The 72089-nt window shown below is 43.1% G+C and overlaps 1 protein-coding gene across 1 annotated transcript; it reads left to right on the plus strand.

Annotated features, from left to right (window-relative positions):
* The first annotated feature begins 27811 nt into the window (after positions 1-27811).
* Positions 27812-57478, plus strand: LOC147462965 (uncharacterized). Its single transcript, XM_086486487.1, has 4 exons — positions 27812-28958; positions 55789-56070; positions 56424-56581; positions 56683-57478. The coding sequence occupies exons 1-4, from the start codon at positions 27888-27890 to the stop codon at positions 57017-57019; spliced, it is 1848 nt and encodes a 615-aa protein (XP_086342613.1). The 5' UTR covers positions 27812-27887; the 3' UTR covers positions 57020-57478.
* Positions 57479-72089: the final 14611 nt, after the last annotated feature.

The raw sequence follows: 72089 nt of genomic DNA on the forward strand, positions 1-72089 counted from the left end.
GCAATGCGCACAGCTTCTCTGCTTAAAGATCTCCCCCCTCAGTAGCATTTTCATTTTCTTAAATGAGAGGCATCATTCACTTTCAGTGCAAGGCCAATGTTGGTTGCACCGTTCATCTGTGGATTCCTTTGTTTGGACAGTGCTACACCATGCCATGATTCCAATAGTTTCCTGGTTCTTTAAGCTTGGCCATTGATTCCTATCATTTGGCATCTTCTTGTGTGGACTTTACTATGCCATTGGATTACTTGGAGTATCACAAATTTCTATTCAATACCCTCTTCCTTACTCCACCCAACTGCTACACCATCGTGTTTTCCTTTCAATTAAATCCCCTCATTATGATACTGATTTTGTTTTCCTTGTAGTTGAAGCCCCTCATTATTGATTGCAGATGTCTTTGCTTCCTTGATGACCTCCTAGGTTCGAGTATAGAATTTGGTCACTTCTTTGCATCTTGGCATCAGCTTCATCTACAGTTCACAACGAGATGTTGATTTTTCATCAATTGGAGAAGTTGCATGATTCTAGCTTTACGGTTTGGAAGATGAAGATCATGGTTATTCTTATGGAAACCAAATTGTGAGATTGGCTTATGGACAACAACAATGTCGATTGTCGTCCTATTTTGGCTTCCTCGATTAGTATCCTACTTCCTTAGCTGGATTATTCTTTATTGGACCTAATACTTCATCATCGGCCGTTACCCAAGCCATACTTGATACTTGGAATGATATCGATTGTAGGGTGTTTTCGTAGCTTTGCATCAAGTATGCAGATTCTACAATCTCACTTCTTGCATCATTCAATTGGCACATAAGTTCTGGGATTACCTTTGCAACCTCTATTAGGTAGTTACGCCTTTTCAAATCCTTGCTCTTGAGAAGACTCTCCTCAACCTACACTACCCATAGTTCCCTTCTCCCTAGGCTCTTATTTCTCATATGCAACAACTTCAAGATGAGATTTCTTGTTGTGGTAAGGAGATCACTTTGGCGGATATGGCTACTTGTCTAAGGTCTTTTGGTTGATCTTTCCTCACCACACAACGTTTGGCCAAGTTCATTGTTTTATCATCAAGAAATTGGAGAAACCTATAAAAGCGTGGGAAATTGATCAAAATTTGGGATTTTCTAAGTCTTAGTGATCCAAATTAAAAAAAGGTTGGTAATCGACCTCTACAAGGTATAGGCAACTAGCTGACTAAGTTTCATGCCAAAATGCTATCAAACACGGATCGCGATCCATGTACCTTTCAATCATTTGGGGCTGAGATTTGATCAATGGGTAGTTGATACCATTTGAAACAACTTTCCAAAAAGACACGATAGCAAAAATTGTAAAAAGATAATCAAACAATCAGAAGCTAGCCAAAAATTGCAAGACAGACACAAAATTTTGCTTTTGATTGACAAAAAGGTGTTCAAATCCAAAAAAGGTTTGGGTGTACACTAGCGACACCACAAGTAACGAGCATGCCCAATTTGGGGTCCATATCTCATGGAACATGGACCCACGATCCATGTACCTTTTCTGATTTTGCATTGCTTCTCAAAGAAAGGGTGGTAACAACAATGCAGCCACTTCTTATGGTTCTGCTGCGAGTGGCAAAACTTCTGTTCCTAATGCTTTTGCTGGTAGCAATTCGTCTGGAAATTCTAGTGATAAGGAAAAAAAGAAAATGCATTGCCATTATAGTAAAGCTAATGATCACTTGATCAAGTCGTGTCCTAAGTTGAAGGCCAAAGAGGCAGACGAAAGAGGGTGGTTCCACTGCAAATGTTGGTTCCACTACAAATGTAGCCATTGTTGAGTCTTCTGTGAAAGGAGACTGTGTTGCTGATGTTGATGCAGAATGGGCTTTTAGCACAGAGTGCACTTGCAATCCTGTTGTCCATGTTGCATGCTTATCAGTTGCTGCAGATTCACATGTGTGGTATTTTGATAGTGGTGCTACAAAGCACATTACCTCACATCGTGAATCGTTCACCTCTCTCAAGTCTGTCCCTCATGGGAATTCAGTCACTTGTGCCAACAATGCCTCTTATCCGGTTCAGGGCGTTGGAAAGATTGTGCTTACTGCTGCAAATGGCAGTTCCTTCACACTTGTTGATGCACTTTATGTACCTGGGATCAAGAAGAATCTCTTGTTTGTATCCACACTTGCTAGACTTGGACTTGTAGTCAAATTTGTGGATGATAGATATACAGTTCATGATCTCAGTTTTGGTGATGAAATTGTTGCATCTGGCCTTTTGTGTTGTGGGCTGTATAAGCTCACTTTGTATGACAAGTGTGAACAAAATTTTGCAAATGCTGTTGTAGATTCAAGGGCTATTTCAGATGCAAAACTTTGGCATGCACGTTTTGGTCATCTGAATTTTGCCAGTTTGCTGCATTTGCAGAAATCTGATATGGTTGCTTCTTTGCCGCCTCTTGAAGCACCTGTCAAACATGTTTGTGAAGGTTGTATTTTGGGTAACATGCAGCGTGCTAAGTTTCCAAAGGATGGTTCAGTTCGGGCCACATGCAGGTTGCAGCTTGTGCATAGTGATGTTTGTGGTCCCATGCAAACTCCGTCCTTGGGCAATTACCTTTATTGGTGACTTTCATTGATGATTACTCTAGGATTGCATGGGTATTTCCGCTTAAAGCAAAGTCCAAAGTTTTTATGTGCTTCAAACAATTTTTGGCTATGGCTGAAAATGTCTTGAAATGTACTATGGGCACCCTCCGTTCCGATCGAGGGGGGGAGTATATCTCTCATGAATTCAATGCATTTCTGGCTAGTCATGGGATAAAACACCAATGTACAATGCCTTATACACCTCAACAAAATGGTGTTGCTGAGAGGAAAAACAGGTCACTTACGAAAATGGCACGATGTATGGTCAAAAGTCAAGCTTTGTCGCATTCTTTTGGCTTGAGGCCATCATGTGTGCCACTTATTTACTAAACAGGTGTCCTACGAAAGCTTTGCAGTCTATTCCTCCATATGAAGCATGGCATGATAGAGAGCCTTGTATTGAGCACATTCGTGTTTTTGGCTGTTTGGCATATGCTTTGGTGCCACAAACACAGCGTAGAAAATTGGATGATAAGGCTATCAAATGTATTTTTGTTGGTTATAATGTTGAAAGCAAAGGTTACAAGTTGTATCATCCGCAAACAAAATGTATTCTGGTTTCACGGGATGTAGTGTTTGTGGAAGATTCTGTTCAGCCCTTGCTGTCATGTACTAGAGACAGTAATGTAAGCTCACAGGACATTTATGACACTTTGTTGCCTCTTTTCAGTGGTGGAAATACGAACGTAAGTTCCAATGAGGCAAATGTACAGCCTATGGGGGTTTCTGAAATGTTACAGATCAGCCTATTACTGATGCAGATCTACATGATGTACTTGATGAGGAAAGGGCTGAAAATGAGCAGGCTAGAGGTATGCCAAAATGGCTGGTGCACACTTTGCATGACAATAAATTGGATGCACCTTTGTCTAGTCGTACTCGTTCAGGCTCTCTCCATGCATCTTATGCATCAGATTGTTATGCTTTGGCTGTGTCTAGCTCACATGATGTTGAGGAGCCTTTGTCTTTTGATGAAGCATAGAATTTAGAAAATTTGATGGCTGCCATGCAATCAGAATATGATGCACTTATAGAAAATGTCACATGGAATTTATGTGATTTGCCTCCTGGCAAAAAGGCCATTGGTACGAAGTGTGTTTACAAGTTGAAACGCAAGCCGGATGGTGAGATCGATCGCCATAAGGCTTGACTTGTTGCAAAGAGTTATGCACAACAAAAAGGCATAGATTATGAAGAGACTTTTTCTCCCACTTGTGGTATGACTACTGTGCATTTTCTATGTGCATTGGCAGCTCATTTTGGTTGGGATGTACATCAATCAGACATTGTTACTGCTTTCTTGAATGGTGACATATTTGAGGAAGTTTATGTAACGTAGCCTCGCGGTTTTTTCATAAAAGGACAAGAGGAAAAAGTGTGCAGATGCAAGAAGGCTTTGTATGGGTTGAAGCAATCTCCTTGTGCTTGGTATGAGAAAGTGGACACTCATTTGGTCAAACGAGGCTTTCGTAACATTCCAACAGAAAGCACATTGCATGTAAAGCGTGAGGGTGATGTACTTCTCATTGTGGTTCTTTATGTCAATGATTTGCTGATCACTAGATTAAATGAGAGACATATTGCTAAATTTAAGGCTGATTTGAATGCTACTTTCAAGATGAAAGATTTGGAGCTGTTGCATCATTACTTGGGTATACAGTTTAAGCAATGTGATGGTGGTATTGCCTTGTGTCAGAAAAGTTACATAGAGACATTGCTATGTAAGTTTGGACTTGAGGATTGCAAACATGATGCCACTCCCATGGAAACAGGTTTGAAGTTGAGTCTACATGATGTTGGCGATCCTACTGATGTCACTCTTTACCAAACTGCTGTTGGCTGCCTCGTTTATGTATGCAACACAAGGCCGGATATTCAGTTTGCAGTCTCACAGGTCAGCAGATTTATGCATAGCCCAGGGTCTAAGCATTGGCAAGCTGTCAAGAGGATTTTCTGCTACCTTAGTGGCACTTTACATCTTGGCTTGATTTATCCCAAGGGGGGATCATTGCCGCCAGACTTACATGCTTTTTCGGACTCAGATTGGGCTGGTTGTTTTGACACGCGAGTGTCCACAAGTGGTTTTTGTTTCATGCTTGGCAGTTCACATATATCATGGTTGAGCAAGAAGCAACCTACTGTGGCCACTTCGAGTTGTGAGGCTAAGTACAGGGTAGTCTTCACAGCCATAAGGCCGAGATGCCTTATGGCTGATTTGGGTGTTGGACTGGACACTGCCAACACTATCTACACTGACAATCAGAGCGCATTGGCAGTTGCGAGGAACTTAATTTTTCATGCTCGCACAAAGCACATTGAGGTGCATTACCACTATGTCAAGAAGAGGCTCTCTGCAGGAGAGATCAGCTTGGCTTATGTGCCAACACAGGACAACCTTGCAGATCTTTTCACAAAGGCATTATCTCATGAGAAGCTTGAAGCTTTCCGCAAAGGTTTGGGCTTACTCCCCTTTGTGGACTGATCATGTCCTCAGGGCATAGCACTTCCCTTTACTCATGTGCCAGCTCTCGTTCACCGCATCACTCCAGGGGGGATTTGTTACCATATACATGTGGTAGTGATGTGTGTGAACACACTAGGACCGCCGGGGCATTTTTTCCCTCTTTAGGAGGTTTTTCCCCCGAGCATTGTATATACACCCATTACTCTAGGGCTATCTACCTTTCCAGTGCACACTAAGTAACACGCTCTCTATCGTGTGCCTTTAGCTTCCTTCGTCTTCTCCAAGCTGTGTACGTTTCTCTCTGCAAACCTAATTCCAACATGCTTGATGACTGAGATGCTTGTCATGCTTGAGATGCTAGGGTTGTACTTGAGGTAGGAACCTGGCCCAAACTTGAGGGGCTTAAGGGCCAAGCTTGTGGTGGGAACCGGGTCCAAATTGAGTGGCTTGAGGTGTGCAAAAGTAAACACTAATCCCTACAAGAAGGGGACGAGCCCTACAAGAGGGGGGATGAGAGAGAACGCACACACACACTCACACAAGGCATGCTTGGTACAAAGAAAGCAAAAGGGACACTTGTGCTAAGGCTACCCTTGTTACTTGATTTACCTCCTACTTGTGATTGGCTAGGCTTGGAGGGGTCCAATGAGCTTCAAGCATGAGCTACAAGGGGGGGTCGACCAAGGAAGCTAGGGGCATGCTTGGGGGGTATACCCCCCCCCCCCCCCCCCCCCCACACACACACACACACACACACATTGTGTGAAGTGCAAAGTGTAAGAGCTCCCTCTCCTTCTAAGCAAGTAGAGAGGTTGAGAGCTTACACCAACACTCTTGGCTATGGAATGCAAATCCAACCAAGAGCCATGCTTCAATGCTTAAGCTTGCCATCTTCTCCATCTTCATTACTATGCTATTATGTATGCTAGCAAGAAGAGTGATGATAAGTGAGGAACTAATTCTTTCTCCTATGAAATGTTTCTTCTTCCTCTTCCCTACCCTCATTCCCTGCTAGCTCTCTCCACCTTCAAAGGTGTTTGAGGTCTTGGGACTGAGGCCTGGGATAGTTAATGCTTTCCTCAAAGTTTATATTATGCTCGTGATGCATGAAGCTTTCCATCTTCATTGCATCACCTAGGTCACAAGGAACACAAAGATTGTATTGTAACAAGTCTCTCTTGATGGGAGAAATCATAATACAAATGCCTATTGGAGGGGGGACCCGCTCCACTAAATCCGGTCCTCAACTATTTTCATGTTCTCTATCTCTCTCTTGCAAAAGTATTGTTCATGCCAAGTTAACTAAATGCTATGTTTATGTTGCTACCATCAATTATGTTCACCTGCTATGCTCACAAAGTAATTCCAAAAAAGTACTCTCTCTAATTTCCGCTACTCTCAAGTTAATAGGCCAATTCCATTACAACCTTTCCCACTCTATTATCTCACCCCATACTCGCCCTCCTCCCATAACGTCACCCTCTACCTGTCCTCTTACAACGTCACCCTCTAATCGTCCTCCTACAATGTTTACAGGTTTGTCATAGCCATGAATCTTGTTATTCTTGTTTTGGAGTTTTCTGTTTTTCTTGTTTTTGGATTAGAGAGAGGTGAATTTTACCGTAATTACAGATTCAAAAATCTGAACGTAATTAGAAAGAGGTGAATTTGAACGTAATTACCTTTGATTGTACTTGAATCAGGATTCCGAATGGACAAGCTCAAACAAGGAAGCTTGATGAAGCGAGGGGAGACTAAGAGAGTCACCTTGACACGAGAAGTTAGGGGCAAATTTGTGCGCAAACGGAGAGAGATTTGTGCACCAATGTGTGGACACACAAGTGCAAGGTGAAGAAAGGACAAGGGGCACTGGGAGAGGGATGACAGTAACAACGGTGCAATCGTAGATCTGTGTGTCAGAGGCGGTGACAACGATTGCATGTAGATCTATGCAAAGGGACACTCACATCACGATTGCAAATCTATGTGAAGAAAACAATGGTGTTTCGAGGACAACACCGACAGCAATAGAGGTGGCTCTCTGTGTGTGTAGGAAGGGAGAGAGGAAAATGGACCTCTCTGCAGATAGGTCTATGAAAACGAGAGAGAGAGAGAGAGAGAGAGAGGGGGGGGGGGGGGGGGGGGGGAGATGAAGTTACTTTAGGATTAAAAATTGAAATTTTGAATTTAGAGGCTATTCATCTGCTTTGGCCACTATAGATTAAATTTCTAGATTTTTGGCGTTTTCTTACGATGGAAGGTAGCTCGTCGGCTTAGAATTTTTTAGAGCTTTTCGTTAAAAAAAGAGTATGGTTTTTCAAAATTATTGGTGCAAGATTTTGTTAGCATCCATATCTCAACACTATAAGTTGAACGTTACCCATGAAGTAAATTTGGACCCCATGACCAAAACTCGCATAATTTTTTAAAAAACGCTAAAAATAGCCAAATTTGAAAAATTTTGGTTCAAAAATCGTGCACTATTCTTTTTCTCAATGTCATTAAATATCGAATATCTAACCAACCCAAATGATCTTTTCATATTAAACTGATAATTTAATATGGGATAATAAACGGGAACAAGGGTTAGAATATAGACATGTGCTTACGGATCTATCTCAACACTAGGCCAATGGTAAAGGGGCCCAAATGAGAGATGGTCTGTCAAAGAGCAAGGTTAACTAATGAAGCTTAAAAGACCTTAAGGTTAGCTTCATTAAAGACCTCCAATGGTTAGTGTTAAAAGTCCTTTGACCTTAAGCAAACTAGGGCTGAGCTTGAGGTGGGATGATGCCCCCATGTTTGTTAATTATCTTGTCACTAGGTTGCAACAAGCTATGGGCAACCCCACTTTGCAAGCCGAAGTTACTCAACAACCTTGTGCTTATGGGATTTCCTTTCCTCTCCAAGAGGAGAGAGAGCTTACGAGGCCTCTTGAAGAGACCCCCAAAAGAAGACTCTCTCCTATACGAGAGGAGGAATCCAAAGATCAAGAAAACAATGAATCCCTAAATTCCTGCGAAGATGTGGATCCATGAAGAAGGAGGACGAAACGATCGCCAACTCCTCCCAACAGGAAACAGTAACCCGTAGTCCTTCTCCTCGTCACTCCAAAAGGGAAGAGAGGAAACTAAGGAAGAAAAGGGCAAGAAAGAGGTCACCCTCTTCTCCTTCTTCTTCACCTTCCTCCTCTGCCGATGAAAGCTATGGCTATTCTCCTAGAGAATATAAGAGGGGAAGACATCGCAAATCTTACCCTGCATAGTGAAGGTCACAAAAGCTCAAGAAGTTCAAAGAGGGAGGAAAGAGTATCTCTTTTCTCACCTATGATGGCACCTTTGGTGCTACTGACGACAAAGTATTGGACTTCATCCAAAAATTTGATGCGGCCTTTGGAGACGAGGGCTTCACAGAGTCCTCCAAGCTATGCCATGTAGCTATGCACTTCCAAAAATTGGCTCGTCAATGGTGGGCTAACCTTCGAGGCAATGGCGAAGCCCCAAAGACATGGAAAACTCTACGAGTTTCCATCATGAAGCAATTCCTTGCAAGTGATGCAAAGGACAAAGTGCTCACCGAATGGTGGAGTTTAAGGCTTCTCTCTCATGAGTCTATCCACAAATATGTGGACAAGTTTTGGGATTTACATCTCAAGGCCACTGTCTTTCAAAAGATAGACTTTGCTGATAAAAAACAACAATTCTGTGCGGGATTACCTGAAGAGATGGCTGAGAATGTCAACTCTCAACGGCCTGACTCTATTAGCGAAGTAATCCACCATACCATGGTTGCTTCACGCATCAATTTCCAACAAGGGGTTAGACGGAATGTCAAACCCATGGAAAATAAAGAAAAAGGTGATGCAAAGGGAAAAATTAATCTCCAAAATTTTTCCCACGGCCATTCCAACAACAACAACAACAATCAGTCCAAGGAGAAAGGAGTTTACAAAGGTAAAAATAAACTCTCTCCTGAAGAGCTTGAAACTTTTCACAAGGCTCACAAATGTTTTAAGTGTGGGGAGCAAGGACATGGCTATCGTTCTTGCCCCAAAAGAAATGCTCGCAATGAGACTCCTAGAGCTTCCACTATCGAAGATCCAAAAGAGGATACTCATTGCAAAGGATCACCTCTCTCCTATGCTTGGGAAAAGGTAAGGGAGCATGATGTTTTCATCTTGTTTGACCCTGGTTCTACTCTCAACTTCATATCAATGGCGTTGGCCACCAAGTTGGGTATTCAAGCTTTCGAGATGGGAGATGTTGTAACTACCGATGCCGCTTTCAAGGGACAGCAAGCCTCCATTACTCCCTTGATTGGGAAGTTCAGGCTTCATGTCCAAAGCTATGTCGACAAAGAAGACTTCTTCATCTCTCCTCTCCAACATGAGGATGCTATCCTAGGGATACCATGGTTCAACCGTATGGATGCCAACATGAAGTTCCCTGAAAGGAGAATCTACTTCACCTACAGGGGAAAGAATATGTATATAGATGCTAATGAGTCTAGTCGTACTATACCACTTGTAAATCCTCTCGCCCTTGATAAATCAATGAAAAGCTCAGTTTTTGCGTACATGATTTTTGTTAAAGAATCCCTAAAAAAAGGTCCTAATGTTTCATCAAAGATGAATGGTAGGAATCAAGAAGAGTTAGACTTGTCTAACTTTCTAAAAGGATTCCCAGATGTGCTCATTGATGATAATATCCCTATGGACTTACCTCCAAAACGAGGGGGTGATGACCATCGAATTGAGCTCCTATCAGGAAGCTCAACGCCTAACAAACCTCCCTATTGAGTTTCACAAACTCAACAAGAGGAGATCATGAGGCAAGTACAAGAATTGGTAGACAAAGGAATGGTGAGGCCTAGCTCCTCTCCCTTTTTCTCTCCAGTCCTTTTAGTGCAAAAGAAAGATGGTACATACCGCATGTGTGTGGACTATCGCTCATTAAACCATATCACTATCAAAAACCGATTTCCCATACCTCGGGTAGAAGATATGTTTGATAAGCTACAAGGCTCTACCTACTTTAGTAGGATTGACCCTGGCTACCATCAAATAAGGACAGTGAATGAAGATATCCTAAAGACCGCATTTCGTACAACGTTTGGCCTTTATGAATATCTAGTCATGCCTTTTTAACCCTACCGCAAATTCACTGGAGTGTTCTTTGATGATATCATCATCTACTCCAATTCCTTGGAGAAACACAAGCAACATCTCCAAGTGATTTTTCAAGCATTAAGGGAGAATAATCTTTTTCTCAATCAAAAGAAAAGCGAATTTTTCCTTCAAGAGATTCAATACTTAGGTCATATTATCTCTCGAGATGGTATCCGTATGGATCCATCAAAGTTGGAGGTAATAAAAGCATGGCCTAATCCAAGGAATCTACATGAGCTAAGAAGCTTTATTGGTATGTGTGGATACTATAGACGCTTCATAGCAAAATTCTCTCAAATAGCAAGATCATTACATGACTTAACAAAGAAAAACGTTAAGTATTCATGGACTGCTAAGGAGCAAAGTGCTTTTGACAAGCTCAAAGAGAAGCTTATCTCCCAACCAGTCCTTATGCTTCCGGATCTCTCAAAGCCATTTGAGGTCCAATATGATGCTTGTGGTGATTGCTTGGAGCAGTCTTGCTTCAAGAAGGGCATGCCATAGCATATGAGAGCCGAGGGCTCAACACGGATGAACGGGTCTTAGGCATTTATGAGAAAGAGATGTTAGCTATTCTACATGCCCTAGACACATGAAAGCACTATCTATTGGGGACTCCATTCATCTTACGAACAGACCATCAAAGTCTCAAGTACTTCATGACATAAACAAAGCTTTCCGACAAACACATGAGGTGGGAAAATTTTCTTTCACAATTTAATTTCCACATTGCTTGATTGCTAGTAAGCACAATCAAGTGGCTGATGCACTTTCACGACGACCAAAAGTTAATGTTGTGTCAATAGAAACTCACAATGATCTATCTTCTATGGTAGATGAGTATTCTACTAACCCTGACTTTAAAGACATAATGTCAGCCCTTGCTTTGGGGAAGAAAGAGGAACCATTTACCTTGCAGGATGGTTATCTTCTCCATGGCAATAGGCTATGTGTTACCCACTCCCTTCATGAGAAAGTCATGTATGAATCCCATGCTCCTCCCTATGCGGGGCATAGAGGCATTCAACCTACTCTTCGAGGAGTAGAGACGTACTTTTATTGGCCTGCCATGAAAGTGGACATACAAGAAAATGTGTAGTATGCCAAAAGACCAAGTATGATAGAGAGAAGCAACCTGGATTACTCCAGCCATTGCCAATTCCTAATTCACCATGGGAGAGTATATCCATGGATATTATCTTTGGATTACCAAAATCTATCCATGGGAATACGGGAATATGGACAATAGTCGACAGGTTTAGTAAGCAAGCACACTTTATCCTTGTCAAGAAGACTATTAAGGCACACCAAATGACAACTCTCTTCATATCACAGATTTTCAAACACCATGGATTGCCAACATCCATCGTGTCAGATAGAGATCCTAGAATGAACATTAATTTTTGGAAAGGTCTCTTCGAAAATCTAGGTACAAGATTGAATTTATGTTTGGCCTATCACCCACAAATTGATGTCCAAAGTGAGATAGCCAATCTTACGATTCTTCATCTACTAAAGACCTATGTTACAAAAGTAGATCAACGTTCAGAATGGGAAAAATACTTACCTCTTGTAAAGTATGCGTATAATAATACTATCCATACTTCTACGGGAAAGGCACCTTTTGAAATCATAGAGGGAAGACCTAAAAGTCCCTTGCTACTTAAAGTGCATGGGAAGATCTTCGCTGCCAATGAGTATAGCCATGACCTGCAAACATCTTTTCAAAAGATTAAGGAGGCTATGTACATCTCCCAACTAAGGCAAAAAGCTGTTGTGCTGACAAGCACAGAAGGGCCTTAACATTCAAAGAAAATGATTGGGTCTTACTTAAGTTTCTTGAGGCTCGATTGAAGCAAACGGCGAGCAAAAATCCTACGAGCCCTCAAAAGTATTATGCTAAACTAGCAAAAAGATACTATGGTCCTTTTCAAATTTTGAAGCCAATCAATGAGGTGGCTTATCAACTCAATCTACCTAACCATTGGCTCATACACAATGCTTTGCATGTGAGCCTATTCAAGCCCTACAAAGGAGAGCCTCCAAATGAACCAATTATTGAAGACCCTCCCGAAATTGAAGATCAAGAAGAGGTACTACAACCCAAATCTATCCTTCGGCATGAAGACAAGGTACTACCATATGGTAAGATTATCCGACGGTATCTTATTAAGTTCAAAAATTATCCTTTTGAAGATGCTAGATGGATGCAAGGAATCCAGCTTAAGGATAGTATGAACCTTGTCAATGCTTACAATGCTACATTAGAGTAACCAAATGTACATGTTTCTTTTAAATGATCAATGTTTTTGTCTTATAAGAATAATCTCTCTTTATTGTGCACAAATTTAAGTAGTATGCATACTAAAAATCATGTTTGGGATGACGACGTCTCTCAAACACCATGTAGAATTTGTCACTCTATTTGGGAGGATGAAATCGACTAAAGAGCATACATGCTTGCGGCAGCTATGTCTCCCAAGCACCAAATGGATTAGTCATCCATCTTGGAATGATGTCGTAGGGTAAAAAGGGATCCTCTACCCGCTAAGACAAATTGACTAATGATTATGACTTTATCTCTTTTACCTCATAGTCGAGGATGACTATGAGGTAAAAAGGGATCCTCTACCCGCTAAGACAAATTGACTAATGACTATGACTTTATCTCTTTTACCTCATAGTCAAGGACGACTATGATTTCAAGAGAGAGGTAATGTCATTAAATATCTATATCTAACCAACCCAAATTATTTTCTTATATTAAACTGATCATTTAATATGGGATAATAAACGAGAACAAGGATTAGAATATAGACATGTGCTTACGGATCTATCTCAACACGAGGCCAATGGTAAAGGGGCCCAAATGAGAGATGGTCTGTCAAAGAGCAAGGTTAACTAATGAAGCTTAAAAGACCTTAGGGTTAGCTTCATTAACGACCTCCAATGGTTAGTGTTAAAAGTTCTTTGACCTTAAGCAAACTAGGGCTGAGCTTGAGGTGGGAACCCGACCTAAACTTAAGCAAGCTAGGGTTGTGCTTGAGGTGGGAACGCGACCTATACTTAAGCAAGCTAGGGTTGTGCTTGAGGTGGGAACCCGAGCTAAATTTAAGCAAGCTAGGGTGCTTGAGGTGGGAACTCCACCTAAGGTGCTTGTCATGCTTGATGACTAAGGTACTTGAGGTACTTGTCACATTTAATGAGGAAGTTGCTTGAGAAGCTTCCTATGCATGGGGGATAAGATGCTTGAGTCAAAAAGAGAACCTACACACTTAATGAGGAAGTTGCTTGAGAAACTTCCTATGCCTAAAAATCTCAAAGTTAGGGGAATTCTAAAAGAACACATGGGACACATGTCAGACTCTCACTAAGCTTAACCACATGGTGTGCTTGAATGCTATTGGTTGGGCTAAAGAGGGATCCAATGAGCTTCTACTTCCAATGAGTAACTCGTCTACTGGGACACCAATAAAGAAATTCAATCTCTTCATGGATGCTACTCCAATATTCTCTCCCCCAACCCCCTAAAAAATTCCACGTCAGAACACCCCCCCCCCCCCCCCCCCCCGGCACCCTCTGCTTGCTCAGCTCTGACATTCTCCCTTGACGTGCTCCTCTGTACAGTCTGCCTTAGCGCCCTGCTTTTGCCTTGATCTCTCCTCTCCGCACATGCTTTTGTCTGGATGTCTATCCCCTCCTGCCTCTGTGCACCTGAGGCATAGAGAGAGAGAGAGAGTCCGCATAGACAGTCTGCAGCATTTGGTTGCAATCTGTGCGAAATCTCTCTGCACACGGGTTGTTTTTCTTTATGCACGACAAACCTCACAGACCCATGCTCCTCCTCTGCAAACTCATGGAAGTGCAAGTGAGCCAGCAAACCGACGCCGTGAAGGGTGGGGCCTTGCCTTGTGCAGACGAGAGAGAGAGAGAGAGAGAGAGAGAGAGAGAGAGAGAGAGAGAGAGAGAGAGAGAGAGAGAGAGAGAGAGAGAGGTCTACCGCTTTGCCAAGATAAGAGAGAGACGAGAGATCAAAAAGGGAAAGGGCGCCTCTATTTCCACGTGGCCTACCTCTTGTCTTCCCTTTTCCTCTCCTCTTAACCCTTGCATTCAACTGATACAGTCAATTTTTGATTTTCTACAATTGGATACCCCTACTTCCATCTAACAAATATCTAGATATTTTCAAGCTCTCTCTCTCTCTAAGGGGTAAGGAGGACACTTGTTAAAAGACTACCCATGTACTTGAGTGCATGCTGCATGTGATTGGCTAGGGGGAGAGGGGTCCAATGAGCTTGCAACATGCAGAAAGGTCACCACTCGCCCAAAGCAAGGAGGGGGCTTGCTAGGGGGATATACTCCACACACACACTCATTTGCAAGGCCATTCTCACTTGGTGAAAGTTGAGGAACACCACCTCCTTCTCCAAGCTTGTGAGAGTGTCAAAGCCTACACCAACACTCTTGGCTATGGAATGCAAATCCAACCAAGAGTCATGCTTCAATGCTTAAGCTTGCCATCTTCTCCATCTTCATTACTATGCTATTATGTATGCTAGCAAGAAGATTAATGATAAGTGCAGAACTATTTCTTTCTCTTATGGAATGTTTCTTCTTCCTCTTCCCTATCCTCATTCCCTGCTAGCTCTCTCCACCTTCGAAGGTGTTTGAGGCCTTGGGACTGAGGCTTGGGATAGTTAATTCTTTCTTCAAGTATATGTCATGCTTGTGATGCATGAAGCTTTCCATCTTCATTGCATCACCTAGGTTACAAGGAACACAAAGATTGTATTGTACCAAGTCTCTCTTGATGGGAGAAGCTATAATACAAATGCCTATTGGAGGGGGAGGGGGGACCGGCTCCATATGAATCCGGTCCTCAACTATTGTCATGTTCTCTAAACTCGAGGAATTCCAAACTCCGAGCGAACCACTCCGAGCTAACACAAAACCGAGCAATTTTTGGCAAAGCACCTTTAATATAACCACGTTGTATAATTGATGCAATTTAGGATTAAGTCAGAAAGCATCATCTCCATCATCTATTTCTATGCCTCCAACTTCATCTATGCATCTTCTCCATCATCTATTTTTATAGCATCCAAACTTCACGTGTGCTTCCAAAACGTCAATGGATGCAAAGATGTATGGTCTACAAGGGCCATAAAATGTTCTTTCAAAAAGAAAACTTGATCTCAAACATTCTACATTCCAATATCAGAGGACCAAGGATAGTGATAGGCCTACACTCCCTTGCCCAGATGTTTATCTTATACTCCCTTGCCCAGCGCCTAGAAGTCCTACGGTCTATTGCAAAAGCGGCAATGATGATGATGAGGCCACGTGAGTGGTAGCCTCCTTGACAGCGGCCTTAGCACCGATAGTGACCTTCATCTTGGCTAGGACGACAACACACTGGAGGAGAGGTATTAATGGCAGCAGGGATGAGATGAAGAGGGTGAGGGCCACTCACCAAATGCAAGCTTGTAGGTACTCACAAATGACATCCAGCCAGATCCAGTGATGCAATCACCAGTCCGACTCACCACGCTCCTACTTGTGCCATCTCACCATCTACTCGAGTTGCCCCTCCTCCGATGATCCCAATATTACATGGATAACTGCATGCCCAATTAATCTGTACACCATTGCATGCTTCCATGATGAAGGAGAGGAGTGTCTTTGAGGGCCACAACATCACCACATCATGCAAGCTTGTAGGCAGTTACAGATGACATCTGGCCAGAACAATGATGCGGTCACCACACCCTTATAGCTTGCGTCCACTCCACCGTCTCACCATCCACACCTGGCCGCCTCCCATTACACACATACTTGCATGCTCAAATCACTCCTTCTACAAGACTTTCCAGCTATCATTCTTATGAGCTTCCCCCTAATGGCACATCTACCATTCTTGTTCGCAAAGCCACCTTCCTCATTCACGAATTACTCCCATGCACCCCTTTCACAGCGCACGTCAATTGATCAGGCCCCCTACAAGCTCAAACTGTCCTCGAGTTGCATGTAATTCTCCTCTTTGCACCATCTAAACCTCCCTTATCCTCCAGCAAATGTCTGTAGTTCCCACTTCTTTATAATCTGGTGGCTCCTCAGGCTTCCCTTCACAATCTCCTCTTCAGTGCTACTTCCCTCATGTCGGTTGCCTTCCCCCATAGCTAGCTCTCAGTGCTCCAATCCTCAAATCTCTTCACATACCAGCGTGTCTTTGCTCTAGCTGGCTCATGATGCCAAAGCCTTATAGTTACAAGTTTTCATGCTTATGAGCTACCTCACCCTCACCTCTTGCTGTAGAATTTAGAGAGAGAGAGAGAGAGAGATCAGCCAGACATTGCTTCCGATGACATGGTTAATGCATTGCTTGCAATTAGTAGAGGCCAAAATGTTGAGGAGCACAAATAGCATGCATGGGCACAAAGCAGGGCTCCTATTTGTGTGTTGCGAGGTTGACGTGGCCTTCGTACACAAAGACGCGTTCGTAATATTTAAAATGACATTTTATTACATTCGTTTGTTGAATTTATATTGTGAATGTAATTTACAAAATAAACCTACCAGTATGTGCCCACGATTTTTGAAAAAGATAACCGTGGCGAATCTTGGCAAATGCGAGCAGAAAGAAAACCGGTTGGAGCTTAGAGTTCCCGACTGCAGTACATGCGGAGAGAGGAGAGAGAGAGAGAGAGAGAGAGAGAGAGAGAGAGAGAGAGAGAGAGAGAGAGAGAGAGAGAGAGAGAGAGAGAGAGAGAGAGAGAGCAGGGAGATGCGAGCGCTTTCGCTGGGGCGTAGAAGAGATAAAGAGTTTTTTTTAATTTTTCCAACCTGGAGGTCCCGACTGCAGTACTCGCGGAGAGAGAGAGAGAGAGAGAGAGAGAGAGAGAGAGAGAGAGAGAGAGAGAGAGAGAGAGAGAGAGAGAGAGAGAGAGAGAGAGAGAGAGAGAGAGAGAGAGCAGGAAGTGGGGCCGCTGCAGGGAGATGCGAGCACGTTTGCTGGGGCGCAAAAGAGATAAAGAGTTTTTTTTAAATGTGTGGGATGACGCTCACGTCGACGACGTCGGCTGGATGTAAAGCTTGCTACAAGAGCTACGGTTGAGGCGATCAATCATACGTTGTGAGCTCGAATTCCTCTCTCACCTTTTACAAGGGATGATAGAGATCCTAGCATTGAGATTTAAAGGAAGGTATCCTAGCATTGAGATTTAAAGGAAAGTATCGCAGGAGGTAATGAATATAATGTAAGATGAAACTACCTGTAGCCATCCACGCCGGCGTGGATGGCTACAGGCAGTTTCATTTTCTACAAAAGTAGGGAGTACCCAATGATGAAAAATTGAAAAATGAAGGAGAATCTGCATGCGGCATGCCTTTTGATAACTATCGAATACGCAAGGGCACAGCAAGGGCAAGGGCAGGGGGGGCGAGGTTGGGTGAGAGGAGGGCAGGGTAGGCGGGAGCAGGTTGGAGGCAAAGCGAGGTCAGCTCTGCAGAGGCGGGACAGAGGACAGAGCTAATCTTACAAAGAGCTGATCTCACTTTCATTGCTCAAGTGTTGTTGTTGACCTTGCTCTTTTACCTGCTACGAGCTCAAAGGCTTTGATCAACTGCTCACGGCTTCAATACCCCCCCACCACCTGCGGATTCTACTTCTACTAAGGATGAGCTTTGATTCCTTGTTAAGGTTGATTTGCAAGGCTCATTCGATTTCCCCCAATTCTCGATACAATTTCCATCCATGCCAAGCGGCTGGTGCAAGTGCAAAGGCAAAAAGGCAGAGACAGAGGCGGGGAGCAGAGCCGTGTAGAGGGGGTGCAGGGGCAGAGCCGGGGACAAACAACTGCGCGGCGATGTGCTGACTCCGCTGAGAGTTTTTTTTAAAAATAATCCTCAAAAATGGGGATCTGAAGATGATGCTATTCGACCTAAGGTGAGAGGTTGGCGGCGAAGTAGGTGAGAGGGAAGATTTTGAGACAGGTGGCGTATCCAAAAATCTTTCCTCTTTGTATTCGAAATTGCCGTTCTTGCCGGTTTGAGAGATCGTGGCATGGGTAGCGCCTCCTCAAGATTTTAAGCCACGAGCAAGAGCTCTCTCTCTCTCTCTCTCTCTCTCTCTCTCTCTCTCTCTCTCTCACACACACACACACACACACACACACACACACACACACACACACACACATAACTTGCCTGCGTCGACTTGTGGCCAAGGATGGAGAGCTCACGATGAGGCTATAGTGCCTTGGCAGGAGAGAAGACACAAGCAACTCTCTCTCTCTCTCTCTCTCTCTCTCTCTCTCTCTCTCTCTCTCTCTCTCTCTCTCTCTCTCTCTCTCTCTCTCATGCGCAAGCTGGGAGTGCGAACTCTCTGGGGAAGCTGAGCGCTTCCACTCTCTCTAGAACGCAGGGTAGGACTGCCGCTATTGCAACAGAGATTGACGGAGGGTAGCGAGTGGCGAAGGTCGAGGGTTTCAAAGTCGGAACGATGACATGCGGGCTCTCTCTCTCTCTCTCTCTCTCTCTCTCTCTCTCTCTCTCTCTCTCTCTCTCTAGAGGACACCTATAGTCTTGTTATGAGGATGCAAGAGGTGGCCGAAGGGAAGGCCGACGTGTGTTTTTTTTTGGTTGGGGGGGGGGGACCTAAGGAGGGGTAGCGGAATCAGGAAACTTTGAGGATTTTATTTAAGTATGTTAGGTCGATTATGAAAAGAGCCAAATTGAAGAGAATGTGGGAAGATACGTTTTGCCGTCCATGTGGCAGCACTGGAGGGAGGAAGAGGGGTCAACGGCCTGACGAGTCGGGGGGATCAGGCAGGGCGGCCAAAGTCTTTATCTTGAACATCTCTTTGGAGGCCGGGTGGCGCATGCGTATGCAGGTCTCTCTTCATTTTTAATGGAAACCGCCCAAAGATGGTCCGACACCTCTGCCTCTCTCTGTCTCTCTCTCGCAGCCTGTTTCAGAGTCAGTGGGGGCAACTCTCGCAGGCTTTTAACTCTTTCTCTATCTCTCTCACCCGCAGTGAGCCACTTACAGGAGCGCAGGCTGCTCTCTCTCTCTCTCTCTCTCTCTCTCTCTCTCTCTCTCTCTCTCTCTCTCTCTCTCTCTCTCTCTCTCTCTCTCTCTCTCTCTCTCTCTCTCTCTCTCTCTCTCTCTCTCTCTCTCTCTCTCTCTCTCTCTCTGTGGCGGGCTGCGCATGCTGGTTTCCTTGAGTTCAGCGAAGAGCCTGAGGGAGGGTAGCTATATTGTCTGCTGATTGTGCCAAGGGGGCGAGCTGGGTGTGCAAATGTGAGGAGGTGATGAGCGTCAGAGGTGCGATGGAGAGGTGAGCAAGTAGAGAGAACAACATGCTCGCAGGTATAGAGAGCAACTCAGCTCGGTGCTGCAGTCTCTCTTTGTCTCTCTCTGGAGAGAGTTGTTTTGTTGCTGTTGCGATGGCGATCTCTCACTCCATGCAGAGGGATGAACAACGAGCTGCTCGGTGTAGGCGAGAGGGGACATGTAGGTGGGGTACGCAGGGGGCAATGGTAGGGGGGTGTCTGGAGGGGGTGGTAATGGAGGGAATCTGTGAAAAGTGTTTTTAAATAAATTTGAGCGAGTATGTCAGTATAAGTATGTCTCCACGATTTGAAAAAAATCATAAATGATATTGAATCTCTGAAGATGCGAGCACTTTCCGAGGCCGTGTTGCGTCGGAGCAAGGGGTGTAGACAGGAGTAGACAAGTCAGTCGAGACGCGATGATCAGACATATGGGAGGCTACCAAGGCGGGGTAGCACAGAGGTGGACAGCGGCAAGAAGCTCAACGCAAAAGCCACCACATGGTTTTTTTGTAGATACAAGGCTGCATCAACTCGTTGGTACTTCCGGCTCCCCGGGTTCAAGTCCCAATGCTGTAGTGATCTTTTGTTCGAGTTGAAGGATTGATGAGAATCATCAAATGAAACGTAAAGGGATCTATAAAAGATTCTAGGTAATATAATAACGAGGCTACCAGTATAGAGTTATGAGATTCAAATGATGACAGATTTAAGGAATTTTTTAGTGCATGGCAACTTTTGTGTACTTAATCCCTTTGAGCACTTTCACATGCAACAAGAGTAACATTTTTGCTTACTTGATCAATCGCGAACAGTCTTAGTTGGCTTTTGTAAAGTGCCCTACAAAAATGCATAGAGAGAGGACAAAGTTTTGCAAACTCTATCCGCACTAATGGCTAAAGAAACAGCAATGGAGGAAATATTATTAATGCACACCAAAAATTATAAATTATACTAAATCTCATTGCCTTAGATGGCCCTCTTTGACCATAAAGAATTGCACATATATATCCATGCTACCTAGAATGGCTGCAAGTCCTCTGCACCCAGAAACCAAAGCTAGTGCTCACAATCTCCTTTCTTTGTCACCTTCCATTGCATGCACCCATTTGTGTCACCGCAGATAGCTACAAACAATACAAAGAGATGGATATATTATTAGTTTTAAATATACATGAGAGACTACACATTGTTGCTCCCCAATTTCAAGATACAGAAACGTAACATGATCTCCTTTCATTGTAAAAAACACACTAGAGAAGGGAAAGAAAATAATTGGAGAGAAAATTCAATCAACATCATGGATATAAAGCGTTTCAAGCCATGATCATTGTTTTTATGATTATCGTGCAAATATTCTATGATCTTCAAGGGGCATAAGAGAGGTGCGAGTCCAATCGAAGAGAGGAAGCAACTTCTCTAGATCAAGTATGACCAATTGATTCATTTATGTGACACCAAATACTTAGTTTGGCTCTGACTATACATGTTTTCTTTAGGGAGGCACAGGCCAACTCTCTCTCTCTCTCTCTCTCTCTCTCTCTCTCTCTCTCTCTCTCTCTCTCTCTCAGATTGTTCGCTCGGTTATTTCCTTGCTCGAAAATATTCGCTCGCCATATGGTAGGACTCTCTAAACTCTCTCTCTTGCAAAAGTATTGTTCATGCCAAGTTAATTAAGTACCATGTTTATGTTGCTACCATCAATTAAGTTCACCCGCTATGCTCACAAAATAATCTCACAAAAGTGCTTCATCTAATTTCCTAATTCTGCTACTCTCAAAGTTCATAGGCCATTTCCATTACACCCAATATCGATCAAGGGACTTAAAAACCCATTATAGCAAAGTTTAGAGCAACCCTAAAAAAGTTTTTTTTTTGAAAATTTTGAATTCTAACAATTTTGAATTTTTTTAAAAATGTTACTTTTTTTAAATCTAAGAATACATTTGCTCAACAATTGGGTTTTCATGTATATTTGAATATGTGGCATGGGAATATACTCAAACATGCAACATAGATGTATATTTATTTCAAGAAAATATGCATCTCTTCAAAAAAAAGAGGGGCATACATACACATACAATAATACTGGTGCACATCTATTCCTTAAAGGTGTGTACTCTTTAATTATGTCACTTGCGACACAGTCACACATGCATGTTCAAGCGTGCGACTGTTATGTACCCCCATAAGTGTGATGGGCTCTCACTTGCACCTTTTACACCTTTCTCAAAACATTTTGCGAATTTTACAAAAATAAATTATGATCCCAACGTAAATCACACGTACGACACAAACATACAATTATAGACAAAAACGTGCACATATTTGCGCATGCAACATGAACACATTGACCTAGGTTCATAGGGTCTCTCTTTGTGATGACTAACAAAGAGCATTTTAGTGTCCTTCTTGGCCCCCTATGGACCTTGGGTCATGATTATGTGATCCCCTTTGTTTCGCCTACATAGAACACCCTATGGACCTAAGTCCATAGGATGTATATATACTCATCATGAAATACCTACATATAGCACCTTATGGCCCTAAGGCCATAGGATGTATATATAGTCATCACAAAACACATACATATATCATCCTATGGCCCTAAGTCCATATGATGTATATATACTCATTGTGAAACACCTACATAACGTGCCCTATGGCCCTAATGCCATAGGATGTATACATGCTCATCACAAAACACTTACATATAGCATCCTACGGCCCTAAGTCCATAGGATATAGATACACTCATTGTGAAACACCTATATATAATGTTCTATGGCCCAAAGGCCATAGGATGTATATATACTCATCACAAAACACTTACATATAGCATCATATGGCCCTAAGTCCATAGGGTGTATATATACTCATCATGAGACACCTACCTACATATAGCATCCTATGGCCCTAAGGCCATAGAATGTACATATACTCATCATGAAACACCTACATATAGTACCCTATGACCCTAAGGACATAGAATGTGTATATACTCATCACAAAATACCTACATATAGTATCCTATGACCCTAAGTCCATAAGGTGTGTATACACTCATAATGAAACACCTACATATAATGCATGCGGCTCCAAAGCCATAGGATGCATATATACTCATTACAAAACACCCATATATAGAACTCTATGGTCCTAAGTCTATAGGTCTATATATACTCCTTATGAAACACCTACATATGGCATCCAATGGCCCTAAATCCATAGGATGTATATACACTCATCGTGAAACACCTACATATAGCACCCTATGGCCCTAAGTCCATAGGATGTATACAGACTCATCGCGAAACACCTACATATAACACCCCATGGCCCTAAGTCCATAGGATGTATAGATTCATCGTGAAACACCTACATATAGCACCCTAATTCCCTAAGGCCATAGGCCGTATATATGGTCATCACAAAATACTTACATATACTCATCGTGAGGTGACCTTGAGGAATCTATATGTACTCTTCATGAAACACCTACAAAAATCAACTTATGCCCTAAGGCCATAAGGTTTCCCTTTGTGATGCTTGTTTGCTTTTAAGGTTTTCTTTCATGCACCGACATAGAGCACCCTATGAACCTTAGGCCATAGGGTATCTTTTTTTCTCACCCTCTGGGATATCTAGGGCACTTCTCACACCTACATGTAGAACCCTTTGGCCCTAGGGCCATAGGATGCACATTTAATCTCCATGAATCATCTATGTTTCTTATCCAATGACATAGACAAAAAAGCACCCTATGGCCATAAGATGATCAATGTACAAGCTCCGTACTGACACACTTTCCATTTAATTGTCCAAATACTTTGTGGTGGTTTGTTTAACAAATATTTGTTGAAACCTTCTTACAGATATGGGTTTAATCATGATGATTAACTATACATGTTTGTAGCTACACAAAAGATTGCAATTGGGAGAGTATGTGAAATAGAAACCCAAGTGCATATTGTTCTAGCACGTTTATTGTGGAAGGAAATGTATCGGTGTCAATTGATTTGTGTTTTGAAAAGAAAGCAATCATTCAATTTTCAACAATGGATGTATTGACAATAGGAGATGCTTTGTACAATATTGTGAAATGGAGTATTGGGTTGCTACAACATATGAATGAGATTCAATATGAAGGAGTTTCTATGCTTGTGTGGCTGACAAAGCAATGAGAGAATTGGAGGAACAATATGATGGAATGAGCTACAAGGAGGTTTGGAAGGATAATGGGGTTCAACTATGGAATAAAAGAAAAACACATGTAGTAGTCGAAGGGGTTGTTATGTATGTGTGTCCGTTTGATTCTATAAACTTTGGCGAGCTAGGTAAAGATAACATCGATATTGGTATTGAAACATCCTATGTTGGTGATGCAAGTATTTTTGTAAAATCTGGTGTATGCAGCATCAATCTTGGTTGTTGGCTTATCGGGGGCTTATCAAGAGAGTGACAACTATGGATGGAAAAGCGTTGTTACGGTATGAGGATTTACATGCTACAGATACGTTCCAAGATATGCATTGAATCAATTTGTTTGGTAGAGCCTATTTCAAAAAAAATGAAAGTATTTCTTTAGAAATAAGAAGCCAAAAAAGTCTATGAAACCTTCCAAGAAATCCAATCAAGCATCTCTACCATACACCCAGCTTGTTTCAACCATAGATTGTTGTTCCAGAAGGTGTTGTCAGTATGCTAACTGAGATAAGGTCATGGCTATGTGCAATGAATTTTCGGGATAGAGTTTGCAAAATAGATCCAATTGTGTATCATACAATGTTGACTGCTTGACGTGAGAACACAACAACTGCAAATACTTGCTATGTATTTTCTTTTAATGGAAATGAGGTTTGCAATAGAGCTTGGTATGAACTTCATGGAATTCCAAAAACTTCATTTAATCATTATCGTGAACAATTTGAAAATGGGGTTTGATGCTCAAGGCATGGTAATGATGATGTCATAAGAAAAGGAAGAGATCATACAAAAATGGGTAGGGCATTGATGCACTCTTTTGTAAAGGAAAACTCAAAGAAAATGCCATATAAAAGTAGAATTATGGAAGATGGAACTAGGGAAACTTTACTTGCAATATCGAGCACGCACAAACAAATAGACATTTTACATGATGTTAGTAAAACATTTGAGAGTATGAGTCTCAAAGAAAATGCCATATAAAAGTAGAACTATGGAAGATGGAACTAGGGAAACCTTACTTGCAATATTGAGCACGCACAAACAAATAGAAATTTTACATGATGTCAATAAAACACTTGAGAGTATGAGTCCCAAGCCAATGTCTAGCACTACATTCAATAGGATTTGGAATACAAAGTTTGCTAATGTGACCAAGTTAAAAACAAGTGAGTTCTCCCAATGTATTGTATGTAGTCAGCTAAAGTCTCAACTAGAGTGAACAAAGCATGATGAAATGATTTCACGTTTGAAGGATGAACATAGACTTCACATGATGCAATAACAAAGTTGTAGAAATGTGTACTACACATGGCATAAGTTCACACAATTACAGAAAGATAAGTATTCATGTATTATACATGATAAAATGGATCAAAAAAAGTTTGCAATACCTAGATTGCATGTGAACTCAAAAGAATATGCGTTCACATATCAATTACAAGTATCATTAACATGTATGATAATGCATGAACATGGTCATGGAATGTATGGTCAATTGCGAATAGAAATGACATTCACTTTTCCACATTTGATGGAACATTTTCAAAAATGTGAAAGCTCAACTCCAGCACCATATTTAATGACACATGTTCCTGACTTCAAATCATTTGTTAAAGAATACATGTGTTATAGACAAGATGGTCTAGTTGGACACTCTAAGCCACTTCAAATTTTTTTTCTACATGCAAGGTGAAATCCCAATAATTCAATATAAAATTCACCCCAAATCACCTGATTGGATGCCAAGGGAGTCAGGAATTGAGTTGTGGAAAAAAGATGATAAAGGAAACCAAAATTTCCAATAGGTTGTCCAGATGTGGTACCTATAACAGACTACGTTTTGCTAGCTATTCAAGAAAATTAAGACATATTGAATTCTAAAAATATGTTCTCTATTAAAGGAAAAGGTCCATGACTCTACCAAATACATGGAGTCAGTTATTATTTATTGGCAAAACGTAATTAGTGAGCTTGAACAACCAACCAACAAACACACTGGTGAATATACACATTCTGGCCAAAGATTGTAGGAAGTAATCGAATGCAACAAATAGAGGAAGATAGAGACGAGTTTCATGGATATGAAGAATTGAATGATCACTTTGTTGGTCCTCAAAGTGCAAGGCGGAATGAAGCTTTTGGGACTCAAAGTGATGTAAGGAAAGGGAATTTTGTTCTTGTGAGACCCGAAGATCCAGAATATCCAATATGGCTTAAGAGTTGTAGAGTCAGATGTTGATGTAGACAACTCATCTCTTAACTACAACAAATTTTTCATTCAATATTGTGCATCAAAATATTGAAAAAGAAATTCCACAATTTAGGAACAATATAAGGATTGTTGAAAAAAAAGCGTTGGGAGTATGTTGAGGCAGTTGTGTGGTCATGGACTCTAAGGCGTGGAAGACTTGCAGAAGCAATTAAGATCCCATCCAATGTTGTGGAGAAGGCACAAACTAGCTTAATATGAGAAAATGAATAGCATTTCATGTTCATATCTTGGTGCCTTTTTAATTTCGTGCATATGTATGATTTTATGAGGTGTTTATTAACACCAACATAAAAACAAACTTTTAGAGGAAAAAAATGTGGTTCTCAACACCACCATTTTCTTGAGAATCTATCTCTTTGTCTAATGTAACACAAAGACTTATTAAAAAACCTTATTTATAACATTTCCAAATTACATAAAATTTTTCCAAATCAAATGGGAAATAGGACTGCATAGGCATTAAAATTAGTCCCAAAGTTGTGAGATTTTCCCATTTTATCTATTATGGTGTTTAGTGTTGCTACCATCGTCTAATTGTCCATCATATTATCTTAACTTCTAGGATAAATTATAATTATTTTAGCATCTATGCACAACATACATAAACAAAGAAGCTCTTGGTTATCTTGATCAGATAGACGTGCAAAGCGTTTTGACAGAGCTAAACGATATAATTAACTTGGTTAGACGTGCAAAGCGTTTTGACAGAGCTAAACGATATAATTAACTTGGTTGCTTTTCCAGATACAAGATGCACACATCCTCAAGGGCTCTCTGATTGCTGTCATCGTCTGATTGTCCATCATTGTGTAGATTTTAACATATTTTTGCTCCTTTGCCACAATATTAATGCATTTAAAATGGTACATTGTGTTATCCCCCACCCCATAGCATTCCTGTGTACATCTAGTTGTGTTTAGTTCCTTCATTCAAGAGCGTTGTATTACTTCTTTTTATCCTTTTGTTGGCACTGCCGTTAAGGCAGGCTGTTATAGGGAGTAATTTTGCTAGCATGGCCATAGGGGCTTTGGCCAATGAAAAACTGGCGTATGAGGGTGTTCTTTTTTGTGTGGCTTGCATGCAAGCAATTAACTAATTTTGGGGTCAACAGGGTAGAATTTGGGCGTGTGAAGTATAATCCACCCCTTTTCGTGGTGCTCGCCAGCTCTACTAGTTGCGGTGACTTATCGCGTTGTGCTCCTCAGTCTTGCGCACGATTTTAGGGTTCGCTCGAATGATGACGATATTTTTATCCATAAGAAGGTTTTGGAGAAGAAGCTTCAGCTACAGAAACTCCTTGTGGCTCAGGCCATGTTTCATCTCATCAAAGCAATTCAGGTAGTTCTTAGGGCTTTAAGCATGGAGCATATTGCTACAACGACTGTTGCTTCTTGCTGTTTTGGAGGCGCAACAATCCTTTGTGGAACTGTAGGGTTGAATTGGACATCCGCAAGGCTACTGTAATTTTTTCTCTTTTCCATCGGTGCAACTCTTTTATTAGGTTACCCTCAGCTTTTTTATTATGTTGCAACTGTTGCTATCAGTTTCTGTTAGCTGCATTCCTCCTGCGGCTATGGTCAGGGCTATTGGCTCCACGATTTTTCCTTCCAACAGCTACAAGGGCATTAATGATTCTCTCTCCGGCAGTGCCCTCGTCCATTGGACGTCTTGTTTTAAAATGCCACGATGGTTGAACCCAACACGTAAGCTCAACTCATCAGTCTCATCAGAGTCGGTCTCAAAGTTTTAAAACTTTCAACATAGAAATCATCTTCTCGGAGAGGCAGCATACGACTCGGGTTGCCTTCTGTGTCCTTCCATGGGAAGAGGTTTCAAAGACTACGTTTTAGAGCACCTTCCGCAAGCCGTGCATCGCGACCTCAATCACGTCGTCGGCGAGATCGAAGATGAAGATGGCGATTGGGCTACAGAATTCATAGTTGCAGACCCCCTCCCCCAACACCGTCTTGCTCAGCAAAGCACTCTCTCACAACCGGGTTGTCTGGGCCCTTTCCCCAGCGAAGTAGACGCATCCTTCATTTGCAATGTCTGTACCCAATACCTTCCCTTGCACACGCTCGGACCCGACCTTAATTGTAGTTGCCTCTGCTGTATACAATGCCTCAAACAGCACATTGAGCTCGTGCTCTCTCAACAGTGCCGTGAATTACAAAGTTTGGGGCCTGAGGGGATGCTACTCTCTATTCCATGCCCATGTTGTGCTTGTGAGGCAGCCATATCATCTTCTTCAATGCAATCACTCGCTCCAGATGCCTGCAAAGTTCTGGAGGAGAGAGCTAGCCAGGTATTCTTTGAAGCTGCAGACTACATTCATTGTCCCAGCTGTAATATGCTGATTGAAAAGGTTGCAGGGGACATCCCTCCAGGTGTTGCACCTTCTGGAGTCCCAGAATTTGATAGAACTGCCCCTTTCACAGAGTTCGATGACAGCGGCAAGCCATTGTCTCGTGTTGCTCTTTTTGATAAATACAAGAATTATTACCGGTGTTCTGTATGCAAACAAGGCTTCTGCGGTCTTTGCATGAGTGTACCGTATCACCTTGGCCATACCTGTGAGGAGTTTAAGGAGTTTGAGAATGCAAAGAGATGCTTATACTGCGATACACCAATTCAAAGGGATGATGCATCCAAAGTGCATGCCAGCTCACCAACAGTCAGACAGTTACAAAGCTGCTTGGATAAGGAGGGTGTCGATTCCTCTTGGTGTGTTGAGAAAAGAGAGCTTTTAAGTGTCTTGGAACTTGTTTCAAACATTTGCGATTCCAAGGACTGTAAAAAGCAGTTACAGCATGCATGCACAAGAAAGTTCGAGTGTGGACATCAGTGTGGTGGGATCAGAGGTGAACGGGCTTGCTTACCTTGCTTACATGTAAATTTCATTCTCCCTTCCCCCCCCCATTGCATTTTTTACCGTTTCACCACTTAAAAGATCTCTCTCGTTAAGTTTGTTGTCATGTCTTGATTACTTTTAAGTTTTTTGCTATAAGTTGCTGTTAGCAGGTTTCCTGTGCAAGAATGTTGTTGTTAGCAGCTGGTGAGATTCCTTCTCTCCCACTTTGGCAGCACTTTGCCACCATGGTATAGTAGTGATAGGTGTGAACACATTTCTCCCCTGCTTTGTATTTACAGCCATCACTCTAGGAGTCTAGGGTTATCCTATCATTGAACATTGACACAGTAACATACCCTGCATTTTGCATGCTATGTATGTCTGTCCCAGCAAACCTAAACCCAACTGTTGGTATTAAAGCATGCTTGCACTTGTTCGACAGTGCAGTTAGTGGAAACCGCTGCATATCCCCCAGTTGTGATGAGATGGCATAGGTGTTTGTATGTCAGCAATTACACTTGGACAAACTCATAGAGCTTTGTGTCATCAGAGTTTTGATCTATACTAATTTGTGTCCATCTCCGCTACTGCCACAACTTTGTGAGTAGCTTTATTGCTCTGAAAATTTCGACAGGTGTCAATTTTGCATGGCGCCAAATTGTGCAAGGCTGGTTTAGTCTTGTTGGGTTGGGTATTAGAGCACAGGGTGGTTTTTTCATTTTTTTCCCTCTGTATAGAAACATTTCCATTATGTGTGGCCTATTGTAAGGTGTAGCGGAAGTGAATGTTGAACTTTGCTCAAGATGAGTGCTCTGAACTGTGCTCAAGGTTTCCTTTTACTTACGGCAGGGAGAGCCTTCCGTTCCTTTAGTGAGAGAGTGCAAATGATCACAAACAAAGTGGTAAACATTGTGAATGAAGGTGCTGAGATTGAGAGAGAGAGAGAAGAATACGACACCAAAATGTTGTCAAACCCTCCTCCGAAGGCCCCACTCTCTATGGCGAGAGCGGTCTACTATTGATTGCACAAATCTCTACAATGCAATGGACTCCTCGTCGACGATGTCGACGACGTCGACGACGAGATAGGCTGAAATCTGAAAACGCTAAGGGTTGAAATCTGCAAATCTTGTATTTGCTGAATTCTGACTCTATGTCGATGACAACGGCGATGACGACGATGCAACGAGGACGCGCTGAAAACGCAGATGCTGAAATCTGCGTTTTCCGGGCTGAATCTGCAAACGCTGGCTGATCTAACCGTGCGGTGAGGATCTGTTGCGGGAAGGTGAGATCTGCGAGCTTCGGGGGCTTGTTCTGCTGTGTCTAAATGCTGAAAACTGAAAACGCTGATGCTAATGGTACTTTTGTCGCGGGGAATCAGCAAAACGCTGGTGCAGGTCTGCAAATGCAAAATCGCTAGGCTTGATCTGTTGTTTCTACTAACGCTAGGGTTGATCTGTTGCGGGGAAACCGATGCGGTGAAGATCTGCTACCGCAAGGCCATGTCGCGATGTCGTAACGCTGAAATCTGTAAAACGCTAGAGCTTGAGGCTGATCCAAAACGCTAGGGCAGATTTGGTGTCTGTTGGGGGGTCTTGCTGAGAAGGTGCACTGTTGGACGTCGGGTCCCTGCAGCCTCTTCTGCCAGAAAGTGCTAGCGGTATGTTTTCTTATATACTGCATGAGTCAATTTGCCTTACCCAGTTTCCCAACAAAGTCACTTATTAATAATAAGTGAAAAATGGCTAAAATAGGGAAAATAGGTCTATGCACTGTAAAAATGCTCTTGATGGGTTCTGATGGTAATCTGATGATCATGCTGTGTGCAACCAAAGGATATTGTAACAAATTGCTGACGTGTCAAAGCCACTGAAGACTGGAGCCAACTTGCAGATTCCGGTCGAGAAGCCAAAACCCTACGAAGAAGCAGCAGCAGAAGAAGAAGAAGTTTTACAGACTTACAAAGTCTTGACGAGTGGCAAGAGTTCCCACCAACTTACGGGACCCCGTCCGATGGGGCCCAAGTGACATAAAGGCATTAAAAAAAGCAGAACACACTCAAAAGACTTTGCACATCAAAATATGATTACATGGCACTTGTACGGACGCTCCGGAATTCGCGGCGGATTTTTAGGGAAATCCCAAAATTTTAGGAAAGTGATTTTTTGGGGTCAGCTTTTCATATTTGATGCTTTTATGCTTTGGGCCTTTAAATATGAGCCTTGGGGGACCCTCTCTGGCACTCTTCAGTGCGCAGATTGCACAGGAGGTGCTCCCCGGCTGTTGTACTTTGCGAGTCAGCAGTAATATAAAGAAATACCGAAAGGGGTGCCAAGGTTTGGGCCAAATACTCTCTGGGATGGAATTCCGCCACTCCGTGTCGCGTGTCGTCTCTCTCTCTCTCTCTTAGTTCAGTTGTTATTGAAGTGCTAAAGGTCTGTTTAGTCTGTTCTTTTCTATTGGCACGTGGTGTCCGCCTTGTGACAGTGGTATTAGAGCATCAGTCGTGTGCTTTTCTGAAAGCATACCGGTCCTGCGAAAGAGCAGACAAAGTAAACCGCTCATGTCTTACAGGGCATAAGCCATTAAGATCACTTGCAAAAGAAGGATCCAAGATTTGTTTCGAGTGAATGTTTTTCTTAGAGGCAGGGCCATGCAGATGTTGATAGCTACCAAGCAGCATACTCCAAGTACTTGGCAAGCTTTCAAGAAAATTTTTGTCCGAAGTTATATGGTTTCTGACATCTTCCTTCGGAGTGCAACTTCTGGTAGAGTGGGGTATCTTGAAATTCTTGCCATGGAAACCCTAGCAGATTATATCTTGAAATTTCACAACATCTCCCAGTAGATGTCTCTTTACGATCAGATGACCTTGGAGGTCCAGTGCGATTGCTATCTTGGGACTACCATCGCCGCCAAAGAAACACTGTTTGTCCAAGAGCTGATGGACCATGTTGTGCTCGGCTACGACCCTATGGAATGAACCTAACCCTAATTTTTTGGTGCAGGTTTCAGGATGGAAAGTTAGTCGACTTTTCGAGCTCGACTGATGTTGAGATTACTTTCTAAGTTTGAATTTTGTTTGAGTTCTGTTTGAGAACTTGTTTGGTGATCCTGTTTGGAATTTGTTTGAAATGGATGGTATCTGTTTTGAGCCTGTCTTGGTGCCGATTTGAATTGTCTGACTCTGGTTTGATATTGGTTTCAATGATTGGTGATTTTACTCCCGGGTGGAGAAGTGAGAAATACTGTTTTGGTATTGTTTGAACCTCCAAACGACGCAGGCCGATGCTTGGGGAGCGTTTCGCTGTATGTTTGAAAACCTCGAAACGACGTAGGCCGATGCCTAGGGAGCGTTCTGTTGTATGCTAGAAAACCTCCGAACGACGCAGGCCGATGCTTGGGGAGCGTTTGGTTGTATGCTTGAACCTCCAAGCGACGCAGACTGCGGTCTGGGGAGCGTTTGGTTGTACAGTCCTCTGAGCTCATGGCTCGGACCTTTTTAGGTTATTTGTGGGGGGAGTGACGAGGTAGTCGTTGAGTAGCTTCATACCGCAGACCGTTTGTCTCGGGGGAGTGCTTAGCGGCGCTGTTTGTTGTGTCTTGTAACATGCATATGTAAGCATTTGTGTTGCATTGTGATGTGCCAATTACTGAATATTCCTAATTGTATGAGATTGTCTGGGTATGTAGTTTTAGTGCATCAAGACACCCGTGGAAGATCAATACGGTCTGGGTGTGATGGCTAATTTTACTACGCCGGAATATCAAGAGTTCCGATCTGGACGAAAGGAGAAGCTAACTCCTTGATCAAAACAGCCGAAAGAAGAAGCTAACTCCTTGATCAAAAGAGCAGAAAGGAGAAGCTAACTCCTTAATAAAAAGAGCAAACAGATTGTCCCTCGGAATGTCCCTCGGAAATTTTTCAGCTAACTTGAGTTGTTTTGTAGATATGCTGTAATCGCGGACGATTACTTCCTTTCAAGAAGGGGAGATGTAACAAATTGCTGACGTGTCAAAGCCATTGAAGAATGGAGCCAACCTGCAGATTCCGGCCGAGAAGCCAAAACCCTACGAAAAAGCATCAGAAGAAGAAGAAGTAGTTTTACAGACTTACAAAGTCTTGACGAGTGGCCTATTTTTAAAGAAGAGTTCCCACGAACTTACGGGACCCCGTCCATGGGGCCCAAGTGACATAAAGACATTAAAAATAAAGCAGAACACACTCAAAAGACTTTGCACATCAAAATATGATGATGTGGCACCTGTACGGACGTTCCGGAATTCGCGGCGGATTTTTAGGAAAATCCCGAAATTTTAGGAAAGTGATTTTTTGGGGTCAGCTTTTCATATTTGATGCTTTTATGCTTTGGGCCTTTAAATATGAGCCTTGGGGGCCCTCTCTGGCACTCTTCAACGCACAAATTGCACAGGAGGTGCTCCTCGGCTGTTGTACTTTGCGAATCAGCAGTAATATAAAGAAATACTGAAAGGGGCGCCAAGGTTTGGGCCAAATACTCTTTGGGGTGGAATTTTGCCACTTCGTGTCGCATGTCGTCTCTCTCTCTCTCTCTCTCTCTCTCTCTCAGTTCAGTTGTTATTTAATAGTTGTTATTGAAGTGCTAAAAGTCTGTTCAGTCTGTTCTTTTCTATTGGCACGTGTTGCCCGCCTTGTGACAGATATGCATCTACTCTAAGTGCCTGGACATGCACGGTTTGCGAACACTCACAAAAGTGCCAGAACACTTCCTAAGCTAACTGAACTGGACTGAACCCTTGTCATGAAGTAGCTTGTCCACGTACATATAGGTTTAGATGTGCTCGTGACATCCCCTCCTTTTCAAAGTGAGGTACTGGTAGCGAACTGTATGGCGTCGAGGGAGACCGCCAATAGCGTCTGGAATCCTAGGAAGGACTCTTCGCAGGCCCACTCTGATGCATGGGTCATGCGATACTTGAACTTCATAAAGGTCTGCAACGCTTGCTTCTTTGGGCCGCGCCGAAAGCGACAGTCATGTGTGGCTCCTTCAATGCTTCACGTTCCATAGCTACCCGGAACGCGGAACGGGAACGACGACGGGATCCCCGCGGAATGGGGGAACGGCTAGGGGTCCGGAACGGGAACGGCGCAGAACGGGAGGTATAAAAAACACCCAAATAGTGCATTTTTTAGCTCCTTGTGTTTAAATACAAGGAGTATTAGAGTTCTTTGACTCTAATACTCACAAAAAACTCGTTTTGAAGACTATTCAACCTTGCTATGACTAGATGATGAGAGAGAGAGAGAGAGAGAGGGGGAGAGATTTGAGAGAGTGGGAGGGAGAGGAAGAGAGCTTGAAGGGTTGAAGACTTGAGCCTTGAGAGAGTGAGTCTTTAGAGGGAGAGATCTTGAGAGTGTGAGAGGGAGAGAGCTTGAGCCTTGAGGATTAGCTTGTGGAGAGAAAGGGGGAGGGGGGTGCATTTTATGAGTCCTTGAGGCCTTGCACACTTCAAAAAGAAGCCCAAACATTTACTTCAATTTTTCAATTTCTACCAAATTTGTTTGTAGCCGTTGGCCGTTCCGGGGTCGTTCCGGAATGTTCCGGAACGGCCGTTCCGGTTTGCATTGGCCACCCGGAACGTCCAGACGTTCCGGGACGTTCGAGAAGGGAACTGCCCCCTGGAACGTTGGAACGGGGGCTAGGGGATGTTCCCCGGTAACTTTGGCTTCAACTTCGTCTATAGTTATGCGTCTACCTTCAAGAATCTCCGAGGATGAAAATTCCTGAAACCACTTCCAACACAAAAACATGAACATACCCATTCCATTAAAGTCACTGGAAAAATTCTAGTCTTCCTAAAAGACTGTGCATGCAATGTAGATGAACATAGAGATGGAGTGCCAAACCGTTCATCAAACACATGCAAACAATGGATTCAAAACTTGTCTTTCTGATCTAAATCTATCAACTGTGGCAAATCACACTGGAAATGCCGATGCTTGATGCTCAATCCTTCTTGTGCTCTTTCGGATACTCTGTCATGCCAAGGAAGAGACATGGAATGTGAATTTCTTGAATGCAAACATCTCAGCTTTTCATGAGTAATCTGCATACATCTGTGCTCATTCATGAGTGAATCATGTACATCGTACAAGATGGCATGCCTATGAAAAGGGATCACATAAGGACAATGACTAAAATACAGGAAACCATCACGAATGAAACACTCGAACAATGCGTGCTGACTAATCATTCGAACACAGAATACTTCCTGTGGGGGTTCTTTGGACCTTGACTCGAGAGCCAAGAACGGTTCGTCGTGATTGATCGAATCTGCAATGAGGTTAGCTTCACTAGACAAAGTATCAACTAAACCATCATCCTTGTGAACAATCACATCTTTATCTTGCAAATCATCATGCTTGTGAATAATCACATCTTGATCATGCAAACCATCATGCTCGTGAATAATCACTTCTTGATCATACAAATCATTATGCTTATCATTATCATGCAAATCATGTGTGTCGTGCTTTGGAGAAGACAAGACTGAGAGAGTATCCTTCTCTTGATTCTTTTCAATTTGCGTTTGCACATTAGAAAATAGTAGGACCATGTGTTGGTCTCTTTGTTCGGCCGCCCCTGTTCGTTGCCCGCCATCGCCTCGCGGCCGTTGCCAGCCCGCTATCCCCACCCTTTGCCATTTCCAAACCCCCCCTCCGCCCGTTATCTTCGTTCTCTACCTCTCTCGCGTCGAAGTTTTCTTGTGATTGGCTCTGACAAGTGCTGGTTTCCAGATAGTGCTCGTTGGGGCTCTTTTGCAAAATGTTTCTTTCCGTCTCTTCTCCGACACAAAAGCAAACAGATGAAGGCTCAAGCTCCGCCACAGAGGGACTCTGATGAAGTCCCCTCGCCCGACCCCGCTGAGCCCACCATTCGACTTGCTCTTAGTCCGACAGACCAAGCAAGCCTAGCCGCAGAGGTGGATCGTCTGCAGGCGACTTCCGTCATCTGCAAGATTCTCGGCACCAGACCCAGCAGAGGAGAGCTGCGTGACCTTCTCCAGGCCTGCCTTCTTGCAGAGGTGGGCAAGATCTTGGACATTCAGATCCTCGGATGGGGCTACTACCAGATCAAGTTTGAGACCCCCGAGATGGCGTCCAAGGTCATCGCCATGAGTCCATTGACCATCCGAGCAGCTCGAGCCCACTTTCGACGGTGGAGACATGGTTTTGACCCTGCTTCAGATGTTCTGCTAGAGGAGGCAGACTTCCCCATCTCCGTATGCTTTCTTGGTTTGCGGAGGGAGTACCTACCACTCTTGTCCAGGATAGGCTTAGCGATTGGGACTGTCCTGGAGACACCTCGCACGGCAGCCTCAATAGCTGCCAAGGCGGCCGGCATTCCCTCAGTTCGCGTTCTGGTTAGGGAGACTCACACTCTCCCGAAGGTCATTCTTTTGCCTCGGGTGAGTGAGGGTTGGTTTAGACAGAGCGTGGAGTATTTGGGCCTCCCGAACCAGTGCTTCATTTGTCAATAGATGGGCCATCTTGCGAAAGCCTGTCCACGGAGGAGGCCTCGACCTACACCACAGACTCAACCCTAGCCTGCAAGGGTTGGCCAGTAGCCACAGACAGAGACATAGCGCACACATGCAGAGCCACCCTCCGAGCCTGGGGATCCAGCGGAGGGATGGCAGCAGGTCCGTGGTCGACGACGGCAAGGGCCACTGCGACAGCCTGGCACTCAGAGTGGTCCTCAAGTGCCTGCCCAGCAGCAGTGGGTTCCCACGGGGAACTGCTTCGGTCCTCTTGAGCAGGATGAGGTCCCTGCTCCAGTCCCCAGCTCAGCTTCACCCTCGGCAGCCCCTCCCCCCCTCGAGAGTTCCCCCCCTCCTCGTCATCCTCTCCCTCGCCTCCTGCTCCCGCCGCCTCTTCCCCTCGCCCCTCTACTTTTGCCGCTCCCCCCCGCCCCTCTTCCCCTTGCTCCTACACCCCCCCCTCCCGCTCTAGTTCCACAGTCGACCCAGGGGGCATGGCCATCTCCGGCTGTTAGGAGATCTCTTGGCAGCGCCTTTGCCACGAGTCGCTTGACGAGAGAGGGACAACCTTTCTTGCAACCCCCTCTATAGGTACATACGTCTCCCTTTGCAACAGTTCCTCGTGGTCTGACGAGCTTCGACATTCGGCGCCGATGGGACTTCTTTGACTACGACTTTACAAGTTTTCTCGGCGACTCCTTAGCAGACCATGAGGCAACCTGCTTCAGGGTTCATGTTCTGTTCCTTGCAGCTAGGGGGATAGAGGCCTTAGACTCAGCGGTTGGCTTCTCTTTTTCCCTTTTCGGCAGGGACCAGTCACCAGACTGAGTGGACTCTCGACTCAGTGTTGGAGTGGGTGCATACACAGGTCCTAGAGTTCTCTCACCACATGGGAGACCTAGGAGTTACAGACTAGCTTTCCACTCTCTGGCCATTGGCCAAGTTTGCGGTGACTCCTCCAGATGCAGCAGGATGTAGACACATTGTGGTTCACCTCTTTGCTGATACTCAGTGCTCGCCATGCTATGTATACATTCATGAGGACTCCTGGACAGAGGAGGCTGCTTTATGTACGGCTCGCTCTACCTGGGCTTTTGGGCCAGGCACTCGTTATAGTCACGCCTATCTAGAGGACGCTCGGATGCGGATTACTCCCCATCCAAGCCAGCCTCGAAGATAGCCGTTTAACTGCTGCGGCAACATCCGTTCTCTCTTGCTCCCCATGAGGATCGTCTCATGCAACGTGCAGGGACTTGGTGGGCCCCAGTTTCAGCGTCAACGGGGCCGACTGCGTCAGGAGCTTCAACGCTACCTTGTGGGAGGAGAGATTGATCTCCTTATGCTACAGGAGCATCACCTGTGTCAGAGCCGCATTAGACGTTGTGGTCAGCTCTTGCGTGGACGATATGATACTTTTTGGTCAGCTGCTTTTGGACCTGGAGGCATCCAGGGTGGGGTATGTATGACTATTGCGGATTCTTTGCAGCAGGCCATTGTGGGCAGAGGGATTGTTGTGCCAGGTAGGGCTCAGTGGATCACTATGCAGGTTCAGGGTTGCCTTGTGGGCTTCCTGAACATATATGCGCCCAATGTGGCGAGTGCACGAGCAGAGTTCTGGTCACAGATTGTCGAGTCTCTGCCGCAGACAGAACATTGGTGCATAGGGGGTGACTCCAATATGTTGGAGGACCCTTCTGACAGGATTGGTGGTAGCCATGCTACTGTGCATGGAGTTGAGTTGGCAGCTTGGGAGAGGTTTTGTATGACTCTGAGGGTCGCGGATGTGTGGCAGCACTCTAGTTTTGTGAGGCCCCCAGATAGCCTGACCTTCTCTCGTTCGAACCGCAGAGTGAGAGGAGTGAATCTATCTTGGATAGATCGCTTCTACACTAGTGACCATCTCAATGACACGGGTGGGACAGTTTGCATTCTGGCAAGGACTTCCTTCTCGGACCATGCACCAGTGATCCTCACAGTGGCAGACAGACAGAGGAGGGGGAGCACGATGCTTCGAATTCCTGAGAGGGTCTTGTTGGACTTTGCACTCAGAGAGCGAGTAGAGGCTCTTTGCACAGAGATCTTGGACATGCAGGATTCTCCTGCTGACAAAGTGGCCTCAGGACTAGCTGAGATTAGTCGTTTCTTTCTCGAGGAGTCTTTTGGCTTGCCTGGCTGCAGCGAGAGAGGAGGAGCAGCGTCTCAGATGGGGCGTTGCTTCCTTGCAGAGGATGCAGGAGCAACATCCAGACAGTCCTTGGTTGGAGGAGCAGCTACAACAGGCTCTCTAGGAGCTTGTTAGCCCAGAGGAGCGGCGCCATGAGTTTGCTTTCCATCAATATGCATCTCAGTGGACACAGGTGGGTGACAGAGTGACTGGTGCTTTCTTCGAGGCAATGGGACCTCGGCATACGCATGCCAAGGTCAGTCAGTTGAGGAGGCCCAACGGGTCAGTTGCTCTGAGCCAGAGGACATGCGTGCAGTTGCTACTGACTTTTACCGTGAGTTACTGTCTGCAGAGCCTCAGTCAGAGCGTCAGGATGCATGCAGGGAGCAGGTGTGGGCACAGATGCCTTGCCTTGTGATTGAGGAGATGTGTCAGAGGCTTGAGCTGCCACTTCAGCTTGAGGAGTTGCACACGGCTCTTAGTGCACTCCCCCGTGGTAGCTTTCCAGGTGAGGATGGCTTGACTCCCAGTTTCTTCTTGGAGTACTGTGACTTGCTTGGCCCAGATCTCTGTAGTGCTTTTCAGTACATCTTGCACACAGGAGAGATGCCTGACAGCATGAGTGAGGGTTTGATCTACCTCATTCCCAAGGAGGGTGGCTCCTTGGATGAGATTCGACAGTGGCGCCCCATTACCATCCTCAACTCAGCCTACAAAATTCTTGCCAAGGCTCTGAGTTTGAGGATCTAGCCACTTCTTGAGAGCCTTATACATGGGACTCAGATAGGTTTTGTCAAGGAGCGCAGTATCCTTGACAACATCTTTACTTTTTGGGAGGCTTCTGCCCTCGCGAGGCTCCACGGTGAGGATCTGGTGATTCTTCTTCTCGATTTTGGGAAGGTCTACGACAGAGCTGACTGGGACTTTCTAGAGGGCACTCTACGCAGGATGGGCTTCTCAGATGCTTGGATCAGAGGGGTGTCAGCTTTGTACAGACGGGCACAGTTAGGTACTTTTGTCAGGAGGTAGAGGTGATCGTTTCATGCTCACACGTTCGGTCAGATAGGGCTGCCCTCTTGCCCCCTTCCTCTTTCTGTTCTATGCTGAGGCGATGAGCAGGTTTTTGGTGTTGCAGCAGGTTGGTTTACGGGGCTTAGCACTCCCTATTCGGGGAGATGAGCTACTGGACGCTGAGTTTGCTGACGACTCAGCCTTGTACTTGGATGGCCAGGAGGCCAACCTTCACAGATGTGAGCAGGCTCTTGAGACCTTCTGTTGTGCATTTGGTGCATTGATCAACTAGAGAAAGACAGTGGCTTTCTCGGTTGGTAGTGCTCCTGTGCTCGACTGGATGCCAGGTGAGGGTTTCAGGTGGATTCCCCCAAGGACTGCAGTTCGGTACTTGGGCTGTCAGGTTGGTTTGGACTTGTCTCCTGAGCAGTAGATTGCTCCCCTCCTCCTGTCTATCAGGAGGAAGTTGTTACATTGGAGCTCTGGAGTCTGCACGACTTTCTTTGGTTGGCAGAGTTGTAGTGGCGCCAACCATTGGCTACTATGTGGTACACCACTTCTTGCTGGATCTTCTGGAGTTCTTGTATCAGCCAGGTAGAGCGGCTGATCAGGAATTCCTTGTGGTCACGGCGAGACACTCTGACAGCCCGGGCCAAAGTGGCTTGGCTGGTCATCATTCTTCCTTGTTCACAGTGAGGGCTTTGGATCATAGACCCAACACAGCAGAGCAGAGCCCTTCTTGGGAAGTTCATCGTTCGAGGTCTTCTTCCAGGTGAGGAGCCCTGGAAGGAGTTCTTGTTACAGCGGCTTCGTGCTAGGGTGCCTCAGGCAGGAGGCCCCTGGCAACCTTCGACTAGATGGATCTTCACAGAGATGCGTAGAGTTGGTTTGAGCAGGAGACTGGAGGATCGCTTCGCTGTGGGGTTGCTTCGATCTTGGGAGCACTTGCGGCGAGGCCTGGAGCAGCGTCAGCCTACCTGCACGGAGGAGCGCCTGCGATAGCCCCTTGTTTGGAACCCCATGGTTAGCACTCAAAGTGGTCACTTGGTTGGTAGTCGGCCTCATGTTTCCTGGGGTTCCATGGCAGCGGGTCTAGCACGCTCTTTAGGTGACTGGTTACAGTTTTCAGGCTTGTCAGAGGAGCTACAGGGCTTTCAGCTATAGGGCATGAGAGGGGTGCAAAGCATGTGCCAGGACATCTCAGAGGCAGTACCAGCTGAGTGGCTCACGCCTCTTGAGTTAGCAGCGCTCAGATGGATGGGAGCCTTCACGCGACTGGAGGTTCTCATCTCTGTTCGGGCTACAGGGTGAGGGACGCTTACAGCAAGTTGCAGTAGAGGCCCCGCAAGTGGTAGAGTGCTGTCTTCAGAGGATCCGAGTGGTGGGCATCTGTGGGAGGACTTGTGTCATCGATCCTGACCCAGCTGCTCTTGCGACTGGACATTGGAGACTGTGGGCTTGGGAGTGCTGTCAGTACACTGTTCGACTGGGACGTCACATACTGGCAGCACAGAGAGAGGCTCGCCCTGCTGCAGCACCTCATTGGCAGGAGGAGGGTCTCACGACTGAGTTCTTGGCAGTTTTTTGGGAGAGGTTGTGGGACTCCAGACTGTCAAGGCGGGTCACTTTGTTTCAGTGGCTGGTCGCACACAGAGCTACAGCAGTTGGGAGCTGGCTTGTGCCAGCATAGTGGCCTCTCGTCCGCATGCACAACTTGTGACCACCTTGTGGAGAGTCAGCGTCACTGACTTTGGGACTGTCCCTTGGCACAACAGGTGTGGCTTCGTGTTCTTCGGCTGATGCCTGCTCTTTTTACGGCTCGGCTGTACACTTGGGGGGCAGTTGCTTGGTCCACTCTCACGGGCCCGGCACTTCAGTTTGAGCTATCATCCACCAACAGGATGATAGTGATGCAGGGGGGCGACCTACACTCCAACGTGCCATAGAGCTCACTTCACAGGAGTGGTGCAGTGAGAGAGAGGTGTGTTGGGAGCTCATCAGTGGCTTGACACTGGTTCATATGGCGGGCCTGTTGCTTCCGCATCTTCGAGGCGCGGCCTGTACCACCAGCAGAGACTGTTCGGGATCTCTGGCTTGAGCTAGTTCATACTCTCAGAGGACAGTTTGAGAGACTCGAGGGCAGTTCCGACCGCATGCGGGAGCGCAAAGAGGCTTTCCTTCGACTTTGGCGTCCTGGGCCATTTTTCACCATGGACCAGGGTGTGCTCAGATGGCACTACCGTCCACCTGTGTGGCTCTTCCCTCCTCCCATCCCCTGATCTAGCCTCATTGTACATATGTTGTTTTTTCATTGGGAGAGTCTCCCCATCATGATTGTAATAGTCCTCTCTTGTAGATGAGGTTGTAGCCCTATGGGCAGTTTCATTAACTAATAGAAAGATCTTTTTCTCGGAAAAAAAAAAAGAATCCAAAAAGAACGTTTTGGCCACCTACTAGCAGGTTCTCTCGTTTATTACGAAGAATCTTCACGGATGCCAGCCCCCCCCCCCGCCCGGGGATGTTAATTAAAATTCTAATGGCAGGGCTCAAACCCGTGCGCATGGACGAATTTGCCTATCAACGTTGGCGTAGCCATTGGCACAAGCAGCCACGGTTGCAATTCGAACTGCTTTGCACGTATAAAAAAAAAGGTTACCCTTTCCATCCACTCCGTCTCTTCTCGTCTGCCCACGCAGCACATGCGCCTCCTGTTGCTAAATTGGCTTTATCTGACATAAAAATAATTCTAAATGAATTATTGGATTTATAAGTGAGAGGGTTTTCTCGCTTGGAACACCAAGAAAAAATAATTCTAAATGAATTATTGGAATTTTAAGTGAGAGGGTTCTTCTCACTGGAGACATCCGAGTACAGAGTATTCCTAGTGCGTCATTCAAAGTAATGACGGGAGCACTGTGAACGGGAATATCTGTAAGGCCACCAAGAACGGGTACTTTTGATGCGTCACATCGGATGGGACACGGAGCATCGGGAAGAAGTATCCGACCATCCAGGAACAGACATCTCTGATGCGTCATAGGATGGGTGGCAGAGCATCGTGAAGGAGATTGTACCGTAAGTTCAGTAGGAAAGGACTAGGTGATGGGTATTCCTGATGCATCACAAGGTGGGTGACGGGTGCATCGGAAAAGGGATATTTATAGTCGAGAGGAAATCCAAACTAGAAAAGAGGAATACGTGTAAAGACGCAAGCACAAGAATAAAGATGGGTTCTGAGAAGCTTTTCTTAAAAAGCCGGAATATTTTAACGAGTTTTTCGAGAAGAGAAAACGCTTTCCCGCGAGGAATCTATGTCTGCATTGCATTTGTGCATGTGGTTGCATCCAGGGACGCCTCGGAAGTGTTGTGAAAAGCATTGTTTTAAACTTATAAAGTTTTATTGAGTTTTTGGGCAGGTTCAGACCAATTTTAAAATATGCCGGCCGTCCACTTAATAAGTGGACAGCCACTTAGAAAATAAAGCAACAAAACCAGCCAACGAATTCTCTCTCCCTATTTCAGGTAACAGGAAAAAAAAAAAAAAACCCGAATTTTTTTTTTGAAAAAAAAAAAACGGCCGCTATCTCTTCGCGAGCAGCTATTCGTGCCCTCACGAAGGAGCTATAAAAGCACCACATGCCCTCACTGAAAGGAGGTTACCAACGTCAGCAAGAGAAGACTCTGCCGCCAGAAGACGCGAGAGATCGCGAGACTACGAAGCACGGAAGTCGCTTTTTCCCGCGCAAGAGCGACAGGTATCTGTTGTGGATTCACCATACGAATTGTTGTCGCGTGTTTGCGTGTGTGTTTGCAGGTACTTCATCGCGAAGGAGAAGCGAGAAGGCTTTGGCCTACGCTTGGGAATTCTGAGAACGAAATTCGGAAATTGTCTGCGGAGTCTCAACTCCGAGTACAGACGGAAAAAGGATTGAGAGCTTGTCTCTCGGATTTCCCTTACGGGAAGGATCGACCATCGAGTCAGAGAATTAGAACGGAGGGGTTTTCTCCGATTCTTGTCCTTGTAAAAAGATTCTCCCTAATAAAGAATTCCCTTTAAGGGGGGGACCAGCCCATCTTCTGGTTCCCAGTACTGTGTCGATCTCTCACTCTCTCTCTCTCTCTCTATATCCTCTGGCTTCAATATTAAGTGATAAATTTTATTTATCCGAGTATATTTTATATTGTTATGCGCTCCCGTTTGTGACAGTGGTATCAGAGCATGGTCTCCTCTCTTTCTCTGTAAAGGAGGACGACTCTGGGAAGATATGGGAAGAAGCCATGAGAAGCCAAGAGAGAAGTAAGTAGGCGGAAACCTAAGTCCTACAGGAAAAGCTCGCAGTTTTTCTCTCTGCAAGAAGTCGACACAAGACTTGGGATTCTCTGAGAAGGCAACAAGAGCATGATGCTCAAGAACCTAGAGAATCCAAGGAGCGGAATGCTCAAGATCCTTCAGAATCTAGAAAATATCCATGAACATCAATCCATAACCATAGCCAAGAAATCCCATCATTCCGGGAAGGATATGAAGAAGGTCTTTAGACTCAGAACACTCCGGTCAAGTTTGATACTTTTGACGGATGGGAAGATGTCCCAAAAGCTAACGCTTTCATTCGACAGTTTGAAGTTGCCTTTGCAAGGGGCAATTTCTGAAAAGCGTCAAAGGTGAGGCATGTGACCAAACACCTCAAGGGGGATTGCAAGTACTTGGTGGTATACGAAAGCTTTGCAAGGAACTTACAACAAGACTTGGATTCAATTCAAGGCTGTCCCTTGCTTTTATAGTTTTATGAGTGCTTTATTCCCTCTTATAATTCGTGAGTTCAGACTACTCTGAACTTATGAAGGTATATCAATTCAAGGCTGAATTTTCGGACAAATTTTTTTCCTCTACGCTTTTAGGAAGGCATTCAAGAAGATTGGGATTGGTTTGCCCAATAGGAACACGAGCGAGTCAAAGCAAGTAGTGGTTCACTCTTGCCAAGGTAGCTCCGTTCTTGATCCTCTCTGAGGAAGGAAGGATGAACAAATTTAATGAAGGACTTTTGCTCGAATTTTGTAAACCCATCTGCAAGATACTTTGCAGCAGATGGTGGAGTCATCATAAAAGCTGATAGTGTACACCTTGATGTACATAGAATACAATCCCCGTAGTGGAACAAGAACCATTGAACAGAGAAACAACGAATTTTTGTTACCTCTCCTCGAAGGATACATTGCTATCCGGAGAAAGTTTGGAGTAAGGGAATTCGATCTAACTATTGAGTTTTGGTGTTGCTAAATTGGCTTTATCTTATAGAAAAATAATTCTAAATGAATTATTGGATTTATAAGTGAGAGGGTTTTCTCGCTTGGAACACCAAGAAAAAATAATTCTAAATGAATTATTGGAATTTTAAGTGAGAGGGCTTTTCTCACTGGAGACATCCGAGTACAGAGTATTCCTAGTGCGTCATTTAAAGTAATGACGGGAACACTGAGAACGGGAATATCTGTAAGGCCACCAGGAACGGGTACTTCTGATGCGTCACATCGGATGGGTGACAGGGAGCATCGGAAAGAAGTATCCGACCATCCGGGAACGGACATCTCTGATGCGTCATAGGATGGGTGACATAGAGCATTGTGAAGGAGATTGTACCGTAAGTTCGGTAGGAAAGGACTAGGTGATGGGTATTCCTGATGCGTCACAAGGTGGGTGACGGGTGCATCGGAAAGGGAATATCCATAGTCGGGAGGAAATTCCGAACTGTGTTAGAATTGTGCACAAGGAAAAAGCAAGCACTTGAATGAAGATGGGTTCAAAGAAAACTTTGAGGAAAAACAGATGCTTTTTGAGAAAGCGGGATTGCCTTTCAGGAAAGTAGATGCTTTCTCGCGAGGAAGTCTATGCCTGCATTGCAACTGTGCATGTGATTGCATCCAGGGACACCTGGGAAGTGTTGTGAAAGCATTGTTTTTAACTTATAAGGTTTTATTGAGTTCTTGGACAGATTCAGACCATTTTTAAAGGTGACCGACCGCCCACTTAATAAGTGGGCAGCCATCTGATAAATAAGGCAACAGATCAGCCAGCGTTTTCTCTCTCTCTCTCTCTCTCTCTCTCTCTCTCTCTCTTTTTGGCAGAGCAGCGAAAAAAAAAAACGAAAAAAAAACCCGGCCGCGATCTCTACGCGAGCAGCTATTCGTGTCCGTGGTGAGGAGCTATAAAAGCATCACATGCCCTTACTCAGAGAGGAGGACCAATCTTTGCAAGGAGGAGATGTTGCTGCAAATTTCAGCCGTAAAGAAGACGTTGCAGGTAATGCCCATGGCTGCCCCAAGTGTACCAGATGTCGCCAAGACCCAGTGCGCGAGTTCCCTCGCGAAGAAGTGCCTACGGAGCGTGTTTCCATCGCGACAAGCTGCTGTTTTTCTCTGATTTCAGCCCCTAAACGTTGTAGACGGGGCTGATTTATGAGAAGGAACCGCAGAACACACCTCTTTTGTGTGTAGGATTGGAAGAGAGGATTTTCTATGGAGAGATCTCTTCCGGGGAATTGCTTTTCGAGAACGGAGTTGCGTTTCGAGCGCCGAGACTTTGAAGGTAACGATTTTCATGTTATGAACTGTGAGTATGTTTGCAGGTGTACTTCCTCTTAGTGAGGGAGTAGGAGCAGAGGAAGGTATGAGCCTTTGCAGGAGAAAAGCGCTCTGAGGAACTAGAGCCAGATCAGCCCAGGGGTTTCGTACCCGAGTTTGGGAAGTAGATCCACGGATCGGAGAGAGGTAGTCTCTCAACTTGCGATCCGGAAGTTGGGATTCCCAAGTAAGGACTTCGTGTCCGGGAAAGCAGAGTTGTTCTGCAGGAAGAGGACTTTGGAAATAGAGTTCTAAAAGAGAGTTGCAGGGATGTCATGCTCTGAGTCTGGAAGGTGAGATCTAGAGGCGAGAACCTTGATTCTCGAGGAATTGGAATAAGGTACGGAAGTTCCTTGGAATAGGGTTTTGCCCTAGGAATCGGAAGCTGAGGCTTCCGGGAACCATCAAGTCTTATTCTAGAACGAACGTGGTAATACGTTTGGTTCAAGTGCTTGTATAGCTTCTCCTCAGTAATAAAGATACTATTACGGGGGGGGGGGGAGACCAGCCCATCTTCTGGTCCCCAGTAGTGTGTCGATCTTCTCATTTTATCTCTCTCTCTCTCTCTCTCTCTCTATCTATTTCTCTCTATATCCTCTGGCTTCAATATTAAGTGATAAATTTTATTTATCCGAGTATATTTTATATTGCTATGCGCTCTTGTTTGTGACAGTGGTATCAGAGCATGGTCTCCTCTCTTTCTCTGTAAAGGAGGACGACTCTGGGAAGATACGGGAAGAAGCCATGACAAGCCAAGAGAGAAGTAAGCAGGCGGAACCCTAAGTCCTGCAAGGAAAAGCTCGCAGAGTTGGAAATTTTTTTTTCTCTCTGCAAGAAGTCGACACAAGGCTTGGGATTCTCTGAGAAGGCGACAAGAGCATGATGCTCAAGAACCTAGAGAATCCAAGGAGCGGAATGCTCAAGATTCTTCAGAATCTAGAAAATATCCATGAACGTCAATCCAGAACTATAGCCATGAAATCCCGTCATTCCGGGAAGGATATGAAGAAGGTCTCTATACCTAGAAACACTTCCAGTCAAGTTTGATACTTTTGACAGAAGGGAAGATGCCCCGAAAGCTACCGCTTTGATTCGACTAGTTTGAAGTTGCCTTTGCAAACGGCAATTTCTGAAAAAGCGTCGAAGATGAGGCATGTGATTAAACACCTCAAGGGGATTGCAAGTACTTGGTGGTATACCAAAGCTCTGCAAGGAACTTACAACAAGACTTGGATTCAATTCAAGGCTGAATTTTTCGACAAATTTTTTTCCTCTACACTTCGAGGAAGGCATCCAAGAAGATTGGGATGGGTTTGCCCAATAGGAACACGAGTGAGTCAAAGCAAGTAGTGGTTCACTCTTGCCAAGGTAGCTCCACTCTCGATCCTCTCTGAGGAAGAAAAGGTGAAGAAATTCAACAAAGGACTTTTGCCCGAATTTTGTAGACGCATCTGCAAAATACTTTGCAGCAGATGGTAGAGTCTTCAATAAAAGCTGAAAGTGTGCACCTTTGTGTACATAGAATCCAATCCCCATAGTGGGACGGGAATCATTGAACACAGAAAGTTTGGAGTAAGGGAATTCATTCTAACTCCTGAGTTCTTGAATAGAAGACCCTCGAACTTCAAGTGAGAGGGAGGTTTTCAATCAAAGTTACATCTTTGAGGAAATCATAAAGTGCATTGTGCTTGTTTGCTCTTTTGCCCAAGATATGGTTATGTCTAACCGGGACTACCACTCTCGAGTGTTTATGAGAGCAGGATCAAACTGAAACATTGTTTTTTGAGATGAAATTGGTTTGCTTAACTAGCCGGAAGGTCAACTATTGATTTGGTATTCGGTAATTCTCGAACAGATTACCTGCTACTGCGGGTAGGAAATTATGAAGGAACCATTCTGAGCTTTCAAGCAAAGAAAAGCTTTCATGAAGCTTGAGTACTCTTTAAGCCCACACCCCCTACACGGTAAGGGAAGATATGGTAGTGCTTTTTGCACAAGTGAATGAACACTCTCTTTAGGAGGGAAGGAACAAGCGACGACTATGGCCTGTGCTTGAGGAATCCAAGGATTAAAATCCTAGATTATTTGATGAGCGGGTTTTGCTCTAAGATCGAGCCAAGTGATCATCAAGTTGAGCGTCTTCGCTCTAAGGATCTTACGAAGGGAAGGTAATTTCCCAGGTTCACCGAAACTTTAACACAGCTTAAGAATTATGTACACTTTTGAGTACATGGATAACACACAAAGATGCAGACCTATGCCAAGGAACTGGACGAGAGTTTGTTATACTCTCTTGAGCGCCTTTTTGCGCGCAAGAATATTCCGACACGAGAATCTCTATTTGAGATGTGTTTGGTAGAAGGAATTTGAGCTTCTCTACGGAGAAGAGGTTTTCCGATGGTCGTTGATCATTGAGTACGCTATGTGCTTTTACCATTACAGTAGCAACTTTTGGTTGCGGTATATGTTTCTCCATGAGCAGGTCAAGTAGCATTTACACGCTGTTGGAATAAATTTGAACTATTTTGTTCGTAAGAATATAATTCGCCAACCATTTCAAAATGGTAAGGATTACAAATGGGAGAATCAAAGAGGGTTCGCTCTATTGTGAACCGGGTTTGAACGTACGTTCAGAAAATGCTATGGCTAGAATCCTATCTGCTTGAGGTTTTGCAAATCGTCATTGATGCTCGCAAGGTGAATCATTTTTTATGATTTTGTAAGGAAGAGACGCTAATGGGCGTCGGGAAATCACTGCTGGTGGTAATAACTCGCAGGAGGAAACGATTGGAAGGAAGTGCTGTCGTGCACAAGGAATCTTCGGACTGGAACCGTCCGCCTACGTTGAGCGACGGCGTGGAACAAGAACCTTCTTGAAGGTGATTGCAAATTGTGGAAGAAAGACATCGAACTTAATGCTCTATGACTTGGGCATTCCCTATGTGGGAGGACACAAGAGGTTTAATACCCTCTGGACTAACAGCGTAGGATTATGCGCAAGGACAAATACCTAGATTGATTTCTAGGAAGATTATTCTTCTCGAATTTGAGAAGACAGAATCAAGGGAGGACACAAGAGGTTTGGGTATTCCTGATGCATCACAAGCTGGGTGACGGGTGCATCGGAAAGGGGATATCCATAGTCGAGAGGAAATCCAAACTGGAAAAGAGGAATATGTGTAAAGACGCAAGCACAAGAATAAAGATGGGTTCTGAGAAGCTTTTCTTAAAAAGCCGGAATATTTTAACGAGTTTTCCGGAAAGAGCAAACGCTTTCCCGCGAGGAATCTATGTCTGCATTGCATTTGTGCATATGGTTTCATCCAGGGACGCCTCGGAAGTGTTGTGAAAAGCATTGTTTTAAACTTATAAAGTTTTATTGAGTTTTTGGGCAGGTTCAGACCAATTTTAAAATATGCCGGCTGCCACTTAGAAAATAAAGCAACAAAACCGGCCAACGAATTCTCTCTCCCTATTTTAGGTAGCAGGAAAAAAAAAAAAACCGAATTTTCTTTTGGAAAAAAAAAACGGCCACGATCTCTACGCGAGCAGCTATTCGTACCGTCGCGAAGGAGCTATAAAAGCACCACATGCCCTCACTGAAAGGAGGTTACCAACGTTAGCAAGAGAAGACTCTGCCGCCAGAAGACGCGAGAGATCGCGAGACTACGAAGCACGGAAGTCGCTTTTTCCCGCGCAAGAGCGACAGGTATCTATTGTGGATTCGCCATACGAATTGTTGTCGCGTGTTTGCGTGTGTGTTTGCAGGTACTTCATCGCGAAGGAGATGCGAGAAGGCTTCGGCCTATGCTTGGGAATTCCGAGAACGAAATTTGGAAATTGTCTGCGGAGTCTCAACTCCGAGTACAGACGGAAAAAGGATTGAGAGCTTGTCTCTCGGATTTCCCTTACGGGAAGGAACGACCATCGAGTCAGAGAATTAGAACGGAGGGGTTTTCTGCGGTTCTTGTGCTTGTAAAAAGATTCTCCCTAATAAAGAATTCTCTTTAAGGGGGGGACAAGCCCATCTTCTGGTCCCCAGTACTGTGTCGATCTTCTCACTCTCTATCTCTCTCTCTATCTATTTCTCTCTATATCCTCTGGCTTCAATATTAAGTGATAAATTTTATTTATCAGAGTATATTTTATATTGTTATGCGCTCCCGTTTGTGACAGTGGTATCAGAGCATGGTCTCCTCTCACTCTCTATCTCTCTCTCTCTCTATCTATTTCTCTCTATATCCTCTGGCTTCAATATTAAGTGATAAATTTTATTTATCTGAGTATATTTTATATTGTTATGCGCTCCCGTTTGTGACAGTGGTATCAGAGCATGGTCTCCTCTCTTTCTCTGTAAAGGAGGACGACTCTGGGAAGATATGGGAAGAAGCCATGAGAAGCCAAGAGAGAAGTAAGCAGGCGGAAACCTAAGTCCTACAGGAAAAGCTCGCAGAGTTGGATTTTTTTTCTCTCTGCAAGAAGTCGACACAAGACTTGGGATTCTCTGAGAAGGCAACAAGAGCATGATGCTCAAGAACCTAGAGAATCCAAGGAGCGGAATGCTCAAGATCCTTCAGAATCCAGAAAAAATCCATGAACATCAATCTATAACCATAGCCAAGAAATCCCATCATTCCGGGAAGGATATGAAGAAGGTCTTTAGACCTCAGAACACTCCGGTCAAGTTTGATACTTTTGACGGATGGGAAGATGTCCCAAAAGCTAACGCTTTCATTCGACAGTTTGAAGTTGCCTTTGCAAGCGGCAATTTTTGAAAAGCGTCGAAGGTGAGGCATGTGATCAAACACCTCAAGGGGGATTGCAAGTACTTGGTGGTATACGAAAGCTTTGCAAGGAACTTACAACAAGACTTGGATTCAATTCAAGGCTGAATTTTCGGACAAATTTTTTTCCTGTACGCTTTGAGGAAGGCATTCAAGAAGATTGGGATTGGTTTGCCCAATAGGAACATGAGCGAGTCAAAGCAAGTAGTGGTTCACTCTTGCCAAGGTAGCTCCGTTCTTGATCCTCTATGAGGAAGGAAAGATGAACAAATTTAATGAAGGACTTTTGCCTGAATTTTGTAAACCCATCTGCAAGATACTTTGCAGCAGATGGTTCAGCATAAAAGCTGAAAGTGTACACCTTGATGTACAAAGAATACAATCCCCGTAGTGGGACGAGAACCATTGAACAGAGAAACAATGAATTTTTGTTACTTCTCCTCGAAGGATACATTGCTATCCGGAGAAAGTTTGGAGTAAGGGAATTCGATCTAACTCCTGAGTTTTTGACCCTCAAACTTTAAGTGAGAGGGTAGGTCTTTGATCAAAGTTAAATCTTTGAGGAACTCATAAAATGCGTATTGCTTTTATGCACGAGATATGCATGTGTCTAACCAGGACAATCACTCTCAAGTATTTATGAGAGTAGGATCAATTTGAAACATTGTTTTCTGAGATGAATTGGTTTGCTCAACCATCCGGAAGGTCAACTATTGATATCGTATCCGGTAGTTCACAAACAAATTACCTGCTATTGCGGGTAGGACGGCAAAAAGGAAGGAACCATTCCGAGCTTTCAACCAAGAAAAGCTTTCACTAAGCTTATGAACTAACACCCCCTACCCAGTCAGGGAAGACATGGTAGTGCTTTTCGCACAAGTGAATGAACACTCTCTTTACGAGGGAAGGAACAAGTGATGACTACGGCCTGTGCTTGAGGAATCCAAGGATTGAAATCCTAGTTTATTTGATGAGCGGGTTTTGCTCTAAGATCGAGCCAAGGGATCGTCAGGTTGAGCGTCTTCACTCTAAGGATCTTACGAAGGGAAGGTAATTTCCCATGCTCACTGAAACTTATGTACACCTTTGGGTACATGGATAACACACGAAGATGCAGACCTATGCTAAGGGATTGGACGAGAGTTTGTTATACTCTCTTGAGGGCCTTTTTGCACGCAAGGATATTCCGATAGGAGAATCTCTATTTGAGATGTCTTCGGTAGAAGGAATTTGAGTTCCTCTACGGAGAAGAGGTTTTCTGATGGTCGTTGATCATTGAGTACGCTATGTGCTTTTACCATTACAGTAGCAACTTTTGGTTGCGGTATATGTTTCTCCATGAGCAGGTCAAGTAGCATTTACACGCTGCTGGAATAAATTCGAACTATTCAGTTCGTAAGAATATAATTCGCCAACCGTTTCAAAATGGTAAGAATTACATATGGGAGAACATCCCTAAGAATCAAAGAGGGTTCGCTCTATTGTGAACTGGGTTTGAATGTACGTTAAGAAAATGCTATGGCTACAATCCTATATGCTTTAGATTTTGCAAGTCGTCATTGATGCTTGCAAGGTGAATCATTTTTGATGATTTTGTAAGGAAGAGACGCTAATGGGCGTCGAGAAAACACTGCTGGTGGTAATAACTTGGAGGAGGAAAAGATTAGAAGAAAGTGCCGTCGTGCACAAGGAATCTTCGGATTAGAACCGTCTGTCTACGTTGAGCGACGGCCTGAAACAAGAACCTTCTTTAGCGAACCTTGTTTGTGAAAGAAAGACATCGAGCTTAATGCCCTATGACTTGGGCATTCCCTATGTGGGAGGACATAAGAGGTTTAATATCCTCAGGACTAATAGCACAAGGTTATGCGCAAGGACATAGACCTAAATTGATTTCTAGGAGGATTATTCTTCTCGGAATTGAGAAGGTGGAATTGAGTTAACAGGTTCTCGGATGAGGAAACTTCCGATCTATTGGAAAGACGCGAATGACGAGTTCTTACATGGCTCGTAGCTTTAATGAAAGGTGAAGGATATTCTCGAGGTACTAGAGGAAAGACATGAACCGATAAGGTAAGTGTTGAATTATTGAATTTTTGTTTAATTCAATTTTTAAGTTCTCTTTTGAGAAAGGACTAGCTCAACTCACCATTGATCAAGATTTGGAAATTTTCCGGTTTCTCCCCGGCAGTTCAGTTGGACCTCTACAGTTGAGGACAACTGTTTACAAGTGAGAGGGATGTTGCTAAATTGGCTTTATCTGACATAAAAATAATTCTAAATGAATTATTGGATTTATAAGTGAGAGGGTTTTCTCGCTTGGAATAATTCTAAATGAATTACTGGAATTTTAAGTGAGAGGGTTTTTCTCACTAGAGACATCCGAGTACAGAGTATTCCTAGTGCGTCATTCAAAGTAATGACAGGAGCAGTGTGAACAGGAATATCTGTAAGGCCACCAAGAACGGGTACTTTTGATGCGTCACATCGGATGGGTGACAGGGAGCATCAGGAAGAAGTATCCGACCATCCAGAAACGGACATCCGAACTGGAAAAGAGGAATACGTGTAAAGACGCAAGCACAAGAATAAAGATGGGTTCTGAGAATCTTTTCTTAAAAAGCGGAATTTTAAGGAGTTTTCCGGGAAGAGCAAACGCTTTCCCGCGAGGAATCTATGTCTGCATTGCATTTGTGCATGTGGTTGCATCCAGGGACGCCTCGGAAGTGTTGTGAAAAGCATTGTTTTGAATTTATAAGGTTTTATTGAGTTTTTGGGCAGGTTCAGACCATTTTCAAAATATGCTGGCCGTCCACTTAATAAGTGGACAGCCACTTAGAAAATAAAGCAACAAAACCAGCCAACGAATTCTCTCTCCCTATTTCGGGTAACAGAAAAAAAAAAAAAACCGAAAAAAAATTTGTTTGGGGAAAAAAAAAAAAACAAAAACGGCCGCGATCTCTATGCGAGCAGCTATTCGTGCCGTCGCGAAGGAGCTATAAAAGCACCACATGCCCTCACTGAAAGGAGGTTACCAACATCAGCAAGAGAAGACTCTGCCGCCAGAAGACGCGAGAGATCGCGAGACTCCGAAGCATGGAAGTCGCTTTTTCCCGCGCAAGAGCGACAGGTATCTATTGTGGATTCGCCATACGAATTGTTGTCGCGTGTTTGCGTGTGTGTTTGCAGGTACTTCATCGCGAAGGAGAAGCGAGAAGGCTTCGGCCTACGCTTGGGAATTCCGAGAACGGAATCCGGAAATTGTCTGCGGAGTCTCAACTCCGAGTACAGACGGAAAAAGGATTGAGAGCTTGTCTCTCGGATTTCCCTTACGGGAAGGAACGATCATCGAGTTAGAGAATTAGAACGGAGGGGTTTTCTCCGGTTCTTGTGCTTGTAAAAAGATTCTCCCTAATAAAGAATTCTCTTTAAGGGGGGGACCAGCCCATCTTTTGGTCCCCAGTACTGTGTCGATCTTCTCACTCTCTATCTCTCTCTATCTATTTCTCTCTATATCCTCTGGCTTCAATATAAAGTGATAAATTTTATTTATCCGAGTATATTTTATATTGTTATGCGCTCCCGTTTGTGACACCTCCCCCTATGTGTATCAGCGTTGCCACTGCAGCGTGTATGCTCTCCCACCGGGGCTTTCCTTGTCTTCCCTCACTGCATGCCGACCAAATCTTTCCCTCGCTCTTTCCTTTCTTCGTTAACGAGAAACGGATCCGCGTCAGATTCCCACTAATACAAGATTTTTAAAAATTGTGAGCACATACTTGGCAAGAAAAATTCAAGCTAGTGAGGTTGTGGACATTAATGATGATAAAAATCCATAGTAGCTTGGAGACTAACTAAGTTCTATGTTTCTATGGTGCTATGAGTGCTTACCTATGTAACCATTTCTATTTGTCCAAATAAAATTAGGGCCACGTATGTTTTAAGTTCAAGGATCAAAACATACTCCAATCATACTTCCATACTCTTATCCGGTTGCCATATGGAAACGTATGTTTCAAGTTCAAGGATTGAAACAGACTCCAATCATACTTCCATACCCTTATTTGCCATATGGCAAATAACAGTGGGGGTATCTTAGTATTAGTCGATACTATGTATGATGGAGCTGATGGTTATATTGATAGTTTTTCCATATGTTGGAGTCGGAGAGGTACTTTAAGTACAGATTAAGTATGGATCTGACCCCCCAGGATTGCATAGTTGGATCCTATATGGCACACTGCAAACAGTTCACATATGACACTTAAAACGATACAGAGGAGCACAAAACCATAGAATGCAGTGAAACACCATTCAAATTTTAGAATCTAGGAGGCCAAAAAATGGAGCCTCAGGCCAATCATACTTCAATCAGATACGGAATCCGGATGCGTCTGGGAGTATGGTTCCTCAATCGGACGCATCCAGAAAAAATTATAGTTATATTATTGCCTTATGGGTGACTACCATGATGAGTCTATACCTTGCACTTTCCTTTAAGGTGAATTTGGGCTTCTTCTGGATTGATCTATGTATCTACTCATTTGTAGTAACAGTAGCTTGCTGAGAAATTTTATGGAGGTATTTTTTCAAAATCTGCAGAGAAAGGCTTAAAACCGAAATGGTTATGCTTTTGAGGGGGATGAGGATTTCTCTTAAATGCATATTCCATTATTTTGATTCAAGGGCTTTGAGATAGTGAGGTGTAAAGGTTTTTGGGGCTTCAGAAAAGAAATTGATTAGTTTCAAGGTGCCTGCATTTTTTCAGGAAGCTTGTCATGAAAACGTTTCGGTACTCAAGGGATGTGCCCTGCCATCAGCAGATGATTGGTGTGCAATATGTATGGTGGAATCGCTCCGTACTTGCCCCTCTATTCAGCTAAAATGTGGGCACATTTTTCATTTCGACTGTGCAAAGAAGAAGGTGAAGGAAGGATTTCCTGGTCCAGAAATTACTTTTGGCTTTCTTAAATGTCCACAATGTTCAGAGTTTATGGAGCATGAAAGCTTGGAGAATGTTTTGCGCAAACCATTGGAGTTATTTACCATGGTATGTACAAGTGAGCTTGTCGAGAATAAATGTTTTGAATCACCTCTCTCTCTCTCTCTCTGTGGATTGTTTTCTACGCCATTAAAATTCATCTTTTGTGTGTGTGCACGTGTGTAAATTGGAATAACCTTCCTATCACCCAAGTGTGGTAGATTGGTTATCCCAACTCCCTCTTGAATAACATGTCTTGAGTTCAAGACTTGTTGGATAGATCTTGAAGGTCTCTTGGGTTTCCTACCACTTTAAAATTCTTCTCTCTTCTTCTCTCTCTCTCTCTCTCTCTCTCTCTCACATACAGACACACACACACAAAAAAAAAGAAAAAGCTATATCCAAATCTTCTCATGATTCAGGTCAAGGAAAAGGCTGCGAAGAGGGCGAGAATAGAGAAGCCAAAAACCTCCATGAAATCTGAAGAACTTGAAGCCTATGGCTTAAGCAAGTATAATTACTACTTGTGCTACAAATGCCAAAGTCCATACTATGGCGGAAATCGCGACTGTCGTTTGAGGTATGTGTGTGAAGCTATCTTATTAGGCAGTCTTTTCTGAGTAAGCTTCTTAGTAAGCTCCATTGTAACATGTTTTTGTTATGATTTGATGAGCCCCGCAGGTTGGATGCGGGTGGGGTGAGAGATAGTCACAACCCGCTGGACCTTGTGTGCGGGGGTTGTAGTGCGGCTGCAGATGGAAAAATGGTTTGCAGCAAGGGCCACGGGAGCAAATATATTGAATATAAGTGCAAATTCTGCTGTTCTGAGGCGACATTCTTTTGCTTTGGTAATACTCATTTCTGTAGTAGCTGCCACCTGACAAGGCCAGATGGCAATCCGGATTACATTCCGCCTCCATGCAGAGGTGTTCAATTCTGCCCTTTGAAAGTTGCACATGCTCCCAATGGCGAAGAGTGCTGTTTGGGCTGTTCAATGTGCCGGATTTTGAGCCAGTGAAAGCCAGTTGTTCATGAGAGTTGTTGCCAGTTTTGTTGTAGTTCTAAACACCGGGATTGCAACTGCATCCCTTTTGTAATATTTAATCATATACGCATAGTTATATCCCTTTGTAAAGGGAGCAGCTCAATGGGCTGTATGTCCCAGTGATATAATGTACATTAGTACAGCATGGTTTTTGTGGGTTGCTTCCAAGTACTCACACTCTCTAGGTTTTTGGGTGTATTTGGAAAGGCAGTGCTGAAATCTTTATTGTGGCTAGTGTTTCCCTTTGGCTGGACAAAAGTTCAAGCTAATGAGGTTGTTGGGGGTCTGTAGTAAGATGTGAAAAGCTCTCTGTTTCTATGGTGCTACGAGTGCTTACCATGTAATCACTGTTTGTGCTTTTAAAAATAAACTTGGGATCACATATGTTTCAAATTCAAGGGTCCCAACATACTCCAATCATACTTTCATACCCGTATGGAGTTGTATGCCGGAAATGTTTGCAAAATTTTTTAATTTGAAGGCACTCCTTTAGGCTAGGACTGAAGGTTGAGTTGCATGGAAAGTAAGTGATGTTGGGGCCAATTAAAAAGACCTAATGGGTTAGCAACCGTATTGGAGGAAAGACAGCGCAAGATCGGGGTGGTTGAGCGGTTAGTATGAGAAGAAATTTCTAGATTTAAAGGAGGGCTGCATTTCTTTGTATTTCCTTATCATATAGGCATAGCTGCAAAGGGAACAGCTTCATGGGCTCTACATCCCAGTGATTACAAAGCAGTTTTCAGGGGTGATTTAAGACTCATAGGTAAGCTACTCATATTGGATGACGAAATGGAGTCACAGAGATTGAGGTGGTCAATATGTAGTGTATGGAAGTCAATCTCTTAGTAGATAGAAGCTGAGGGGTTATAATAAGAGAAGAAATTCAAGTTAGTTAAATACATCTTAAGTCGATGTTTTTGGACATTTGTAGTGAGAAGGTATGACTTGATGTGAAGTTTAAGTACTATGTTGCCCCCAAAGTCACCTTCGGATTGAAAGAGTACTCTGTACACGAGAAAAAAAAAGAGAAGAAAAGTTGGGCCACATGCAATTTTTTTATACATGTTTCATGCTATGATTGTGTAGTGCTAGTGTTTTCAATTGTCAATAGTGTAAGGAGCGGAAAAGGAAAAAAAAGATTATATGGTGACACAGTCTATATGTATGGAACACTAGATTCTTTTTATCTATATTATTTAGAGGTCGAGCAAGATTGAATCAATCTTGTATTTCTTGAACCCCACCATAATTGTTGAAAAATCCGTATAGGGATGAATAAATAAACATTGTCTTCTTTAATTCTTGAAAGGTTGAGTCTTCCTTGACCCAATTTATGTACATTTGTGAAAGTAATATTTGTGCAAATTACTTCAGTAGTAGTTATTGATCGAAAGGTAGATATTGAATGGAGGATAGTATGCTACTATGTATGTATAAATATGTCAACTTTATGTTGAATGCTTATTCATCACACTTGTTTATGAAGGCGTAATTCATAGCAATGGTTTGCACGTGCTACCATTGGGAGAAAAGAACACCCATTTCTCATCACATTTGTATAATTGAACTTTATTACTTCACTAGAGTAGATATTTCTTTGTCATTTGTAGTGTTATGTTTTCTCTACTTCTATTTTAAGTTCAAAGTTTGGTAATAAAATGCCTAATCTAAATGATGCTTCCTCAATGTTGCATGCTTCTCTTCCTTCTTCCTCTAAAATGGTTTGTAAAATCACAGTAAGAACAAAGATCACAATTCAATATTCAAGCTATGAGATCAACTAACTACCACACTGTCTAGTTTTTTGAAGATCACTAGGAGTTGCTTAGGGAACACAACAATGTCTAACCTAATGATTTAGCCGTTTGCTTATTGCATGAGATAGGCAACAAGGCACAGATGTCATGCCAAGTAGTAAATTTATAAGCAAGCTACCTTATCCGCTTAGCCGTAAAGAAGCAATGGAGGTAAAGGGTAGCTTGCCCACCACATTAGCAAGGGTTTTATTCAATCTAGTCTTCACCATGGACTTCTCTTATGAGAAAAAAGATGATACTATGCGTATGTGTGTAAATGAGTGGGGGTTGAGCATGCCATTTTATGAATATCGATTTATGTGCAGGGTATCATTATGTCTGCACAACGCTTGAAAATACACAAAAAACTTCCTTTCAAAACTGGTTCTAAAATTATAAGCTTTTGATCATGCAAATATTGCAGGTTTGTTTATGATACTTATGAATAGTGTTTGAAATCATACTTAGGTAAGTTTGTTATCATCTTTCTCGATGGTACCCTTGTTTATAGTGCTACGAAAGAGGGGCATTTTCAACATTGTAAAAAAAAATTGACTTATTACTTCAAGAATAACTTTATGCCAAGGAAGTAAGTGTGATTGTAGAATGGGTGAGAGAGATAGTGGTGGCGGGGAGAGAGAGAGAGAGAGAGAGAGAGAGAGAGAGAGAGAGAGAGAGAGAGAGAGAGAGAAAACTTGCTCATCCATTAATCTCTCTCATTACAATATAACTCATATGGTGGGAGAATTTTCCCAAAGTTCGAACTTGAATCCCACAAAATCCCTTGTTCCAAAAACTCAGTGCTCATAGAATACCACGATGCCAAGTGCAGTGATTAGAACTGAATCCAAGATGCACAAATACATTCCCTAAAGTTATATATTGCATTAAAATCACCAAACCGGGTATAGTGTGCCTTCCCAACAAAAAATGTGAATACAAGTGCACCATTTTTTGGCAACATGCCATGGCTAAGAACCCATCAAATAAATCATCCTCCATGAGAGCTCTTACAAAACAAATGTGTAGAACCATAAAGTAATGAGAAAATCTCCACTTCATTGAGTAGACTCCATCTTGGAGCTAATCACTTCAAAATAAGCTTCATTGTTTTGCAAATAAGTATCAACATTCTTCAAAAAAAAATCCTTTGCTTTGACACATTCTTCTTAAAAAACATTATGTGCTTTGGCTTAAATTTATAAAGGCATGCTTTCAATAAGCACATGGACATCCAAAAACATTAGCTCCATGTTATTTCTACAAAGAGAAACTTCATTCTTCCTTGATGCAATTTGGACTTCAAACCACCAAACATGATCTCCTTCTAGACTTACAATGAGAAAAAGCCACAAGATCGTTGCATCATCATGCAAAAAAATAAGCATTAGTTTGCTCAAAATCACAAAATCATCACTTTTCCTAGCATGGATAAGCATACAAGCCCCATCATGCTTTACATAGGCACCAATTGTGTGAATAAATACACATATCCCATCACACAACATTGCCTTAAGAAAACATTCATTCAGCATACTGTGAACTTGTGAAATAGATTGCTTCACATACACTACATTTTGTTGCTTCAACATTTCATAAAGAAGAACATTATTTTAGTTATTCTTCATTTCAACATCATGTGAGACACAAAAATCTTCTTCCAATGTGAGAGAATTCACAAAAGCATTGGTGACATCATTTTCTTCATCATCAAGAAGTGAGAGATCATTTTGATTTTTCTTCAATGTTTCATCATAGAGCTCATCAAAGCATTCATTTACTTTAGAGTTGCATAAATTAATTTCTTGATCCATTACATGATAATCAACAAACAAATCCATGTCCTCTAGAGTTACTTTAGAGTTGCATGAATTAATTTCTTGATCCATCACATGATAATCAACCAACAAATCCATGTCCTCATCATCATTTAAGACATCAAAATTATGCAATGCGCCATAAAAAATAGATGGAATGTGACCCACGATGCTTTGGTTGATGGTGCAAGATGTGAGTATGGGGCTACTCGGGGACTCTCCTTGGCTCTCTTGGCTTATAGGTTGTAATGGAAATGGCCTATGAACTTTGAGAATAGCGAAATAAGAGAATTAGAGTGAGCAATTTTTGTGAGATTACTTTGAGAACATAGAGGGTGAAATTAATTGATGGTAGCAACATGAACATAGTACTTAATTAACTTGACATGAAAAATACTTTTGCAAGAGAGAGAGTATTAAAGAACATGACAATAGTTGAGGACCGGATTTACTTGGAGCAGTCCCCCCTCCAAAAGGCGTTTGTATTATAGATTCTCCCATCAAGAGAGACTTGTTACAATACAATCTTTGTGTTCCTTGTGACCTGGGTGATGCAATGAAGATGGAAAGCTTCATGCATCACAAACATAACATAAACTTTGCAAAAAGCATTAACTATCCCAAGCCTCAGTCCCAAGGCCTCAAATACCTTCGAAGGTGGAGAGAGCTAGCAGGGAATGTGGGTAGGGAAGAGGAAGAAGAATCATCCATAGGAGAAAGAAATAGTTCCTCACTTATCATTACTCTTCTTGCTTAGCATAGCATAATGCATAGTAATGAAGATGAAGAAGATGGCAAGCTTAAGCATTGAAGCATGGCTCTTGGTTTGATTTGCATTCCATAGCCAAGTGTGTTGGTGTAGGCTCTCCACTTCTTAACAAGCTTGGAGAAGGAGATGGAGCTCTTGCACTTTGCACTCCACACAATGAGAGAATGTGTGTGTGTGTGTGTGTGTGTGTGAGAGAGAGAGAGTATACCCCCCTCTCATTCTTGGTCCACCTCTCTCTCTCTCTCTCTCTCTCATATTATTTAATTATTTCATTTGGACATGTGTCCTCTTTTTTCTCTTTGAGAGAAAGAACTTAATTATCTATTTTTATGTATCTCAATTATCATGGGACCCCTTTAAAACCTATCCAATAGGATTCAAGCACATCATGAGGGCCACATGTGGAGGATCATTTGAACATGTGTCTTTTATGCTTATTAAGTCATTTGGTTTAAATTGAATACTTCAAGCACTTAGTCAATCAAGCATGGAAATGTTTGATGCCTCTTGAGAGTTTATCTTTGAATTGAACACTTCAAGAACCTTAGTCATTTAAGCATAAAAATCACCTCAAGCTTTGGTCAAGGTTCCCACAACCACTTTAAGCATCTTAGCATCTCATGCTTGGGTAGGATTCCCACCTCAAGGTTAGCCATAGCTTGCTTACGGTCAAAGGACTTTTTAACATTAACTTTTGGAGGTCTTTAATGAAGCTAACTCTAAGGTCTTTAAGCTCCATTAGGTAGCATTGATCTTTAACATACCATCTCTCATTTGGACCCTTTTAACCTTGGCCCCGTGTTGAGACAGATCCACAAGCACATGTCTATATTCATCCCCTTGTTTCCATTTATTCTCCCACATTAAATGATCAATTTAATATGAGAAAATCATTTGGGTTGGTTAGATATTAGATTTTATGACATAGGGTCCTCTCTCTTCACTCCATTCTCCATCCCATTCCTACCATTCCCATGTTCATTATCATCATTATCATCACTTCAGTAATTGTCTATCTCTTCGGCTATAATATGCCATGCTCTCAACAATTTTTTAAGGAATCTCCTTTTATGAAGCAATTCATACAATTTTTGAGTGTTATTTTGCAACTCTATAATGAGATTCCATGCAAACAAGCATTACGTGTGTTCCCTCCATGTTTGTAAAACCATACATATGCCTTCTCTATTGCATCAACAAAATCATCCACCCACGCCTTGGGTTTATGCAATTTATTGTGTACAATGTCATATTCAAGAATATAATATTGCTCCAAAAGAATTAGTGAGCAATGACGTGCTTTATGGTCCTCGTGGTCACATTGAGAAGACCGCTTATTGTGGCACTTTTCCTTTTTGTGATTAATTTTTCCACAAAAGATGCAACACTGCTTATATTTTTTCCCCATGCCCTCATTTTACGCCAATGATGTATTTGAAATTACTTAGCATGCACTTCAAGTTCACTGTCATCGTGTAAATATTGACCTTTGCAACGAATTTTTTTTCGACGTAAGTTTTTTAGCATGTCCCGTTGACGGCTTATATGCACATATATCTGACTCTTTTGTCATTCATGAGCTTCATACTAAGAGCGTGGTAAGTGTTAGGAAATAGGGCGTAGCTTAGTAGATAATTGAGTAAATTACTTAATGGAGAGATAATTTTCACACACAAGAGATTATAGAGAGAGAGAGAGAGAGAGAGAGAGAGAGAGAGAGAGAGAGAGAGAGAGAGAGAGAGTACACACGATATACGTGGTTCACTCAATGTGAGCTACGTCCACGGTAAAGCAGCCACTTAATGGCTTTAGTACTTCAAACAAAAAGTAGGTTACAAAGGGATTATACCCTTAATAGAGCTCTCGCCTTGCTTCACTCTCACCACCTCACACCCACCTTGTTGCACCAACTTCACACTATCAAATGTGTGTAGAAATGGCCTCCTTTTATAGGTCAAAAGGGTTGCCCTCTCTCATGAGAGGCATTCATGTGTAGCCGTCCTTGTGTAGATAAGTCAAAATTGGACCCTCCAATCCGCCCATGTGTGGCCGCCCTCGAGAAGACAAGTCCTCCTTTGAAATCGGTCACCAGCCATTGACTATCGACCACCGGTCAAACGACCGGCCGTTTTCCGACCACTTTTCGGCTGCCATCCGGCCATAATATTCCGTCGAAGCCAGTCTCGAGCTTGGGCTCGAGACTGGACATGAAAATTTTGGTTTCTGGCGCGATTGTTACTTTTCGGCGAGTTATTCTTCTTCATGCACGATGAATTCTCCTCATAATGCGGGCCTTACAAATGTGCATTTTTAACACAAAAAATTACAAGGGGTAAATTAGGCTCTATACTTAACAATCTCCCACTTGGAGACTGATATCCAAACAAACCTGTGACTGCTTTCCATCCTGGCTTCTTATCCTTGAATGTCGATTGAAGATGAGCAAAAGCTCAACTTCTCCTTGTTGACCACCTTTGTAAACATGTCTGCAAGATTTTCACTTGTATGCACCTCTCTTAGCTTTAGTTGTCCCTCTTCCAAAAGAGTGCGTATGAAGTGATATGTCACCTCAATGTGCTTTGTCCTTGAATGAAAGGCTAAGTTCTTTGCAAGATGGATAGCGCTTTGGCCATCATTGTATAAGACACAATTGTCTTGTTTGAATCCAAGCTTTTATAAGAATCTGTGAAACCACATAATTTCTTTGCTTGCCTCCGTCATTGCTACATACTCTGCTTCCGTGGTAGAAAGTGAGACCACTTTTTGCAGCTTTGAAGCCCAACTTACTGCTGTGCCTCCAGCTCTGAAGACATAGCCACCAATGCTCCTTCGAGTATCTTTGCCACCTGCCATATCTGCATCAGCACACCCTTAAAGAAAAATATCAGTTCCTCCAAAATACAAAGTATTTGTTGTTGTCCCTTTTAGATACCTAAGTATCCACTTCACAGCTTGCCAATTCTCTTTACCTGGGTTGTCCATGAACCTACTTACAACTCCCACTTCATGTGCAATGTCTGACCTTGTCCAAGCCATAGCATACATAAGAGAACCTACCGCTGCAGCATATGGAACTTTAGACATAGAGGCTATCTCCTCTTGTGTCTTTGGACACATATCCTTGGTTAGTTTAAAGTGACCAGCCAAAGGTGTAGAAATCATTTTTGCATTTTGCATTGCAAACCTTTCTAGTACCTTCTTGATGTAATCCTCTTGAGATAGCTTTATTGTCTTCTTCGTCCTGTCCCTTGACATCTTCATACCAAGTATCCTCTTTGCAGCACCTAAATATTTCATTGAAGAAGATTTAGATAACTCCTCTTTTAGGTCTTTGATGTCCTGCATGTTAGCACTCGCAATCAACATGTCATCAACATACAACATTAGTATGATGAACTTTAATCTCCCAAATTCTTTGTGTAGACGCAGTGATCTGAGTTGCATCTTGTGAATTCGTGATCCAACATCCATCGATCGAACTTCAAGTACCACTGTCTTGATGCTTGCTTTAAACCATACAAGCTCTTCTTTAATATGCAAACCATTTTCTCCTTATCTTTTACTTCATATCCCTTTGGTTGAAGCATGTAAATTTCCTCCTCTAAGTCACCATGAGGGAATGCCGTATTTACATCCATTTGCTCAAGATTTAGATCATGAGAAACCACAAGGCTTAAGACAAACCTAATTGAGTTCATTTTTACAACATGAGAAAATATTTCATTAAAGTCAATACCTCTCTTTTGAGAAAACCCTTTTACCACAAGCCTAAACTTGTACCTTTTCTTCCCACTTTGTTCTTCTTTCAGCTTATACACCCATTTGTTCTGAAGTGCCCGCTTACCTTTAGGCAACTCAACCAACTCCCATGTTTGGTTGCGATATAATGAGTCCATTTCCACTTTTATGCTCTTCATCCATTCTTCTTTGGATTCGTGTTGTATAGCTTCTTCGTTTGATTCCGGATCCCCAGAATCTGAGATCAAGAGATGGTTGAAGGAAGGAATGAACCTTTTTGGAGGTCTACTTGCTCTTGTAGATCTTCGGGGAATAGGTTGAGGCTCCTCATTTGGTTGATGTTGGTGCACATTGTCACCGTTTGGAGTCCTTGAGTCGTCACCGTCCTCAAGCTCCATGTACTCATCACCTAATTTTTTTGTTTGTTTTCTTTCCAAGTAATCTTTATACATATTTTGTTCGTTAAAAATTACATCCCTACTCCTAAAGATTTCACCATCTTTAGGGTTCCATAGGTGATACCCAAATTCACCTTCTCCATAGCCAATCAAGAAACACTTTTTGGACTTTGCATCTAGCTTTGATCTTAGGCTTCTATCTATGTGCATGAATGCCTCACACCCAAACGCTTTGAGAAATGCATAATTCACCGGTTTACCTGTTTATTCCTCTTCTAGAACTCCCCCATCCTATGCCGTTGAGGGTGACTGATCGATTAAGTACACATACGTACTTACAGCTTCCGCCCAAAGCTCAAGCAGCAGGCCTGCATGTAGCCGCATGCTTCGTGCTCTCTCCATGATTGTTTTGTTCATCCTTTTGGAAATTCCATTTTGTTGAGGTGTCCTTGGGGTTGTCTTTTGTCTCTGAATGCCATTGCTAGAACAAAAACTTTCAAAAGCTTGGTTGTAATATTCACTTCCATTGTCGGATCTGAGGCATTTAACCTTGGTACCTATTTCATTCTCCACAAAGACTTTCCACATTTGAAAGATAGAAAACACATCGGATTTATTCTTCATGACATAAATCCATGTTTTTCTAGTCGCATCGTCTATGAATGTTACATAATACAATGAGCCACCAAGTGATGATGTACTTGCAGGACCCCAAACATCAGAATGAACCAACTCAAGTTTTTTATTTTTTCTTTCATTTCCTGATTTTTCAAATTTTACCCTCCTTTGTTTACCATAAACACAATCTTCACAGAACTCTAAGTCCACTTCTTTCAAACCTCGTAGAAGCTTCTTTGTTTGAAGGATTTGCATTCCTTTGGCACTCATATGCCCAAGCCGATAGTGCCACACCGCACTGTCGACTTCCGTAGCTATTGCACAAGTTGAAGATTGCGTGCTAACAATACACAAGTAAAGTGTACCGACCTTTTCTCCCTTGGCAACCACCAAATATCCCTTTGAGATCTTCCACCGTTTTCTTCCGAATGCGATGTTGTGACCTTTATCATCCAATTGTCCTGTAGAGATCAAATTTTTGCGAAGAGGAACATGCCTAATATCTTTAAGCTTCCATTCATTTCCGTTAGCACTTTTGACACAAACTGTACCTTTGCCGACAATTTCACTATCTTCATCATCTCCCAAGTATACATACCCAAAATTACCTTTGGTGTAATCTTGGAAATGCTGCTTGTGCGTTGTCGCATGGAATGAAGCCCCAAAATTTACTATCCAAGAATTAGACACATTGTCTAATGAGAGAATTAGAGCATCTTGCTCTACTTTACCTGCCACATTCGCCTCTGATATTGGCTTGTTATCTTGAGACTCCGACTCCTTCTTCTTCTTGGACCAACAATCCTTCTTGACATGGCCCTTCTTACCGCAATTCCAACATTCAAGAACTGACTTTGTGCGTGACTTGCTCCGCCTTGAGCGATCACGACCCTTTTGGTTTTTGAAACTCTCCTTAGGCCTTCCTCTTGTTTCCACTGACAGTGCAGCACTTGATGATTCTCTTGTGCTTCTCCTTCACATTTCCTCGCTTAGGAGAGAACCCACAACATCATCAAACTTAAGAGTATTTGTGCCAGAAATAGAATTACTTACAACCATCACAAGGCTGTCCCAACTATCCGATAGAGACGATAGTATAAGGAGAGCTCGCACTTCGTCATTGAAATTTATTTTCACCGATCAAAGTTGACTTCTGTTTGTGTTGAAGTCATTTAGGTGTTCTGCAACTGAACCATTCTCTGCCATCTTTAAATTGAATAAGCGCTTCATGAGAAATACCTTATTGAATGCCGATGGGTTCTCATAGAAGTCGTCAAGTGACTTCATCAAGTCCTCCGTGGTCTTCATCTCTGAAACGTTGAAGGCCACCGTTGATGCCAAGCTTAACCGGATTGTTCCCAGTGACTTTTGGTCAAGGACAATCCATGCTTCATCTGTCATCATTGCGGGCTTCTTTGCAAGACCGCCTAGTGGCAAATAAAGGTCCTTCTGGTAGAGATAGTCTTCAATGTGCATCTTCCAATGTTGGTAGTTTTTACCGTTGAACTTCTCGATCTTGAGATTTCCTTCCTCCGCCATTACTCCCACTCAATTCAAAGGAATCCTTTCCATGAGATAATTTAGCTACAAGAAAACCTTGCTCTGGTACCAATTGTTAGGAAATAGGGCATAGCTTAGTAGATAATTGAGTAGATTACTTAATGGAGAGAGATAATTTTCACACACAAGAGATTATAGAGAGAGAGAGAGAGAGAGAGAGAGAGAGAGAGAGAGAGAGAGAGAGAGAGTACACAATATACGTGGTTCACCCAATGTGGGCTACGTCCATGGGAAAGCAGCCACTTGATGGCTTTAATACTTCAAAAAAGAAGTAGGTTACAAAGGGATTATACCCTTAATAGAGCTCCCGCGTTTTCACTCTCACTACCTCACACCCACCTTGTTGCATTAACTTCACACTGTCAAATGTGTGTAGAAATGGGCTCCTTTTATAGGCCAAAAGGGCTTCCCTCTCTCAGGAGAGGCAACCATGTGTAGCCGCCCTTGTGTAGATAAGTCCAAATCGGACCCTCCAATCCGCCCATGTGTGGCCGCCCTAGAGAAGACAAGTCCTTGTTTGAAATCAGCCACCAACCAACCGGCCAAACGACCAGCTGTTTTTCGACCACTTTTCGGCCGCCGTCCGGTCATAATATTCTGGAAAAAAGGAAAACTTCCGATGTAAAATTTTTGGCTTCCGGTGAGTGATTTTTATTTTCCGACGAGTTATTCTTCTTCACGCAAGATGGCTTCTCCTTATAATGGGGGCCTTACAAATGTGCATTTTTAACACAGAAAATTACAAGGGTAAATCAGGCTCCATACTTAACAGGAAGTGCCTCTTAAAAGCAAAAAATTTAAATGCTTGAAATCAAGAAAGCATGAAATGTTCAATTCTCCAAGTGGTTCTCTTCGTCATACTGGCATCAACAATATGCGTAGCGTGTTGATTGAGGAAAGTGGTGCTGCTTGCATGCGCACATGGTTAATTATGATGCATCGAAGGGCGCTTGGCCGGTGCAAGTAAATTTAAAAACACACATATTTTTTTTTTCTCTCGCATCTCCTCTGGTTTTGTGTTTACAGAACACCACCAAGATAGCAGCAATAATGGCTACACAAGCGAGCATGGAGAGGAAGAGAAGGTCTCTTTCTTTTGTGAGTTCACTTAAAGACAGTGCTACGAAGAAGGATTTGTACCAAGGCATTCAATTGCTCCTCTGCAATTGGCTGTATGCAACACTCACATAAATTTTAAAGAATGAGTATCTTTTGAATTCATATTTGTAGCATAGGGTAGCATAACTAAATTACAATTCAGAAAAGCCTCAGAACCGTCTCCATTTCTTGGTGGTTGCCACCTCTTGGTAGCGTAGTGAACAACAGCTCAATGCTTGTTGCAGTCAATCGCTCTCTTGCCACCTATGCTACCAAAAAAATAATGATTTTGATTGATTATTTTTCTCGTATATCAATGGGATTACCATAGTGGTTGTGCCTCTGCATGGTATTCTTTCGGTTGGTAGTTCGATGTTGGTTGCTGAAGTCATTTTGTTTTGTCTAGATGATAGCCACACAAAATATTGCATAGCAGTGTTTCAAACTCGCACCAAGCAAAAGACTAGCACTCACATCATAGGTGTAACCACCTCGCCGCTTCTCTCAAGATGCAGTAGGTCCGATCCCATTTCCATAAGGAGATGACCAACGGGATCGCCATGTGTAGAACGGGAGATAGATGGCGGTGGTGGTTAGAGAAGGGGCATGAGAGAGACGATGAGAGAGAGAGAGAGAGAGAGAGAGAGAGAGAGAGAGAGAGAGAGAGAGAGAGAGAGAGAGAGAGAGAGAGAGAGAGAGAGAGAAACTTGTTCATTCATTAATCTCTCTCATTACAATACAAGAACTCTCATTTATAGCATTCCCATGCCCCTTGGTGCCTCGTCCTAGGCAACCCTTGAATTCTCCTAGACCTTAGTGCTTGCCTAGGTATTTGTGCACATTATTAGTGTTCAACACTGATTTTCTTGAAATAGAAGTTCACTACCTTGGTCATAGCATTTTTATAAACAGTATAGCAATGGATACTTCCAAAGTGGAGGCTATTCTATGCTAGCCTCACCGTACTAATTTGCAAGAACTTCAAATTTTCCTAAACTACGAAGATCTCTATATGTGGTTAACACCCTCAATTCTTTGTACATAATCAGCAGAGGAAAATTATTCTTCAATCTCCATATGTATTGTAATGTAAGCTACATATTATTGATCAATTCTTGTATTATAACACATGAATTTTTGCTTCACTCTTGTGTTGTGAAGTAGTAGAATTGTGGTGATGGAGGGCATTAGTTGAATTTAGTTAAACATTGTTTATTTGGTATGACGCACTACCTTTGATTTTGGCCAATAAATGTCGATGCATTAGGTCTCCCCAATCTCAGAAAAATAAAAATTCTTTCAAAACATATTAAGTGCATAAGTGAAGATAAGTGAAGGGTGAGTTTAGGAAATGAAAAGACAAATGAAGGTGAAAAGTCAAAAGGGCTGTTGTGGCTAAGAACTCAGTTCCTCGACTGGGGGCACATAAGCAAGGGCTCTCCAACAAGATGTCCAGAGTAATGACGCACATGACTGACGGGAAAACAGTGTGCAAGTCAGTATTGGTAGCTCAGTCATCAAAGGCGAGTGTGGATACGTCAAATAGTCAGGATGTAGAGCTGGCGCAGATCATGCTGTCTGATGTACAAGCTAAAGTTTGGCAGCTTGAGAGTGAAATAGGGCAGATCTCTAAAGAAATGCAGCAAGCACAAGTGGAAGCGCAGGTTCAGTCAAAGGCAGACACTTTCTTTAAATAGTTACGGGAAGCACGAGAAGAATTAGCCACGCTTGAGGCTAGTGGCAATGTGCCATTGGAGAGGGTGATGACGTTACAAGCTGTGATCAGTGCTAAATTGCAAGTTCTTGGTGTTCTTGGTGTCGTAGAGGGTGGCACGTCTGAAAACAACGATGTTGCAGCCATACAGGTTGATTTGCGAACACCAAGAAGATACTGTTGTTCCTCTTATTTTGTGTTTGAACAGTTTTGCTGAATTTTTTTGTCCGATACAGGAGAGGCTGCAACAAAATAATGTGCTCTTGGCGAGACTCAAAAATCAGGAGGCTTTTGTTGGCAGTGCAATTTTACAATTGCAACAGGGCAAAGCACATGTATTCTCTCCATCACCTCCAATCATGCCAAATGTACATCGAGGCGTTATATTTATTGATGAGCCGTGCACAACCTGTGGGTTGGCACTTCAGGATAAAATACTGGTGGGTGTTTGCATGGTACCATGCCAACACCCCTATCACAATTTTTGTTTCGCAACTTTTTCCACGCTGAGTGATTCCTGCTTGGCATCGGGATGCGGCATAGAGATCCCTGCTTTGGTGAAGAAGATGTTTGGTGCAGAGACAACGTCCATGGCAAAAGAAAAAGTTACTCCAATAGGTATGTTCCCAATTCTGGTTACTCAATCTCCAAAGGAAGGAAAAGCTGTATTAGTAACCAAAAGTATTAGTAGTAAGATCTATTAGTAACCAATAGCTGTCAAATAGCTGTATTAGTAGTAAATTATATTAGTAACCAATAGCTGTCAAGAGCTTGTAATTAGTGGTAAGGTGTCAAATAGCTTGTAATTAGTGGTAAGCTGTCAAATAGCTTGTAATTAGTAGTAAGCTATATTAGTAACCAATAGATGTATTAGGTACAACTATGAGTTAGCTATTTGATAGCTATTGGCTACTAATACATCTTACTGTCCAATTACCAATAGCTGCTTATCACAAGCTTTTAAAAATCTATTAGATACAGCTTTAAACCAGCTCTACTAGTTTGCAAATGGCTTCCATAGGTAGTGGGTGATAGCTATCTGCTAGGTTTAGAGAGAGCTACTAGGTGGTAATAGCTACCTGGCTCTTGTTAAATAGCTCCAGAATAGCTATTAATTGTGTGAGTAATTTCTCATTCACTAGTGGAGAGTATTCCTAGCTATTAGAATTTAATAGCTCTCTAATAGCTGGGTACTAGCTATTACATATCTGCTGGTCCTGAAGCTTTTGACCAGCTATGAGGTAGCTATTGACTTTTGTAGCTGTACAATAGCTATTGATAGTGTGTAGATATACACACTCAATCACAATGTGGCCACTATTTCTAGTTAGCAACAAGAAATAGTTGTTTAATAGCTTGCAAGTAGATATTATAGACCCAAACTTGGCTAAATTTGCTTCTCAGATAGCTTTTGACCAGCTATTAGGTAGCTATCATCTACCATAGCTAGTGGGTGATGGCCTATTAGCTGGCAGTACATTATTAATAGCTGTGTGATAGATATTTTAATCAGATATGAGTTAGCTATTGGCTTC

This window comes from Adiantum capillus-veneris, chromosome 2 (assembly GCF_014529385.1).
Source record: "Adiantum capillus-veneris isolate H3 chromosome 2, ASM1452938v2, whole genome shotgun sequence".
Lineage (NCBI taxonomy): Eukaryota > Viridiplantae > Streptophyta > Polypodiopsida > Polypodiales > Pteridaceae > Adiantum > Adiantum capillus-veneris.

What these genes read in the sequence shown, in the direction of transcription:
- LOC147462965 (XM_086486487.1), top strand. Translation starts at nt 27,888, where the DNA reads ATGGGAAGAGGTTTCAAAGACTACGTTTTAGAGCACCTTCCGCAAGCC. An exon ending in CATTGGAGTTATTTACCATG is followed by an intron (nt 56,071 to 56,423) that starts GTATGTACAAGT and finishes CTCATGATTCAG; the next exon opens with GTCAAGGAAAAGGCTGCGAA. An exon ending in AATCGCGACTGTCGTTTGAG is followed by an intron (nt 56,582 to 56,682) that starts GTATGTGTGTGA and finishes TGAGCCCCGCAG; the next exon opens with GTTGGATGCGGGTGGGGTGA.